The sequence below is a fragment of the Staurois parvus genome, unplaced genomic scaffold (genome assembly GCF_062004578.1).
Source record: "Staurois parvus isolate SC_StPar_1 unplaced genomic scaffold, SC_StPar_1.0 ptg001078l, whole genome shotgun sequence".
NCBI classification, from domain to species: domain Eukaryota; kingdom Metazoa; phylum Chordata; class Amphibia; order Anura; family Ranidae; genus Staurois; species Staurois parvus.
Genome location: NW_028318874.1, coordinates 14,341 through 86,429, shown reverse-complemented (window position 1 = coordinate 86,429; position 72,089 = coordinate 14,341). Strand labels below are relative to the sequence as shown.

Below are 72,089 nucleotides of genomic sequence, written 5' to 3'. Positions count from 1 at the left end.
GTGACTGGGACTGAGCTCCGCTTCCATCATGTGACTGGGACTGAGCTCCGCCTCCGTCATGTGACTGGGACTGAGCTCCGCTTCCGTCATGTGACTGGGACTGAGCTCTGCCTCTGTCATGTGACTGGGACTGAGCTCCGCTTCCATCATGTGACTGGGACTGAGCTCCGGCTCCGTCGTGTGACTGGGACTGGGCTCCGCCTCCGTCATGTGACTGGGACTGGGCTCCGCCTCCGTCGTGTGACTGGAACTGGGCTCTGCCTCCGTCGTGTGACTGGGACTGAGCTCCACTTCCATCATGTGACTAGGACTGAGCTCCGCCTCCATCACGTGCCTGGGACTGAGCTCCGCCTCCATCGCATGACTGTACCTGAGCTCCACTTCCATCATGTGACTGGGACTGAGCTCCGCTTCCGTCATGTGACTGGGACTGAGCTCCGCTTCCGTCATGTGACTGGGACTGAGCTCCGCCTCCACCATGTGACTGGGACTGAGCTCCGCCTCCGCCATGTGACTGGGACTGAGCTCCGCCTCCGCCATATGACTGGGACTGAGCTCCGCCTCCGTCGTGTGACTGGGACTGAGCTCCGCCTCCGTCGTGTGACTGGGACTGAGCTCCGCCTCCGCCGTGTGACTGGGATTGAGCTTCGCCTCCTTCGTGTGACTGGGACTGAACTCCGCCTCAATCGTGTGACTAGGACTAAGCTCCACTTCCATCATGTGACCAGGACTGAGCTCCTCCTCCATCATGTGACTGGGACTGAGCTTTGCTTCCATCATGTGACTGGGACTGAGCTCCTCCTCCATCATGTGACTGGGACTGAGCTTTGCTTCCATCATGTGACTGGGACTGAGCTCCGCTTCCGGCATGTGACTGGGACTGAGCTCCGCCTCCATCAAGTGACTGGGACTGAGCTCCGCCTCCATCATTTGACTGGGACTGAGCTCCGCCTCCATCATGTGACTAGGACTGAGCTCCGCCTCCATGTGACTGGGACTGAGCTCCGCTCCCATCATGTGACTGGAGGAGAAGCACTACTCCCATCATGTGACTGGGGAGGGGCACTACTCCCGCCATGTGACTGGGGAGGGGCACTACTCCCGCCATGTGACTGGGGAGGGGCACTTGTGAGTGGGGAGGGGCATAATTCCCATCATGTGACTGGGGAGGGGCACTATTCTCGCCATGTGACTGGGGGAGGGGCACTACTCCCATCATGTGTCTGGGGAGGGGAACTACTCCCATCATGTGTCTGGGGAGGGGCACTACTCCCATCATGTGACTGGGGGAGGAGCACTACTCCCATCATGTGTCTGGGGGAGGGGCACTACTCCCATCATGTGTCTGGGGGAGGGGCACTACTCCCATCATGTGACTGGGGGAGGGGCACTACTCCCATCATGTGTCTGGGGGAGGGGCACTACTCCCATCATGTGTCTGGGGGAGGGGCACTACTCCCATCATGTGACTGGGGAGGGGCACTACTCCCATCATGTGACTGGGGGAGGGGCACTACTCCCATCATGTGTCTGGGGGAGGGGCACTACTCCCATCATGTGTCTGGGGGAGGGGCACTACTCCCATCATGTGACTGGGGAGGGGCACTACTCCCATCATGTGACTGGGGAGGGGCACTACTCCCATCATGTGACTGGGGAGGGGCACTACTCCCATCATGTGACTGGGGAGGGGCACTACTCCCATCATGTGACTGGGGAGGGGCACTACTCCCATCATGAGTCTGGGGAGGGGCATTACTCCCATCATGTGTCTGGGGGAGGGGCACTACTCCCATCATGTGTCTGGGGGAGGGGCACTACTCCCATCATGTGACTGGGGAGGGGCACTACTCCCATCATGTGACTGGGGAGGGGCACTACTCCCATCATGTGTCTGGGGAGGGGCACTACTCCCATCATGTGACTGGGGAGGGGCACTACTCCCATCATGTGTTGGGGGAGGGGCACTACTCCCATCATGTGTTGGGGGAGGGGCACTACTCCCATCATGTGACTGGGGAGGGGCACTACTCCCATCATGTGTCGGGGGAGGGGCACTACTCCCATCATGTGACTGGGGAGGGGCACTACTCCCATCATGTGTCGGGGGAGGGGCACTACTCCCATCATGTGACTGGGGAGGGGCACTACTCCCATCATGTGACTGGGGAGGGGCACTACTCCCATCATGTGTTGGGGGAGGGGCACTACTCCCATCATGGCGTCATTGCAGGGGGAATCTCTAGTTATTGGGAGGGAACCTCTGGGGGTTCCATGTGAACGGTGAAGTGGAAGTTCCGTTTTATGACTCGGATGATCCTCGGTTGTCTCTGTATAACGATTGTTTATATGAAAATCGATCAGAAATAAAACCTTTGAAATCTGTGCGGCTGGATTTGTGTTTTTCCTGGAAATGTTCGTCCAGCTTACCTGAGAAGCCTTGAGCCGGCCGAAGGTGGATCCAAATCCGGTTGGTTGAGCAGGGGCCGGTCCCACTCCCATCCACCAATGAGCAGGCTGGAGGAAGTCGATCGAGAGAACGGGCCAATCGATCACTTCCAGTAACTCTCGCTGTCAGCGGTGATCATTGTGTTCTGGGAGGTTCCCCGCCGGCAGGACTGGCGCAGTGGGAGGGATTTTCTCATCAATGCTGATTAAGTTGATGGGGCAATTGAGCGATTTTTTTTTCGCCTTCCACTCGCGGTCGCAGGACAGAAAATCGCAGAAAGTCTGGCTTGCCTTAGCGAGGAGCTCCGATTCTCTCCCCCCCAGACTTCATGCTAGTTCCATCGCAGTTTTAGGTGGACCACCCAACACACACGTGCGGCGGAAAATGGGCGGGGCTTACTGCTGTGTGCGTCATTGGATGGCGAATGTTTGTGTGCTGAGAGCGCGCTCATCGCCTGTTCCCAGCTGATCTCAGTCCAGCATGAAGATTGGTGGCCAGCAGGACCGCCTTCTGATCATGTGACCTATGTGACCTGGGGGGGGGTGTCACATGACTGCCGATCCCCATCAATCTGTGCTGCAGTGCCTAATTATAAATGTATCTCAGATCGTCCCCCGTCCAATCCTAGAGCTTGTCAATCATCACCTGGACACACCTAGTCCCGCCCACTGCTTTCTAGAGTGACAGCACTGAGCCCCCGAGCCCCTCCCACTGTGAGCTGCAGTGTCTGGGAGGGGGAGCGTGTGAGACCCCAATGGAGGAGGATTTGGCTCAGTCCGGGGGGGGGGGGGGGGGGTGAAGGAAGGTTTTCTTCTACATTGATAGAAGAAAGAGAAAACGGGAGACGGAGACCCACATTCAGGTCTCACCCCCCTTGCTTAAGGATTTATTGGAGCCACGCCCCCTATTAATAAGATGCTGAAAATAACATCCCTAAGGCCGGCCATACACTGTCCAATTTTCTGTCCAATTTTCTGTCCAATTTTCTGTCCAATTTTCTGCCCAATTTTCTGCCCAATTTTCTTTATATTTACCTTCACCTATGTAGCGCGAGGGCCGGTCTGATTGGATACAATGGACTGTTTAGGTTTGACCTCATATTATATGGTTTTTGGTAAATCTAAAGAGAATTGTATAATGTGTGGGGATCCTTCCTGAGGAAACGATTGGGGTTTGTAGGCGTCACACCGCGAAAATACTCAGAACTTCTGGAACAAATACAACTTTATTGATACAATTGGATCCACTGTTGTGGTAACAGGAATGAACCCTTTGGTGACCGCGCTGTAGCTGAGCGGATGTCCAGTCCTGGGAGGGCGTCATATGATGTCCTCCCAGAACGCACCCCCGGGGGCTCGCACCAAGCGATCTCATTGGACACAGCTGATCACGTGATGTGGTAAAAGGCCTTCTACCACGTGATCAGCCGCGTCCAATGACAGAGGAGATGATCGGTAAATGCAGTTGCCGGTTATCAGCTGCACTTTCCTTGCACTGTCACAGCATGAGGAGAGTACTGCCGATCACCGGCAATTGTCAGAGGAGGGATCGGCACCGATCATCAGTGCCCCTATCAGTGCCCAGTAATTCCACCAGTCAGTGCCCAGCAGTGCCACCAGTCAGTGCTGCCCATCAGTGCCACATATCAGTGCCCAGTAATTCCACCAGTCAGTGCCCAGCAGTGCCACATATCAGTGTTGCATATCAGTGCTGCCTATCAGTGCCCATCAGTGCTGCCTATCAGTGATGCCCATCAGTGCTGCCTATCAGTGCCCATCAGTGCTGCCTATCAGCGCCCATCAGTGCTGCCTATCAATGCTGCCTATCAGTGTCCATCAGTGCTGCCTATCAATGCTGCCTATCAGTGTCCATCAGTGCTGCCTATCAATGCTGCCTATCAGTGCCCATCAGTGCTGCCTATCAATGCTGCCTATCAGTGCCCATCAGTGCTGCCTATCAATGCTCATCAGTGCTGCCTATCAGTGCCCATCAGTGCTGCCTATCAATGCTGCCTATCAGTGCCCATCAGTGCTGCCTATCAATGCTGCCTATCAGTGCCCATCAGTGCTGCCTATCAATGCTGCCTATCAGTGCCCATCAGTGCTGCCTATCAATGCTGCCTATCAGTGCCCATCAGTGCTGCCTATCAATGCTGCCTATCAGTGCCCATCAGTGCTGCCTATTAGTGCTCATCAGTGCTGCCTATCAGTGCCCATCAGTGCTGCCTATCAGTGCCTATCATTGTTGCATATCAGTGCCCATCAATGCTGCCTATCAGTCCCCATCAGTGCTGCCTATCAGTGCTGCTTATCACTGCAGCCTCATCAACACACATCAGTGAAGGAGAAAAATGACCTGTTTGCAAAATGTTATAATAGAAACAGAAAAACTTTTTTTTCTAACATTTTTTGCTTATTTTTTTGTTTATAGTGCAAAAAGTAACCCCCCCCCCCCCCCGAGGGGAGGAAATACCACCAAAAGAAAGCTCTATTTGTGTGAAACCAAATGAAAAAAATGTCATATAGGTGCAGTGTTGCATGACCGCGCAATTGTCATTCAAAGTGCAACAGCGCTGAAAGCTGGAAATTGGCCTGGGCAGGAAGGGGGTAGAAGTGCCCTGTAGGCAGGAAGGGGGTAGAAGTGCCCTGTAGGCAGGAAGGGGGTAGAAGTGCCCTGTAGGCAGGAAGGGGGTAGAAGTGCCCTGTAGGCAGGAAGGGGGTAGAAGTGCCCTGTAGGCAGGAAGGGGGTAGAAGTGCCCTGTAGGCAGGAAGGGGGTAGAAGTGTCCTGTAGGCAGGAAGGGGATAGAAGTGTCCGGTAGGCAGGAAGGGGGTAGAAGTGCCCTGTAGGCAGGAAGGGGGTAGAAGTGTCCGGTAGGCAGGAAGGGGGTAGAAGTGCCCGGTAGGCAGGAAGGGGGTAGAAGTGCCCTGTAGGCAGGAAGGGGGTAGAAGTGCCCTGTAGGCAGGAAGGGGGTAGAAGTGCCCTGTAGGCAGGAAGGGGGTAGAAGTGCCCTGTAGGCAGGAAGGGGGTAGAAGTGCCCTGTAGGCAGGAAGGGGGTAGAAGTGCCCTGTAGGCAGGAAGGGGGTAGAAGTGCCCTGTAGGCAGGAAGGGGGTAGAAGTGCCCTGTAGGCAGGAAGGGGGTAGAAGTGTCCTGTAGGCAGGAAGGGGGTAGAAGTGTCCGGTAGGCAGGAAGGGGGTAGAAGTGCCCTGTAGGCAGGAAGGGGGTAGAAGTGTCCTGTAGGCAGGAAGGGGATAGAAGTGTCCGGTAGGCAGGAAGGGGGTAGAAGTGCCCTGTAGGCAGGAAGGGGGTAGAAGTGCCCTGTAGGCAGGAAGGGGGTAGAAGTGCCCTGTAGGCAGGAAGGGGGTAGAAGTGCCCTGTAGGCAGGAAGGGGGTAGAAGTGTCCTGTAGGCAGGAAGGGGGTAGAAGTGTCCTGTAGGCAGGAAGGGGGTAGAAGTGTCCGGTAGGCAGGAAGGGGGTAGAAGTGCCCGGTAGGCAGGAAGGGGGTAGAAGTGCCCTGTAGGCAGGAAGGGGGTAGAAGTGCCCTGTAGGCAGGAAGGGGGTAGAAGTGCCCTGTAGGCAGGAAGGGGGTAGAAGTGCCCTGTAGGCAGGAAGGGGGTAGAAGTGTCCTGTAGGCAGGAAGGGGGTAGAAGTGTCCGGTAGGCAGGAAGGGGGTAGAAGTGCCCTGTAGGCAGGAAGGGGGTAGAAGTGCCCTGTAGGCAGGAAGGGGGTAGAAGTGTCCGGTAGGCAGGAAGGGGGTAGAAGTGCCCGGTAGGCAGGAAGGGGGTAGAAGTGTCCTGTAGGCAGGAAGGGGGTAGAAGTGTCCGGTAGGCAGGAAGGGGGTAGAAGTGTCCGGTAGGCAGGAAGGGGGTACAAGTGTCCGGTAGGCAGGAAGGGGGTACAAGTGTCCGGTAGGCAGGAAGGGGGTACAAGTGTCCGGTAGGCAGGAAGGGGGTACAAGTGCCCTGTAGGCAGGAAGGGGGTACAAGTGTCCTGTAGGCAGGAAGGGGGTAGAAGTGCCCGGTGGGCAGGAAGGGGGTAGAAGTGCCCGGTGGGCAGGAAGGGGGTAGAAGTGCCCGGTAGGCAGGAAGGGGGTAGAAGTGTCCTGTAGGCAGGAAGGGGGTAGAAGTGTCCTGTAGGCAGGAAGGGGGTAGAAGTGTCCTGTAGGCAGGAAGGGGGTAGAAGTGTCCTGTAGGCAGGAAGGGGGTGACAGTGCCCGGCAGGCAGCAAGGGGGTGACAGTGCCCGGTAGGCTGTAAGGGGGTGCCTAGAGTTCCACTTTAAATGAAGCTGTGAATAAACATCATATACAGACACCCTCTAGCTGTTGAGGAACTACAATTCCCAGCATGCTCCATCAGATTTCAATGTCGGCCCCATAGAAGTGCCAAAACCCTGCAGCTGAAGCTGCCTGGAGCCGGGCAGGGGGGTAAGTGTTATTCTCAATACTTAACTCCTGATCCAAAGACGATGCAGTTCTGGAGTTCCTCTTTAGGCCGAGGTCTCCGGGCTTCGTGGTGCCGTGAGGTGGCCAGATCTTATCGACATCAGATGATGGTAAACAGCTGAGGAATGAGTCCAGGGGTGCAATTATTCTGAAGTTTGTGTTGGAGGAACGTTGCAGCTTGTAAGGTCAGAGATCTGTTGTCCGCGAGCCAATACATTCTGTTCTTTAGTTTCGGATGGAGTAGTGAGGGGTTAGACCCTCTGCTGGGTTTTATTGATGTCTAGGTTCCCACTAAGGAAAACCAAAGTGGAATCATACTCGCCTTCCCTCATTCACCGGCAAAAACATCTTCGCTTGTTCTTTTCTGGGTTTTGGGACCTTTAGACATCTTGATGAGAAAGGCCAGAGTGAAGAAATGTCCATGCTCAGCCGATCAAAACCAGAACCCAGAAGAAGATCAAGAACCCAGTAGAAAACTGACCAAAGATTGGGAACTGGGAAGAGGACCTGCTGAAGATTGGGAACCCGCAAGACAATTGGTGAAGATTGGGAGCTCAGAAGAAGACTGAAGACTGGGAACCCAGAAGGAGGCCAGTCAAAGGTCAGGAACCTGCAAGAGGACCTGCTAAAGATCGGGAACCCAGAAGAACAGCCAAAGATCAGGAACCCAGATTCTGACCTGCTGAAGATCAGGAACCCGGAAGAGGACATGCCGAAGATTGGGAACCTGGAAGAGGACCTTTCAAAGATCAGTACTTGGAAGAAGACTGGCCAAAGATTGGGATCCTTGAACTCTGGCCAAAGAACAGGAATCCAGAAGAAGACCAGCCAAAGATCAGGAACCCAGAGAAAGACTAGCCAAAGATCGAGAACCCAGAGGAAGACTAGCCAAAGATCGAGAACCCAGAGGAAGACTAGCCAAAGAATGAGAACCCAGAGGAGGACTAGACAAAAATTGGGATCTCAGAAGAAGACTAGCCAAAGATCAAAAACCCAGAAGAAGACTAGCCAAAGATCGAGAACCCAGAGGAAGACTAGCCAAAGAATGAGAACCCAGAGGAAGACTAGCCAAAGAATGAGAACCCAGAGGAAGACTAGCCAAAGAATGAGAACCCAGAGGAAGACTAGCCAAAGAATGAGAACCCAGAGGAAGACTAGCCAAAGATCAGGAACCCAGAAGAAGACTAGCCAAAGACTGGCTGAAGATCTCAGCAGAGGCAGCTCTGGGACACCACAATTCTGGAGTTGATTTGAGTATAAGTCTGCCTGTCTGGTCTATTTGTCCTGGTGACCATTGTTTTTGGGGCATTAATGATGGGAAGTCCAAATTTAAAAGGTTAAATCTTACAATGGGGACATCTGTTCTGGTGACAGTTAATGGGGACGTCTGTTCTGGTGACAGTTAATGGGGACATCTGTTCTGGTGACAGTTAATGGGGACATCTGTTCTGGTGACAGTTAATGGGGACGTCTGTTCTGGTGGCAATTGTCTAAGGAAATATCCTGTCATGTCACTGGAGAAGGAAATGAGAAAAATTCCCCCAACAGGACACAAGCGGCAATAAAAACCTGATAGGGGGTCTAACTATTCTAAACTTCATCTAAAACCAAAAAAAAAAAAAAAAAAGTTTTGGTCATAGAAACACTTTATCTCTTGCAAAATGAGTTCTGTGTACTGACTATAGAAACTATCAGGGAGGTAACACGGCAGCATGACAAGAGAACATCTAGAATTACAGATTTCACCACCAGTGCCGTCTGCAGAAGGATCGACCACTGAACTGCAGATGAGACATCCGTGGTCTGCAGAAGGACGGACCACTGAACTGCAGGTGAGACATCCATGGTCTGCAGAAGGACGGACCACTGAATTGCAGGTGAGACATCCGTGGTCTGCAGAAGGATGGACCACTGAATTGCAGGTGAGACATCCGTGGTCTGCAGAAGGATGGACCACTGAATTGCAGGTGAGACATCCGTGGTCTGCAGAAGGATGGACCACTGAATTGCAGGTGAGACATCCGTGGTCTGCAGAAGGATGGACCACTGAATTGCAGGTGAGACATCCGTGGTCTGCACAGTTCCCTTGGTAGTTTGTCTTTGGGAATAATAAAAGTATTCTAACTGTGAGTCTGAAGTTCTAGAACAAGAGTTGTTCCTGAAGACCACAATGTGATATCTAGTCCCACCATAAATGGAATGATGGTTTCCTAATCTGCAGTGGAAGAGCTGGAGTTGGGTGGTCTCTGTAGGCATCGCTGATCCTTTCATAGCTCCAGTTTTTATGAATTGTTTCCTCTGCAGTGTCCTGAACATAAACACGGCAGTTCTCTACAAGCATCAAGTCCCCCCAGCGGCTCATCATTGAAGGACTTCTCTCTGTGGGGACAGTTGCTGCTCCAGAGCCGTTCACCTAAATATGTCAAATACTTTATGAGCAAAGCAGAGAAGTTGAGAAATCCGGATTTAAAGTGATTTCCCCTGTAGGTGGAGCTTGTTCTGGGGCCAGAATGACTCGGACTGATGCCGTAGTCCTGGATCTAGCATGGCTTCCAAGAGTCTGGCTGTGGTGCCCTTAGTGGTGCCTCAACGTTGTTGCTGTGTCATGGTGAATACAGAACTGGTATAAAGCTCCGCCCACTAATCCCAAATGGTATTTTATCATTTCTAATTAAGAGATAAATACATTTGTATTTGTTTAGTACTGAACATCCATACCTTTTATATCAAACATAGTGCCTCATGCCTCTCCATGGCTCACGGTGCCTCATGCCTCTCCATGGCTCACGGTGCCTCATGCCTCTCCATGGCTCACGGTGCCTCATGCCTCTCCATGGCTCACGGTGCCTCATGCCTCTCCATGGCTCACAGTGCCTCATGCCTCTCCATGGCTCACGGTGCCTCATGCCTCTCCATGGCTCACGGTGCCTGATGCATCTCTGTGTATTAACACCTGATATTGTTTCGGAAATGTTCATCTCAAATTCGTTCTTAATTCCAGGGATGAGATCCAGGCTGAGGAAGGAATGGGAGGCGGCCGTGGCAGAGAGGACAGAGTTGGATTCATTATCGACAGAGTAACAGACGCTCCCCTAGGAGACGGAACGCTGCGGCTGATCGGCTATCACACGGGCACTGGACAGGTCAGTGAACCCAAAGGGACGTTTCACATTTCGTAGACCCAATTGGGATTATAAATAGGAAAACACAAAAGTGGAGCAAACCTTAGAAATCGATTGGATGTCAATGTTACAGGCAGACCGTGCTGATTGGTTGCCCTGGACCTTATTAAAGCAAAACTCTAACGAGCCGGACCGATTCTGTCGTTATTGAAGGTTCCAATGTTCAGAAATTGATATCATTTCTATGCAGAAGGAACTCTGGCTGGTTGGTCATCAGCAATCCGACACCAGACATGTGCAGGCTGGAAATGTTCGTTTCGGTTGCATTGAAGAAATTTGTTTCGTCATATTCGTTACGTTGAACCGATTCATTTCCGGAATTCATGTTGTATTTTCGTTGGTTCGGGTGGATTCTAAAACTTTTGCTGTTTTTGTTTGGAAGATTGCTATATATTTCGGGTGTATTCAATCTCCACGTACAGTTGTGTTCAAAAGTCTCCCTCCTCTGGCAGAAATGGTGAAATTTTGGCGTTGATGGTGAAAATCTGATGGATCTGCCAAAAAATCTGTCTTTTATTGAAGGATAACGATGATAGGACGCCATTTATGATCACGGAGTTGTCTGGCTCCTTTATAAATCCTAATGATAACAGAAATCCCCCAAATGGCCCAGATCGGAAGTCTCCGCCCCCCGGCTGAGAAGTCTCCCCCCCCCCGGCTGAGAAGTCTCCGCCCCCCGGCTGAGAAGTCTCCGCCCCCCGGCCCAGAAGTCTCCGCCCCTCAGATCAGAAGTCTCCACCTACCGGATCAGAAGTCTCCACCTACCGGATCGGAAGTCTCCACCCCCCGGATCAGATGTCTCCACCCCCCGGATCAGACGTCTCCGCCCCCAGATCAGAAGTCTCCACCTACCGGATCGGAAGTCTCCACCTACCGGATCGGAAGTCTCCACCTACCGGATCGGAAGTCTCCACCCCCCCGGATCAGACGTCTCCACCCCCCCGGATCAGACGTCTCCGCCCCCCAGATCAGAAGTCTCCAACTACCGGATCAGAAGTCTCCACCTACCGGATCAGAAGTCTCCACCTACCGGATCCGAAGTCTCCACCACCCACCGGATCCGAAGTTTCCACCCCCCGGCTCAGAAGTCTCCACCCCCAGCTCAGAAGTTTCCACCCCCCGGCTCAGAAGTCTCCACCCCCAGCTCAGAAGTCTCCACCCCCGGCTCAGAAGTCTCCACCTACCAAATCAGAAGTCTCTGCCCCCTGGAAGGTCCGGCCTTGGTTCAGACACACAAGGTCACACACAGGGTACCATGGCAATTAAAGGGTTAATTTCCCACCTCTGTGGCTTCTTACATTGCAGTCAGTATCTGGGTATAAATAGTCAGTGAGTTTGTTCACTGTCACGTGGATGCACTGAGCAGGCTAGATACTGAGCCATGGGGAGCAGAAAAGAACTTTCAAAAGACCTGCGTAACAAGGTTATGGGACTTTATAAAAATGGAAAAGGATATAAAGATATCCAAAGCCTTGAATATGCTGGTCAGTTTTGTTCAATCACTTTTTAAGAAGCAGAAAATTTGCGGATCTCTTCATACCAAGCCAAGGTCAGGTAGACCAAGAAAGGTTGCAGCCACAACGGCCAGAAGAATTGATAGGAATACAAAGCAAACCCCCCACAGGTGACCTCAGGAGGAATCCAGGCTGCTCTGGAAAAAAGACGGTGTGGTTGTGTCAAGGAGCACAATACGATGAGATTTGAACAAAAATGAGCTGCATGGTGGAGTTGCCAGAAAGAAGACTTTACTGCACCAATGCCACAAAGAAAGCCCGGTGAGGCATGTCAAGGCATTGTCGGGCATATTGTATTCGGGCTTTTTTGTTGCATTAGCGCAGTAGAGGCTTCTTTCTGGCAACTCCGCCATGCAGCTCATTTATACACAGACACTAAATGCAAAGTAAGCCACAGATGTGGGAAATTAACCCTTTAATTGCCTTTGTCCCCATGTGTGTCACCTTGTGTGTCTGTACCAAGGCCAGACCTTCCAGGGGGTGGAGACTTCTGATCCGGGGGTGGGACTTCTGATCATGGGGCGGATACTTCTCATCTGGGCCATTTGGGGGGATTTCTGGGATTTTGAAAAGAGCCAAACAACTCTGTGATCATAAATGGCGTCATATCATCGCTATCCTTCAATAAATGACATTTTTTTGGCAGATCCATCAGATTTCCACCATCAGTGCCAAAATGTCACCATTTCTGCCAGAGGAGGGAGACTTTGCAGCACAACGGTATCAAAACTATTCGTAATAATTCAATATTTTCAGAAGCAGCGGAATCAATAATGAAAGATTTGTCAGCCCCAGATTCTTCAACCTTTGAATTTCATTGGATCGTGGAACTGAACTGACTGACAATTAAACGCACAAAAATTAAAATCACAAAATTATTCGAATCTGAATTATCAAACAAATTCGAAATTTGAATTCATTTCTCCGTGGGGCCGAACTACTATCACATCACGTGACGTCATCCGAATGAAGCAAATGCCTGCGCCAATTTGTTATTACTTTTTTCGGATTGGTTGACATCGGTTACTATGTCCACCTGGAGATTCCTGTACATCCCAATCTCTGAAAATCACATCTTCGGATGAAAATCGATTCGTCATAAAAACGAAATGCGCACGTCTGCCGCCTTTTTACGTTGGGGGACATCGTGTATCGCAGACGTTTTCCATCGGACACACGAGGCCTATTGGGGCAGATAATACTTCTAGAAGTGGGCCTCCTTACTTTAGTACCTGAAATAAAATCTGTCTGAATTGCCAAACAGCATTAGGAAGATGATGGAGAATGATCGGTAGAAGATGATGGAGAATGATCGGTAGAAGATGATGGAGAATGATCGGTAGAAGATGATGGAGAATGATCGGTAGAAGATGATTTGTTTCTGATGGTCAACATGGAGCGTTTTTACCAAAAATGGGTAAAGTTGTAAATGGTAGCAGTATCTCGTAAATGGGACAAACCAGCCTCTGGGTCTCAACAGGGGTGCCGCCTGGGATCATCGGGGGTGCCGCCTGGGATCATCGGGGGAGCCGCCTGGGATCATTGGTGGAGCCGCCTGGGATCATTGGTGGAGCTGCCTGGGATCATTGGGGGTGCCACTTGGGATCATCAGGGGAGCCACCTGGGATCATCGGGGGTGCTGCCAGAGATCATCGGGGGATCCGTCTAGGATCATCGGGGGATCCGTCTAGGATCATCGGAGGTGCTGCCTGGGATCATCGGGGGAGCCGTCTGGGATCATTGGAGGAGTCGCCTGGGATTACTGCAGGTGGCGCCTGGGATCATCGGGGGGGTGCTGCCTGGGATCATCGGGGGTGCCACTTGGGTTCGTCAGGGGAGCCGCCTGGGATCATCGGGGGTGCTGCCAGAGATCATCGGCGGATCCGTCTAGGATCATCGGAGGTGCCGCCTGGGATCATCGGGGGGAGCCGTCTGGGATCATTGGAGGAGTCGCCTGGGATTACCGCAGGTGGCGCCTGGGATCATCGGGGGGGTGCTGCCTGGGATCATCGGGGGGTGCCACTTGGGTTCGTCAGGGGAGCCACCTGGGATCATTGGGGGTGCCGCCAGAGATCATCGGAGGAGCCGCCTGGGATCATCGGGGGAGCCGCCTGGATCATCGGGGGAGCCGCCTGGATCATCGGAGGAGCCGCCTGGGATCATCGGGGGGTGCCGCCTGGGATCATCGGGGGGTGCCGCCTGGGATCATCGGGGGGGTGCCGCCTGGGATCATCGGGGGGGGTGCCGCCTGGGATCATCGGGGGGGTGCCGCCTGGGATCATCGGGGGAGCTGCCTGGATCATCAGTGGAGCTGCCTGGGATCATCGGAGGAGCCGCCTGGGATCATCGGGGGAGCCGCCTGGGATCATTGGAGGAGCCGCCTGGAATCATCAGTGGTGCTGCCTGGGATCATCGGGGGGGTGCCGCCTGGGATCATCAGTGGAGCTGCCTGGGATCATCGGAGGAGCCGCCTGGAATCATCAGTGGTGCTGCCTGGGATCATTGGAGGAGCCGCCTGGAATCATCAGTGGTGCTGCCTGGGATCAGTGGGGGAGCCGCCTGGGATCATTGGGGGAGCCGCCTGGGATAATTGGGGGAGCCGCCTGGGATCATCGGGGGAGCCGCCTGGGATCATCGGGGGAGCCGCCTGGGATCATTGGGGGAGCCGCCTGGGATCATCGGGGGAGCCGCCTGGGATCATCGGGGGAGCCGCCTGGGATCATCAGTGGAGCTGCCTGGGATCATCGGAGGAGCCGCCTGGGATCATTGGAGGAGCCGCCTGGGATCATCAGTGGTGCTGCCTGGGATCAGTGGAGGAGCCGCCTGGGATCATCGGGGGGGGTGCGCCGCCTGGGATCATCGGGGGTGCCACTTGGGATCATCGGGGGAGCCGTCTGGGTTCATCGTGGGTGCTGCCTGGGATCATCAGGGGTGCCGGCTGGGATCATTAGGGGTGCCGGCTGCGATCAACGGGGGGTGCCATCACACAACAGCACTCCCAATGACGGCATCACAGAAGTGTGCTTTCCGCTGTGGCACCACACCATGTGCTGGGAGCGCTCAGTCATGAGCCGCCAGGACAGATACCAAGTTGTCCAAGTGACGATCAGAAGCTGGTGAGACCGATCCTGATCATGTGATCACTGTGCTGGCCAATGACAGATCACCAGTGATAGAACCGGAGATGTGCATGACGAAAAAACTTGTTTCGTTTTGTTTCGGATTCATTTAAGTCGATCATTTCGTTATGTTACAAAGATTCGTTTTCAGGATTCATTTCATATATTTCTCATTCCAAATCGATTTGTATTTTTGGAAGTTTGGCTACATTCGTTTTAACGTGATAATTCGTTATTTCGGGAGTCATCCCTGCTAGTCCGGCCCACAAACAGAAATGGAATGAGCTGATTGGACGATATCAACTGGAGTCGCTTGCATCCCAAAGTCACCAATGGATGAAGTTCAGATTTGTTCGTTATGTTGTGATTGGGAGATTCTGATGGCTCCGCCTCCATCCAACCCGAACACAAGAAGTAGGAATCCTCCTTTTTCCCTTTTTCTACTTTCCTGTTTCCATTTCTTATGCGGCGCGGTTTTTATAATAACGAAAAGAATCGAATGATTATCCGAGAGTCTGAGACAACCGCGCCGATCCCATCCAACTAAAACAAAAGGATCCGAATCGATTCCAATCATTCGTTACGTTGTTACAATGTTGCAGAGGCTTCAATCGGTAACAGAAGGCCCAAACGATCGCATCAAGTCATCCGAAGGAAGCGAAGGAATGTGATGGAATTTGTTGTTTTGTTATCATTTATTTGTTGCAATTTGTTACTATTGAGATTCAGGGATTTGGATACATTTGAATCTGAATAATTGATTGGTAATGAAACGAAGTCTAGTTAGACCCCGCCCCCTCGACTACTTCTCCTCAATGGGGGACGTCTGTTGTAAAGTATCCGGGTCATGGCGTGATCTCGGATCCCAGTGCCGGGGGGGGGGGGGTTAGTAACATGGGCCCCACTGGGCCCCACTACAGGTACGAGGAAATGACCGACCCATGTACCGTATGTGGGATTCCCATTCATGGCCGGATCGAATTTATCTTCTGAAATATCTGATTTCTCTGTAATCGACCTTCTAATCCTGACGCATCCATGAATCTCCAGGTGATCCGAACCGGCGGGAAGGGAATGAGCTGCATCATCTCAGCTGTCGGCTCCGGCATCCTACATGGCTGCTTCATGTTTGGAGAACAAGAGGTACGAATCGTTCGTTCCATCGAATTCCTGCGAGGAAGAAAAATCTGATGACTACCAGAAGCGATGGAAATCCCAACCAATCAGTTGTATACGGCACAGAGATCCCCGGACCCCGCATTCACTATATCCCCTCCCCCCGGACCCCGCATTCACTATATCCCCTCCCCCCGGACCCCGCATTCACTATATCCCCTCCCCCCCGGACCCCGCATTCACTATATCCCCTCCCCCCGGACCCCGCATTCACTATATCCGCTGTCCCCGGACCCCGCATTCACTATATCCCCTCCCCCCGGACCCCGCATTCACTATATCCCCTCCCCCCGGACCCCGCATTCACTATATCCCCTCCCCCCGGACCCCGCATTCACTATATCCGCTGTCCCCGGACCCCGCATTCACTATATCCCCCGCTCTCCCCGGACCCCGCATTCACTATATCCCCTCCCCCCGTACCCCGTATTCACTATATCCCCTCCCCCCGGACCCCGCATTCACTATATCCCCTCCCCCCGGACCCCGCATTCACTATATCCGCTCTCTCCGGACCCCGCATTCACTATATCCCCTCCCCCCGGACCCCGCATTCACTATATCCCCTCCCCCCGGACCCCGCATTCACTATATCCGCTCTCCCGGGACCCCGCATTCACTATATCCGCTCTCCCCGGACCCCGCATTCACTATATCCGCTCTCCCCGGACCCCGCATTCACTGTATCCCCTCCCCCCGGACCCCGCATTCACTGTATCCGCTCTCCCCGGACCCCGCATTCACTGTATCCGCTCTCCCCGGACCCCGCATTCACTATATCCGCTCTCCCCGGACCCCGCATTCACTATATCCCCTCCCCCCGGACCCCGCATTCACTATATCCCCTCCCCCCGGACCCCGCATTCACTATATCCCCTCCCCCCGGACCCCGCATTCACTATATCCGCTCCCCCCGGACCCCGCATTCACTATATCTCCTCCCCCCGGACCCCGCATTCACTATATCCGCTCTCCCCGGACCCCGCATTCACTATATCCGCTCTCCCCGGACCCCGCATTCACTATATCCGCTCTCCCCGGACCCCGCATTCACTATATCCGCTCTCCCCAGACCCCGCATTCACTATATCCCCTCTCCCCGGACCCCCCATTCACTATATCCGCTCTCCCCGGACCCCCCATTCACTATATCCGCTCTCCCCAGACCCCGCATTCACTATATCCCCTCCCCCTGGACCCCGCATTCACTGTATCCGCTCTCCCCGGACCCCGCATTCACTATATCCCCCGGACCCTGCATTCCCTATATCCGCTCTCCCCGGACCCCGCATTCACTATATCCGCTCTCCCCGGACCCCGCATTCACTATATCCCCTCCCCCCGGACCCCGCATTCACTATATCCCCTCCCCCTGGACCCCGCATTCACTATATCCGCTCTCCCCGGACCCTGAATTCACTATATCTGGTCTCCCCGGACCCCGCATTCACTATATCCGCTCTCCCCGGACCCCGCATTCACTATATCCGCTCCCCTCGGACCCCGCATTCACTATATCCGCTCCCCCCGGACCCCGCATTCACTATATCCGCTCCCCCCGGACCCCGCATTCACTATATCCGCTCTCCCCGGACCCCGCATTCACTGTATCCGTTCTCCCCGGACCCCGCATTCACTATATCCGCTCTCCCGGACCCCGCATTCACTATATCCGCTCTCCCGGACCCCGCATTCACTATATCCCCTCTCCCCGGACCCCGCATTCACTATATCCCCTCTCCCCGGTTTGGGTGTCGGCTCCAGGACGGGTTTTGGGGGATGGGTTGGGGTTCAGGCGGATGAGTGAATTGGGGGTTGAAGTTGCTCAGCATTCGTTTCCTTCTGATGCCCCCCCAACACAACTCGGCCACCAATGGGAAGCTCTGTATTCATCCTCAGGCCGTCGTCTTTTCCAGGCACTTTTCGGGAACGTTTCTCCAGAAGAGGACATGCTGCTGATGCTTCGGTTCTATCACTGGCCGGGGGGCAGCACAGCCTGGGCACCATGGCAGAACCACAAGAGCTTACAGCCGTTACTGGCCAATGAGGAGTGGATGGCGGCCTGGACTGCTCTCCCACTTACCAGACTGGGGTCCCCAGAGACGGGAGCCGGTGAGAGTGCGGGGGAGGGGGGCAGATTATTACATGCAGGATATGTTCTCTCCGTGTTGTCACCTTTCTGATTTCCATGCGGTATGTAAGACGTGGGGGACAGTAGGAGACCTTCAGCCTTGAGGGCCACGAGTCAGGAGAACGGGCAATCATCACATACATGTCTTCAGAGCCCCCAGCATTGATCTCCAAACTACGGCCTACGGGCCTCCCACTGACACCAGGGATGGGGCACTATTCCTCCCACTGACACCAATCATGGGGCACTATTCCTCCCACTGACACCAATCATGGGGCACTATTCCCCCCACTGACACCAATGATGGGGCACTATTCCTCCCACTGACACCAATGATGGGGCACTATTCCTCCCACTGATACCAATGATGGGCACTATTCCTCCCACTGACACCAGGAATGGGACACTATTCCTCCCACTGACACCAATGATGGCACACTATTCCTCCCACTGACACCAATGATGGGGTACTATTCCTCCCACTGACACCAATGATGGAGTACTATTCCTCCCACTGACACCAATGATGGCACACTATTCCTCCCACTGACACCAATGATGGGGTACTATTCCTCCCACTGACACCAATGATGGGGCACTATTCCTCCCACTGACACCAATGTTGGGACACTACTCCTCCCACTGACACCAATGATGGGACACTATTCCTCCCACTGACACCAATGATGGGACACTATTCCTCCCACTGACACCAATGATGGGGCACTATTCCTCCCACTGACACCAATGATGGGGCACTATTCCTCCCACTGACACCAATGACGGGGCACTATTCCTCCCACTGACACCAATGACGGGGCACTACTCCTCCCACTGACACCAATGACGGGGCACTATTCCTCCCACTGACACCAATGACGGGGCACTATTCCTCCCACTGACACCAATGACGGGGCACTATTCCTCCCACTGACACCAATGACGGGGCACTATTCCTCCCACTGACACCAATGACGGGGCACTATTCCTCCCACTGACACCAATGACGGGGCGCTATTCCTCCCACTGACACCAATGACGAGGCGCTATTCCTCCCACTGACACCAATGACGGGGCGCTATTCCTCCCACTGACACCAATGACGAGGCGCTATTCCTCCCACTGACACCAATGACGAGGCGCTATTCCTCCCACTGACACCAATGACGAGGCGCTATTCCTCCCACTGACACCAATGACGGGGCCCTATTCCTCCCACTGACACCAATGACGGGGCGCTATTCCTCCCACTGACACCAATGACGGGACGCTATTCCTCCCACTGACACCAATGACGGGGCGCTATTCCTCCCACTGACACCAATGACGGGACGCTATTCCTCCCACTGACACCAATGATGGGACGCTATTCCTCCCACTGACACCAATGATGGGGCACTATTCCTCCCACTGACACCCTCTACAATGGTGGCAAATGGTGGAGGTCTCATCTCCTCCCAAGGACCCCCAACACCTCCTTCCAGTCATAGTGATTGGTCTTCATTCATTTTCACCTTCATGACAAGATTTGTGTAACATTTCTGGTGACTACAAAATGAAATGCTGTAAAATGAAAAGCAATATGGCAGCCTGGCGGCGTCCTGTACACCGCCGGTATATAGCATGGCCCCAAAATTTCCTGCCTCTCTGATTGGCTCACTGACTTTTCCCAGAAGTCTGCATAGAGACACAAGTAACATTTTAGGCATCCCCTGTAATAGGAATTTCATTTTTGGTGAGACATTCCCTAAGGCTTGTCCACTGGAAGGATTCCAAGGCTGATGCTTTCCTCATTGGAACTCTGAGCGTGTCCCGTGTGGTTGTCACGTGTGCAGACCCTCCCACTGCGGAATCCGTGGCGCAGGACACGGGGAATCCAACCGACATTCCTGTACAACAGACAAAGGTAGGAATCCCCTTCAGGTTGTCGGATCGCGGATCACAGGAGGGAGTTGTATTCCTGACACCATCACATGAGTTTGTTGGATCACTTTGATGATTTCTGCATTTCTCAGGTCTGTTTCTTTGTGTCTTCTTCAGATTCCGCTGATGTTGGCTGTCTTGTGTGGAATACAGGAATTCATGAGCTTCCCTTATACCACGGCCCCGCCCCTCCCGCGATGAGCCTCCCCGCCACAGTGAGTGTGGACCCCTACCCCCCCCCAATCACACTGCTCCCCCGACCATGCTCCTGCACAGAGGTCTCCAAACTGCGGACCACACACTGGATTCAGCCCTTTGCTTGCCTTTATCCGGCTTTAGGGACACTACCCCTCCCACTGACACCAATAATGGGGCACTACCCTCCCACTGACACCAATGATGGGGCACTACCCTCCCACTGACACCAATGACGGGGCACTATTCCTCCCACTGACACCAATGATGGGACACTATTCCTCCCACTGACACCAATGATGGGGCACTATTCCTCCCACTGACACCAATAATGGGACACTATTCCTCCCACTGACACCAATGACGGGGCACTATTCCTCCCACTGACACCAATGACGGGGCACTATTCCTCCCACTGACACCAATGATGGGACACTATTCCTCCCACTGACACCAATGATGGGGCACTATTCCTCCCACTGACACCAGTGATGGGGCACTATTCCTCCCACTGATACCAATGATGGGGCACTATTCCTCCCACTGACACCAATGATGTGGCACTATTCCTCCCACTGACACCAATGACGGGGCACTATTCCTCCCACTGACACCAATGATGGGGCACTATTCCTCCCACTGACACCGATGATGGGACACTATTCCTCCCACTGACACCAATGATGGGGCACTATTCCTCCCACTGACACCAATGATGGGGCACTATTCCTCCCACTGACACCAATGATGGGGCACTATTCCTCCCACTGACACCAATGATGGGACACTATTCCTCCCACTGACACCAATGATGGGGCACTATTCCTCCCACTGACACCAATGATGGGGCACTATTCCTCCCACTGACACCAATGATGGGGCACTATTCCTCCCACTGACACCAATGATGGGGAGCCAGATGGGAATATATTCTGAAATCAATGACAAATCTCTATAACTTGCTGCATTTTCCTGCTCAGCACCCTGCGAAGTACGATGAGATATTCGAGGGATACGGGAACGCCAGGGTGCGGCTTTGTGTGTTCAGCAAGACACGCCCGGATTGCCCCTCCCCCGCGGAATCCTCGGTCATAGATAAGGCCTCGGCTCCGGAGGTGAGTCTCCGTGTCTCCGCTCCGTCCTCGGATCTATAATAGGAGAATAATCCGGTGATTCTTCGTAGGGTTCCTACATCCCCCGTTCCCGGAGGAAACCCATGGTGGATCCGTACGCCTCTACAGATGGTGTCACCGTGTTCATCGATGGCGCTCGTTTCCTGCCAGATGCCGCCACTCTCACCCGTGTCACCGGGAGAATATTTGACAAAAACTACGATCAGTAAGTCCACATGTATGCATGATGGATGGATGGATGGATGGATGGCTCAGGATTTGGGATTTATCTGGTATTCCTGTCCCAGTGACCACTGCCCACCTAGTTCCTTGTACAGGTGTCACAGAAACAGGAAGTGAGGGAAAATGTCCCCATTGGGGTCAGAAGTAAGACTGGAACTACCTCCTGCCTGGCCTGTAGTAAAGAGACCGCCGAGTGGGAGAACTGCGATTCCTGGTGGACGTCACATGACGTCCTCCCGGTCACATGACATCCTCCCAGTCAGATGACGTCCTCCCGGTCACATGACATCCTCCCAGTCAGATGACGTCCTCCCAGTCACATGGCTCATGCCCCACATACAGCTCATTGTACCGGGCCAGCCCTGGAGTTATGTGATCACTGTGACCAATCACATCATATGCACACAATGAATGGCTTTTTTTCGTAGCCATTCATTGTGTACTATTGTGATCTCTATGATTGGTCATAGTGATCACATGGTACAGACAGGGCCAATCACAGCACACCTGTACCCTGATAACTGTGGCCAATCACAGCACACCTGTACCCTGATAACTGTGGCCAATCACAGCACACCTGTACCATGATAACTGTGGCCAATCACAGCACACCTGTACCCTGATAACTGTGGCCAATCACAGCACACCTGTACCATGATAACTGTGTCCAATCACAGCACACCTGTACCATGATAACTGTGGCCAATCACAGCACACCTGTACCCTGATAACTGTGGCCAATCACAGCACACCTGTACCATGATAACTGTGGCCAATCACAGCACACCTGTACCCTGATAACTGTGGCCAATCACAGCACACCTGTACCCTGATAACTGTGGCCAATCACAGCACACCTGTACCCTGATAACTGTGGCCAATCACAGCACACCTGTACCCTGATAACTGTGGCCAATCACAGCACACCTGTACCATGATAACTGTGGCCAATCACAGCACACCTGTACCCTGATAACTGTGGCAAATCACAGCACACCTGTACCCTGATAACTGTGGCCAATCACAGCTATCACAATTTGGAATGAATGGAGGCCTGTCATAGAAATGGTTGCTTATAACAGTGATCATCGCTGCCTAAAAGAAATCCCGATCCCCGATCCCCGATCACCTCCCGCAGTGGTGCAGTGTCACTATGGTAACCCTGCACCGCTCTTGTCACAGGATGTAGGAAAAAAATTGAAAAAAAAAATTCCTTTTTTTTCTTTGCATGCTGTCAGCAGTCTGTGTCCCTGATCTCCTCCACACCAGTCATGTGACGGCGCTGCACTGCGCTGGGGGCAGGATGGAAAATTAAAAAAAAAAAATTAAATTTCTTCATTTTCCAAAAAATTGTGACAACAAAATACAACTCTCCTCTTACTAAATACCTCAGACTGTCTACTTTCCAGAAAGGGGTCATTTGGGGGGATTTGTACCGTCCTGACATTTGGGGGGGATTTGTACCGTCCTGACATTTGGGGGGGATTTGTACCGTCCTGACATTTGGGGGGGATTTGTACCGTCCTGACATTTGGGGGGATTTGTACCGTCCTGACATTTGGGGGGGATTTGTACCGTCCTGACATTTGGGGGGATTTGTACCGTCCTGACATTTGGGGGGGATTTGTACCGTCCTGACATTTGGGGGGGATTTGTACCGTCCTGACATTTGGGGGGATTTGTACCGTCCTGACATTTGGGGGGGATTTGTACCGTCCTGACATTTGGGGGGGATTTGTACCGTCCTGACATTTGGGGGGATTTGTACCGTCCTGACATTTGGGGGGATTTGCACCGTCCTGACATTTGGGGGGATTTGTACCGTCCTGACATTTGGGGGGGATTTGTACCGTCCTGACATTTGGGGGGGATTTGTACCGTCCTGACATTTGGGGGGGATTTGTACCGTCCTGACATTTGGGGGGATTTGTACCGTCCTGACATTTGGGGGGGATTTGTACCGTCCTGACATTTGGGGGGATTTGTACCGTCCTGACATTTGGGGGGGGGGGAAGAAATGGGCCGTCGTCAGGATTAATCGATTTTCAGGAATAAATTGTATCGTATAGTTTTTTTCATTTCATATAATAAAAATAAACAGCGATGAACAAATACATCCAAAGAAAGTTCTATAAAATGCTAGAAATGTAATTTGGATACAGTGTTGCACAGCCGCGCAATTACCAGTTAAAGTAGCGCAGTGCTGAAAAAAAATGTCCGTGTTATGAAGGGAATAAAATCCTGCTTTGTATACTTCAGGAACCATTTTCAGCATTTCTAGAAATAAATACATGACTGCAACAAAAATTCACATTCCCCCCCCCCCCCCCCCCCTGTATTGGTTTGACCTCAGCAGGCTGAACTCTGATTGGCTGCCATGTTCGTTGTCTTTCAGGATTGGACCAGACATTAGTACCGGGATAGATCTGAACAGCGACATTTTCCATCCAATCTACAATTATTCCGTACAGATCAACTCCCCCGACATTCCAGCCACCTCCACCCTGCTACTGAAGGTGAGTGCAGAACTCTCCCATCTCACCAGGAATGAAGGAAATGATACATATTATGTCAGGGAAGGAATATTCCATCTCCGCGATTCTATTCTGAGTGCAGACAAGTCTGTCCTGGAAACTGGTGCAACTTCCTCCTTGAGAGCCGAGTCCTTTCATTTAGGGAATATCTATCCCTCGCTCCACCTCCTGCGAGACATCATTTATAATATGTGTACGATGAACAAATTGTTACATTTCAGATTTCTTCGTTAAGTTAATAGTTTTGTTCCATCATATTCATTATGTTATAAAGATTCGTTTTTGGAATTTGTTCCGTATATTCGGATTTGTTTTGTAAAATTTGTTATTTTCAAATCGATTTAAAATTTAAATTTTGAATTTGGAAAATGGTTATATTCTTTCTGTTCTATTCTATTTTTTTTCTATTGTATTATTTTAAATTCCATTCTATTCCTGTACTTTCTATTCTATTCTGTTTTTTTCTATTTTATTCTGTTGTATAAAGCAGCCTATGTAGGAATCATCATCTTATTTCACTTTTATACCTTACTTTATTTATTGCAATATGTTTCCATTTTGAATTCAAATTCATTTTTAAATTCAAGTTCATTTTTTGATTCAAATTAATTTTTCAAATTGAATTCATTTTCCAATTTGATTTCATTTTCAAATTCAAATTCATTTTCAAATTCAAGTTCGTTTTTTGATTCAAATTCATTTTCCAGTTTGATTTCATTATCAAATTCATTTTCAAATTCTAGTTCGTTTTTTGATTCAAATTTATTTTCCAATTTGAATTCATTTTCCAATTTGATTTCATTTTCAAATTCATTTTCAAATTCTAGTTCGTTTTTTGATTCAAATTTATTTTCCAATTTGATTTCATTTTCAAACTCATTTTCATATTCAAGTTTGTTTTTTGATTCAAATTTATTTTCCAATTTGAAAATGAAATCAAATTGGAAAATGAATTCAAATTGGAAAATAAATTTGAATCAAAAAACGAACTAGAATTTGAAAATGAATTTGAAAATGAAATCAAATTGGAAAATGAATTCAAATTCATTTTCAAATTCTAGTTCGTTTTTTGATTCAAATTTATTTTCCAATTTGATTTCATATTCCAATTTGATTTAATTTTCAAATTCAAATTCATTTTCAAATTCAAGTTCGTTTTTTGATTCAAATAATTTTTCAAATTGAATTCATTTTCCAATTTGATTTCATTTTCAAATTCATTTTCAAATTCTAGTTCGTTTTTTGATTCAACTTTATTTTCCAATTTGATTTCATTTTCAAATTCATTTTCAAATTCTAGTTCGTTTTTTGATTCAACTTTATTTTCCAATTTGATTTCATTTTCAAATTCAAGTTCGTTTTTTGATTCAAATTTATTTTCCAATTTGATTTCATTTTCAAATTCTTTTTCATATTCAAGTTTGTTTTTTGATTCAAATTTATTTTCCAATTTGAATTCATTTTCCAATTTGATTTCATTTTCAAATTCATTTTCAAATTCAAGTTAGTTTTTTGATTCAAATTTATTTTTCAAGTTGAATTCATTTTCCAATTTGATTTAACTTTTAAATTCAAGTTAGTTTTTTTATTCAAATTTATTTTCCAATTTGAATTCATTTCACAATTTGATTTCATTTTCAAGTTCAAATAACTAGTTTCATTTAAATTTTTTTCAAATTTGTTGAAATTTGTTCCCATGGTGACTTGAAAATTTGGATACATCCGAATCTCTGAATAATGAAAATTCCAGCCAAATTTAAATTTGTAGCAAGATGAGTCACGTGTGTCTAGTTTTCATAGTTGAACAATTGGGTGTGAGGCAATGGGGTGTCACTTGCACCTGTGTACAGAGGCAACTTCACCAGGGGATGGGAATTTTTTACGCTTTGTGGAAATCCTGCAAATCACGAAGAACTCTTCCTTCAAATTCAATATTTCATTGTCTATTTCCCATCGTATTACCATTTTTATTTCCTCGCCAACATGGCGCACTTGTGGTAGTACTCTGCCAGGGATTGGCGCCAGGAAAGGATGATGGGAAGCATTTGATCCAATGTTCAGTTTTTCTGCCTGTTGCTAATTCCCGGTCTCCTTTGGTCGGCAGGTTTATACCTTGGACAGGTTCAGCCGGAAGTTGGCTCTGATTGGCTGGGCAGCTCTTAATCTCTTTGTGGAATCTGGAACGCAGAGAGCGCCATCATCAGATTCCAGTGGAGTCCAGGTGAGGTCGCCTACCCACCCATGACAACGCGGGAGAACAATTGGTAGACAGGGACAGAGCGTTGTCACCCTACAACAGGAAGTGCCTGAACAAGGACCTCCATGGCGGGATCACCAGGGATTTTTGTTTCTGTGCAACTTTATTTGTACAAAGCATTGTGCAAAACATAACCCTACCAAGGTGACAGTACCCCCATCTGTGGTATACGGAGCAGAAATACATGCAGGTTACGCTCTTTTTTAGGGGGCAACAAGGGTAACAAAGCTCAGTGAGGTTCAAAAAAATGGCACTAAGAGGGGATGGATGAGCTGGGTGTCACAATGTATCCATGGCAGGATAATGAAACATTTTAAGAGTCCATTCTAAAGTCCATAAGTACGTCTATATATTCACAGCTCCACCAGGAGACAGGAATGATCTCTGTAATACCAGCACAGACAACAGGGGGCGCCAACTAAGTGCAGCATAAACAAGTACTCCATGAATGTAAAAGACAATTGGCAACACACATAAATGGACACGGAATGCGCTCTTCATACCTCCATGTCCCAATGAGGGGTGGCCTGCCGGTGGAAGCTTCTATGGTGGATCTCTCCTTCTGCCCTCAGCTGTGTAGTAGAATGCCTCAGAACCGGACCAGGAAGTCATGGAACCCCTTAGAACCGGACCAGGAAGTCATGGAACCCCTTAGAACCGGACCAGGAAGCCATGGAACCCCTTAGAACCAGACCAGGAAGTCATGGAACCCCTTAGAACCAGACCAGGAAGTCATGGAACCCCTTAGAACTGGACCAGGAAGCCATGGAACCCCTTAGAACCAGACCAGGAAGTCATGGAACCCCTTAGAACTGGACCAGGAAGTCACAAAACCACCATGGAACGCACATTGGGCGCAGGGGCAGAAGTGATGTCATGCGGGAGGAGGACCTATGGTCATGGGGCGTGGCTACGTGTTTCAGAGCGCTCCAGCTCCTTTCTAAAGCCATGTTGAGTTCTCCGAAATGCGTAGCCATGACCCTTGGTGGTAGGTCCTCCTCCGTGTGATGTCATCTCCGCCCCTGCGCCTGGCGGTGACTCCATGGTGGTTCTGTCTGTCTGTCTGTCTGTCCCGGGGGGTTGTATGGCGTTCTGTTGTCAGGGGTCTGGATGTAACAAATGAGAAAGAGATGGCATGTGTACCGGTGAAGATTACAATGGATGGGAAATGGGCCGGGAGGTCAGTACCTGTGGGGTGTATTACCTGTAATGGGGGTATGAGGGGGATGGGCCGAGAGCTCAGTACCTGTGGGGAGTATTACCTGTAATGAGGGTGGGGGGGGGGTTTGGGGCCAGAATAGAGGGAGGTGGACAGGTGGGCTGAGGACCAAGGACGGGGCTCCTCAGGGGTGGAGAGGGGCAGGTGAGAAGTAACGGGGATTGTTGCCGGCTGCAGTGGAGGATGGGGGAGGGCTGGCAAGGTGAGTATCAATGGAGTGACACCATCACCCTACCAATGGAGGGACACCATCACCCCTCCAATGGAGGGACACCATCACCCCACGAATGGAATGACACCATCACCCCTCCAATGGAGGGACACCATCACCCCACCAATGGAGGGACACCATCACCCCACCAATGGAGGGACACCATCACCCCTCCAATGGAGGGACACCATCACCCCTCCAATGGAGGGACACCATCACCCCTCCAATGGAGGGACACCATCACCCCACCAATGGAGGGACACCATCACCCCTCCAATGGAGGGACACCATCACCCCTCCAATGGAGGGACACCATCACCCCACCAATGGAGGGACACCATCACCCCTCCAATGGAGGGACACCATCACCCCTCCAATGGAGGGACACCATCACCCCTCCAATGGAGGGACACCATCACCCCACCAATGGAGGGACACCATCACCCCACCAATGGAGGGACACCATCACCTCACCAATGGAGAGACACCATCACCCCACCAATGGAATGACACCATCACCCCACCCTAGAAGGACAAGGTGACAGTTAGGGGCCCCATCTTGATGCTGATACGTTCGATCGTTGAGCTGTCCCCGATTATATTCTTCATTTTTCAGGTTTCTTTGAACGAAGGGGGTCACCAAATCCGCATCTATCACACGCCCCCCCCCACCGATCGCCCCTTCTCTGTGGTGTCGCTGGCGTCCTCCGGGAGGTGAGCATACGCAGATATCAGCCCAGCCCCGGACACTACTGAGGGGCCCCAATTCCCGGCCAGCAGAATCCCGGAGCGTGGGTTAGGAATCGGTGGAACGTTCGATGGGTCGGCAGACTGGAAGTAAGAGGAAGAAATGGGAACAGGCGGTTCTCTGATTGGACGAGGCGGAGAGGCGGGTCTGTGATGTCACACTTTGCATTCATTCAGAAAATCCAAAGCTCTGTCTGAGTGGCTCTTTTACCGCGAGAACCACCTCCTGTACAGAACGCAGCCGGACCGCCGCCCTGCAGGGGAGATATTGGGGGGCATTGGAGTATCGGTGTAGTAGTGGTGTAGCAGCAGGGTAGTAGGGGGTATTTGTGGTGTAGTAGTAGTGTAGTAGCTTTGTAGTAGGGGTGAAGTAGGGGGTGTAGTAGGGGGTGTAGTAGCGGTGTAGTAGCAGTGTATTAGTAGAGTAGTAGTAGTGTAGTAGCAGGGTAGTAGCTGTGTAGTAGGGGTGTAGTAGCAGGGTAGTAGGGGTGTAGTAGCAGGGGTGTAGTAGTGGTGTAGTAGGGGGTATAGTAGTGGTGTAGTAGGGGGTGTAGTGGTAGGGTAGTAGGAGGTGTAGTAGTGGTGTAGTAGGGGTGTAGTAGCAGGGTAGTAGGGGGTGTAGTAGTGGTGTAGTAGGGGGTGTAGTAGCAGAGTAGTAGTAGGGTGATAAGGGGTGTAGTAGCGGTGTAGTAGCAGGGTAGTAGGGGTGTAGTAGGGATGGAGTAGCGGTGTAGTAGTAGGGGTGTGGTAGTAGGGGTGTAGTAGCAGGGTAGTAGGGGTGTAGTAACGGTGTAGTAGCAGGGTAGTAGGGGTGTAGTAGGGGTGGAGTAGCGGTGTAGTAGTAGGGGTGTAGTAGGGGTGTAGTAGCGGTGTAGTAGTAGGGGTGTAGTAGGGGTGTAGTAGCGGTGTAGTAGTAGGGGTGTAGTAGCAGGGTAGTAGGGGTGTAGTAACGGTGTAGTAGCAGGGTAGTAGGGGTGTAGTAGGGGTGGAGTAGCGGTGTAGTAGTAGGGGTGTAGTAGGGGTGTAGTAGCGGTGTAGTAGTAGGGGTGTAGTAGGGGTGGAGTAGCGGTGTAGAAGGGGTGCAGTAGCGGTGTAGTAGGGATGGAGTAGCGGTGTAGTAGTAGGGGTGTGGTAGTAGGGGTGTAGTAGCAGGGTAGTAGGGGTGTAGTAACGGTGTAGTAGGGGTGTAGTAGCAGGGTAGTAGGGGTGTAGTAACGGTGTAGTAGAGGTGTAGTAGGGGTGGAGTAGCGGTGTAGTAGCAGGGTAGTAGGGGTGTAGTAGGGGTGTAGTAGCGGTGTAGTAGCAGGGTAGTAGGGGTGGAGTAGCGGTGTAGAAGGGGTGCAGTAGCGGTGTAGTAGGGGTGGAGTAGCAGTGTAGTAGCAGGGTAGTAGGGGTGTAGTAGCAGGGTAGTAGGGGTGCAGTAGCGGTGTAGTAGCGGTGTAGTAGGGGTGGAGTAGCGGTGTAGTAGCAGGGTAGTAGGGGTGTAGTAGCAGGGTAGTAGGGGTGGAGTAGGGGGTGTAGTAGCAGGGTATTAGCAGAGTAGTAGCAGGGTAGTAGGGGTGGAGCAGTAGGGTATTAGCGGTGTATTAGCAGGGTAGTAGGGGTGTAGTAGCAGGGAAGTAGGGGTGCAGTAGCGGTGTAGTAGGGGTGAAGTAGCGGTGTAGTAGGGGTGTAGTAGCAGGGTAGTAGGGGTGGAGTAGCGGTGTAGTAGCAGGGTAGTAGGGGTGGAGCAGTAGGGTATTAGCGGTGTAGTAGCAGGGTAGTAGGGGTGTAGTAGCAGGGAAGTAGGGGTGCAGTAGCGGTGTAGTAGGGGTGAAGTAGCGGTGTAGTAGGGGTGTAGTAGCGGTGTAGTAGCGGTGTAGTAGGGGTGAAGTAGCGGTGTAGTAGCGGTGTAGTAGCAGGGTAGTAGGGGTGGAGTAGCGGTGTAGTAGCAGGGTAGTAGGGGTGGAGCAGTAGGGTATTAGCGGTGTAGTAGCAGGGTAGTAGCTGTGTCTACTTCAGTGATTTCCAGCTTCCAGAGGGATTGGCCGGTCTGGTATAGTTGATCCTCTGCTCCCAGGGAAGGGTTTGTATTTGGCAGGGAAGAGTCAGGAGGTAATAGTAAGGATTAGGGTGTCAGGAGGTAATAGTAAGGATTAGGGTGCAGGGACGGTGTCACCCGCAGAGCTCCGACGGAGGAATGTCTGCCGAGACCCAACGTCTTCACATGACGGCCTCTAAGCTCCGGTCTGGCCGGGCGTCACGCAGGACCCTCAGAAACCTTTTCATAGGAACACTTACATGTTGGGATTCGCCCGGGAAGCACAATGACCAATCACAAGAGACTTCATTCCTGTCTCCTCTCTCCTCTTCCCAGAATTGTTCCGTGTTCCACGTTACTGATCCGGATCCGGAGAGGGAACGTCCCGCGTCACGCAGAGGACCCCGCAGCCATCGAGGAGCACCCCGAATATTCACAGGGGGCGTATTACTCAGACACGGCCCAGCCTTCCCCGGGGGAGCTCCGCCTCTACAGAGCCATGGCCAGCCGGTAAGAGGAGAGTAATAATCAGAAGACTCGATTGTTATCTACACCAGAAGTCACCGAACCGGCCCTTAGCTGGCCTTTGGGGCACTACTCCTCCCACTGACACCAATGATGGGGCACTATTCCTCCCACTGACACCAATGATGGGGCGCTATTCCTCCCACTGACACCAATGATGGGGCGCTATTCCTCCCACTGACACCAATGATGGGGCGCTATTCCTCCCACTGACACCAATGATGGGACACTATTCCCCCCACTGACACCAATGATGGGCACTATTCCTCCCACTGACACCAATGATGGGCACTATTCCTCCCACTGACACCAATGATGGGGCGCTATTCCTCCCACTGACACCAATGATGGGACGCTATTCCTCCCACTGATACCAATGATGGGGCACTATTCCTCCCACTGACACCAATGATGGGGCGCTATTCCTCCCACTGACACCAATGATGGGACGCTATTCCTCCCACTGACACCAATGATGGGGCGCTATTCCTCCCACTGACACCAATGATGGGGCGCTATTCCTCCCACTGACACCAATGATGGGACGCTATTCCTCCCACTGACACCAATGATGGGGCGCTATTCCTCCCACTGACACCAATGATGGGGCGCTATTCCTCCCACTGACACCAATGATGGGGCGCTATTCCTCCCACTGACACCAATGATGGGACGCTATTCCTCCCACTGACACCAATGATGGGACGCTATTCCTCCCACTGACACCAATGATGGGGCGCTATTCCTCCCACTGACACCAATGATGGGGCGCTATTCCTCCCACTGACACCAATGATGGGACGCTATTCCTCCCACTGACACCAATGATGGGGCACAATTCATCCCACTGACACCAATGATGGGACACTATTACCCCCCACTGACACCAATGAGGGGACACTATTCCTCCCACTGACACCAATGATGGGACACTATTCCTCCCACTGACACCAATGATGGGGCGCTATTCCTCCCACTGACACCAATGATGGGGCGCTATTCCTCCCACTGACACCAATGATGGGGCGCTATTCCTCCCACTGACACCAATGATGGGGCGCTATTCCTCCCACTGACACCAATGATGGGGCACTATTCCCCCCACTGACACCAATGATGGGGCGCTATTCCTCCCACTGACACCAATGATGGGGCGCTATTCCTCCCACTGACACCAATGATGGGACGCTATTCCTCCCACTGACACCAATGATGGGACGCTATTCCTCCCACTGACACCAATGATGGGGCGCTATTCCTCCCACTGATACCAATGATGGGGCACTATTCCTCCCACTGACACCAATGATGGGGCACTATTCCTCCCACTGACACCAATGATGGGGCGCTATTCCTCCCACTGACACCAATGATGGGATGCTATTCCTCCCACTGACACCAATGATGGGGCGCTATTCCTCCCACTGACACCAATGATGGGACGCTATTCCTCCCACTGACACCAATGATGGGACGCTATTCCTCCCACTGACACCAATGATGGGGCGCTATTCCTCCCACTGACACCAATGATGGGGCGCTATTCCTCCCACTGACACCAATGATGGGGCGCTATTCCTCCCACTGACACCAATGATGGGGCGCTATTCCTCCCACTGACACCAATGATGGGGCGCTATTCCTCCCACTGACACCAATGATGGGGCGCTATTCCTCCCACTGACACCAATGATGGGGCACTATTCCCCCCACTGACACCAACGATGGGTCACTATTCCCCCCCACTGACACCAATGATGGGCACTATTCCTCCCACTGACACCAATGATGGGGCACTATTCCTCCCACTGACACCAATGATGGGGCACAATTCATCCCACTGACACCAATGATGGGACACTATTCCTCCCACTGACACCAATGATGGGGCACTATTCCTCCCACTGACACCAACGATGAGACACTATTCCTCCCACTGACACCAACGATGGGACGCTATTCCTCCCACTGACACCAACGATGGGGCGCTATTCCTCCCACTGACACCAACGATGGGGCGCTATTCCTCCCACTGACACCAACGATGGGGCGCTATTCCTCCCACTGACACCAACGATGGGGCGCTATTCCTCCCACTGACACCAACGATGGGGCGCTATTCCTCCCACTGACACCAACGATGGGGCGCTATTCCTCCCACTGACACCAACGATGGGGCGCTATTCCTCCCACTGACACCAACGATGGGGCGCTATTCCTCCCACTGACACCAACGATGGGGCGCTATTCCTCCCACTGACACCAACGATGGGGCGCTATTCCTCCCACTGACACCAACGATGGGGCGCTATTCCTCCCACTGACACCAACGATGGGTCACTATTCCCCCCCACTGACACCAATGATGGGCACTATTCCTCCCACTGACACCAATGATGGGCACTATTCCTCCCACTGACACCAACGATGAGACACTATTCCTCCCACTGACACCAACGATGGGGCACTATTCCTCCCACTGACACCAACGATGAGACACTATTCCTCCCACTGACACCAATGATGGGGCGCTATTCCTCTCACTGACACCAATGACGGGGCACTATTCCTCCCACTGACACCAATGATGGGGCACTATTCCTCCCACTGACACCAACGATGGGGCACTATTCCTCCCACTGACACCAACGATGGGGCACTATTCCTCCCACTGACACCAATGATGGAGCACTATTTCCAACTTACACCAAAAATATTCCTCCCCTCCTGCCAAAGATGCATTGTTTGCACCCAATGAAGCCAGACAATTTCTACTCCCAATGGCCACAGCCCGGCCCTCCTAGAGTCTGAAAGCCGGTAAAGTGGCCCTTTGTGTAGAAGTCTGGAGCCCCCTGATCTGGATGCAGAACGATGGAGAGAGGTGGGTGGTAGGTGTCCCTTGCAGCACTGGGATTTCCGCTTCACATTCTTCCACATGGGCACTCTCACCAATTGGGGTGTGCAGGCCCCTCAGGGTGACTCCCCATGTACCACGCTGTGAGCCACGCTCCTTCCGAGACTTCCGGTGGATCTATGGTCAAAATGGCGTACAGCGGAGCACCAAGGGGGTGTGGCCTACTCGGGGTCAGCGGTGTATTTATGGACTTGTGCTGTCCAAGGCAACACTAAAACTGGGCGCCTTCAACAACCCCCCCCACCCCCACCACTCTGAAAGCCCCCCCCCTTTCCCCCCACAACCACCACCCTCTTCCACCATTGCCCACCAACAACCCCGCCCACTGAGGGATCTCTTGTATTTGCATTGAGTGCTGTCTGTGGCTGAGGAGCGGCTCTGGAGGGAGAGGATGGGGCAGAGGGTACTACTACGGCATGGAGGGTGTGATGGCTGGGCCAACCGGGTCCAATCAGATCCAACCGGGGCCAACCGGGTCCAACCAGGGCCAACCGGGTCCAATCAGATCCAACCGGGTCCAACCAGGGCCAACCGGGTCCAATCAGATCCAACCAGGTCCAACCAGATCCAACCGGGGCCAACCGGGTCCTCCTCAACTCCATCTGGGGGCATGGCTTGCTCCTGCTGGGGACAGGGGAATCAGCCTGGAGTGCGGGGGGGGGGGGGGGGCAGGAGCGGGGAACCTGCAGGAGAGTCGGGAGCACAGATGAGCTTGTTAGGGAAGCCAGTGTCTTTTAACAGCAGGGGGTACCACTACTCCCCCCGGGGCACCACTATCCCCCCCCGGGGCACCACTATCCCCCCCCCCGGGGCACCACTATCCCCCCCCCGGGGCACCACTACCCCCCCCCCCGACAATTGCTGCCCCAGGAAATGCCTTGTTTGCCTCGCGGTAAATATTCCGCTGCTCTGTGTGCTGAAGTCTCCAGCTGGTCCACCCAATATTTCACAGCCTCATCCAGGACTGTGGGATGGAATATCGGTGGTCATACGACCATCAATGGCGGCTCTCTGTCCCCCGACGTTCCTTTTATTGCTCATCCCTGACAACTTACCCAACTTGGGGCAAAGGACTCCAATCAAATCATCTGACCACAGAACCAGTAAATCCCATCGGAACTCCCCCTTTAAAAACGGATTTAAAGGGCCACTCTACCTAAAAGTCATATTTCCCTAATAGAGAGAGCGGTCCCACGAGGTTCCCTCCATAGTCCTAATAGAGAGAGAGGTCCCACGAGGTTCCCTCCATAGTCCTAATAGAGAGAGCGGTCCCACAAGGTTCCCTCCATAGTCCAAATAGAGAGAGCGGTCCCACGAGGTTCCCTCCATAGTCCCTAATAGAGAGAGCGGTCCCACGAGGTTCCCTCCATAGTCCCTAATAGAGAGAGCGGTCCAACGAGGTTCCCTCCATAGTCCTAATAGAGAGAGCGGTCCAACGAGGTTCCCTCCATAGTCCTAATAGAGAGAGCGGTCCCACGAGGTTCCCTCCATAGTTCCTAATAGAGAGAGCGGTCCCACGAGGTTCCCTCCATAGTCCCTAATAGAGAGAGCGGTCCCACGAGGTTCCCTCCATAGTCCTAATAGAGAGAGCGGTCCCACGAGGTTCCCTCCATAGTCCCCAATAGAGAGAGCGGTCCCACGAGGTTCCCTCCATAGTCCTAATAGAGAGAGCGGTCCCGCGAGGTTCCCTCCATAGTCCCCAATAGAGAGAGCGGTCCCACGAGGTTCCCTCCATAGTCCCCAATAGAGAGAACGGTCCCACGAGGTTCCCTCCATAGTCCCCAATAGAGAGAGCGGTCCCACGAGGTTCCCTCCATAGTCCCCAATAGAGAGAGCGGTCCCACGAGGTTCCCTCCATAGTCCCTTATAGAGAGAGCGGTCCCACGAGGTTCCCTCCATAGTCCAAATAGAGAGAGCGGTCCCACGAGGTTCCCTCCATAGTCCCCAATAGAGAGAGCGGTCCCACGAGGTTCCCTCCATAGTCCTAATAGAGAGAGCGGTCCCACGAGGTTCCCTCCATAGTCCCCAATAGAGAGAGCGGTCCCACGAGGTTCCCTCCATAGTCCTAATAGAGAGAGCGGTCCCACAAGGTTCCCTCCATAGTCCTAATAGAGAGAGCGGTCCCACGAGGTTCCCTCCATAGTCCCCAATAGAGAGAGCGGTCCCACGAGGTTCCCTCCATAGTCCTAATAGAGAGAGCGGTCCCACGAGGTTCCCTCCATAGTCCTAATAGAGAGAGCGGTCCCACGAGGTTCCCTCCATAGTCCTAATAGAGAGAGCGGTCCCACGAGGTTCCCTCCATAGTCCCTAATAGAGAGAGCGGTCCCACGAGGTTCCCTCCATAGTCCCTAATAAAGAGAGCGGTCCCACGAGGTTCCCTCCATAGTCCCTAATAGAGAGAGCGGTCCCACGAGGTTCCCTCCATAGTCCTAATAGAGAGAGCGGTCCCACGAGGTTCCCTCCATAGTCCCCAATAGCGAGAGCGGTCCCACGAGGTTCCCTCCATAGTCCCCAATAGAGAGAGCGGTCCCACGAGGTTCCCTCCATAGTCCCCAATAGAGAGAGCGGTCCCACGAGGTTCCCTCCATAGTCCCTAATAGAGAGAGCGGTCCCACGAGGTTCCCTCCATAGTCCCCAATAGAGAGAGCGGTCCCACGAGGTTCCCTCCATAGTCCTTAATAGACAGAGCGGTCCCACGAGGTTCCCTCCATAGTCCTAATAGAGAGAGCGGTCCCACGAGGTTCCCTCCATAGTCCTAATAGAGAGAGCGGTCCCACGAGGTTCCCTCCATAGTCCCTAATAGAGAGAGCGGTCCCACGAGGTTCCCTCCATAGTCCCTAATAGAGAGAGCGGTCCCACGAGGTTCCCTCCATAGTCCCCAATAGAGAGAGCGGTCCCACGAGGTTCCCTCCATAGTCCCCAATAGAGAGAGCGGTCCCACGAGGTTCCCTCCATAGTCCCCAATAGAGAGAGCGGTCCCACGAGGTTCCCTCCATAGTCCCCAATAGAGAGAGCGGTCCCACGAGGTTCCCTCCATAGTCCCCAGTAGAGAGAGCGGTCCCACGAGGTTCCCTCCATAGTCCCCAGTAGAGAGAGCGGTCCCACGAGGTTCCCTCCATAGTCCCTAATAGAGAGAGCGGTCCCACGAGGTTCCCTCCATAGTCCTAATAGAGAGAGCGGTCCCACGAGGTTCCCTCCATAGTCCTAATAGAGAGAGCGGTCCCACGAGGTTCCCTCCATAGTCCCCAATAGAGAGAGCGGTCCCACGAGGTTCCCTCCATAGTCCCTAATAGAGAGAGCGGTCCCACGAGGTTCCCTCCATAGTCCTAATAGAGAGAGCGGTCCCACGAGGTTCCCTCCATAGTCCCCAGTAGAGAGAGCGGTCCCACGAGGTTCCCTCCATAGTCCCCAGTAGAGAGAGCGGTCCCACGAGGTTCCCTCCATAGTCCCCAATAGAGAGAGCGGTCCCACGAGGTTCCCTCCATAGTCCCCAATAGAGAGAGCGGTCCCACGAGGTTCCCTCCATAGTCCCTAATAGAGAGAGCGGTCCCACGAGGTTCCCTCCATAGTCCTAATAGAGAGAGCGGTCCCACGAGGTTCCCTCCATAGTCCCCAATAGAGAGAGCGGTCCCACGAGGTTCCCTCCATAGTCCCCAGTAGAGAGAGTTTTAGCGCCCAACTTGTGACATCTTTCAGGACTTCCAGTAATGAGATGTCCTTGTTGTAGGTTTTGGTGTCTCCGCCCTCATTGGGGTGTGAAGTGTATAATGAAGGGGCTGTCCAGTCACCAGAAGTTTTTTCTGACTCCTCCCCTGTGCAGGTCATTGGTCCGGGTGAGAGAGGTCATTCCTCCATTGGCTGGCGGCTTTGGACAGGAGATGATGCCGGACCAGAAGCTCTCTGATTGGGTCCAGAGAACCTTCAATGAGAGGATGAAAGATTCGGCAGCTCGACCATTCCAGCTGTGCTGCGTGTCCCCATATCTCGTCTCGTCAGGAATATCGGTGAGTGGGGGGCGTGGCCTTCCCGGTGAGGATCATACGGTACAGAAGGGTTCAACATCGAATTATCAAAAGGAATGACGACTTGTAAGGAGCTGTATATAAAGCTACCACCATCCACTAAAACCGTCCACTAAAGTCGTCCACAGAAACCGTCCACTAAAGTCGTCCACTAGAACCATCCACTAAAACCGTCCACTAGAACCGTCCACCAGAACCGTCCACTAAAACCGTCCACCAAAACCGTCCACCAAAACCGTCCACCAGAACCGTCCACCAAAACCGTCCACCAGAACCGTCCACCAGAACCGTCCACTAAAACCGTCCACCAAAACCGTCCACCAAAACCGTCCACCAAAACCGTCCACCAGAACCGTCCACCAAAACCGTCCACCAAAACCGTCCACCAGAACCGTCCACTAAAAGCGTCCACCAAAACCGTCCACTAAAACCGTCCACCAGAACCGTCCACCAAAACCGTCCACCAAAACCGTCCACCAGAACCGTCCACTAAAAGCGTCCACCAAAACCGTCCACTAAAACCGTCCACTAGAACCGTCCACCAGAACCGTCCACCAAAACCGTCCACCAAAACCGTCCACCAGAACCGTCCACCAGAACCGTCCACTAAAACCGTCCACCAAAAGCGTCCACCAAAACCGTCCACTAAAACCGTCCACTAAAACCGTCCACCAGAACCGTCCACCAAAACCGTCCACTAAAACCGTCCACCAAAACCGTCCACTAAAACCGTCCACTAAAGTCGTCCACTAAAACCGTCCACCAGAACCGTCCACCAAAACCGTCCACCAAAACCGTCCACTAAAACCGTCCACTAGAACCGTCCACCAGAACCGTCCACCAAAACCGTCCACAAGAACCGTCCACTAAAACCGTCCACCAGAACCGTCCACTAAAACCATCCACCAAAACCGTCCACCAGAACCGTCCACCAAAACCGTCCACTAAAACCGTCCACCAAAAGCGTCCACCAAAACCATCCACTAAAACCGTCCACTAAAACCGTCCACTAAAACCGTCCACTAGAACCGTCCACCAGAACCGTCCACTAAAACCGTCCACCAGAACCATCCACCAAAACCGTCCACTAAAACCGTCCACCAAAACCGTCCACTAAAACCGTCCACTAAAGTCATCCACTAAAACCGTCCACTAAAACCGTCCACCAAAACCGTCCACCAAAACCGTCCACCAGAACCGTCCACCAAAACCGTCCACCAAAACCGTCCACCAAAACCGTCCACCAAAACCGTCCACTAAAACCGTCCACTAGAACCGTCCACCAGAACCGTCCACCAAAACCGTCCACAAGAACCGTCCACTAAAACCGTCCACTAAAACCATCCACCAAAACCGTCCACCAGAACCGTCCACTAAAACCGTCCACTAAAACCGTCCACCAGAACCGTCCACCAAAACCGTCCACTAAAACCGTCCACCAGAACCGTCCACCAGAACCGTCCACTAAAACCGTCCAAAGTGTTTTTATTCTAAAAGGTTCAGTTTCGCCTCGTATGATATGATATCACTAAAGTATTTCTTAGATTTAGCTCACCTTCCGATCTCTATATATATAATCAGTTTTACAGACAGCAAGAAATTCATTCTTATATACACTGTATTGCCAGTAGTATTGGCCCCGCCCTCCATATCATGTGATTCAGGTGTTCCAATCCCCTCCATATCATGTGATTCAGATGTTCCAATCCCCTCCATATCATGTGATTCAGGTGTCCCAATCCCCTCCATATCATGTGATTCAGGTGTCCCAATCCCCTCCATATCATGTGATTCAGGTGTTCCAATCCCCTCCATATCATGTGATTCAGGTGTCCCAATCCCCTCCATATCATGTGATTCAGGTGTCCCAATCCCCTCCATATCATGTGATTCAGGTGTCCCAATCCCCTCCCTATCATGTGATTCAGGTGTTCCAATCCCCTCCATATCATGTGATTCAGGTGTCCCAATCCCCTCCATATCATGTGATTCAGGTGTTCCAATCCCCTCCATATCATGTGATTCAGCTGTTTCAATCCCCTCCATATCATGTGATTCAGATGTTCCAATCCCCTCCCTATCATGTGATTCAGATGTTCCAATCCCCTCCATATCATGTGATTCAGGTGTTCCAATCCCCTCCATATCATGTGATTCAGGTGTTCCAATCCCCTCCCTATCATGTGATTCAGATGTTCCAATCCCCTCCCTATCATGTGATTCAGGTGTCCCAATCTCCTCCCTATCATGTAATTCAGGTGTTCCAATCCCCTCCATATCATGTGATTCAGGTGTTCCCATCCCCTCCGAATCATGTGATTCAGGTGTTCCCATCCCCTCCCAATCATGTGATTCAGGTGTTCCAATCCCCTCCATATCATGTAATTCAGGTGTTCCAATCCCCTCCCAATCATGTGATTCAGGTGCTCCAATCCCCTCTGTATCATGTGATTCAGGTGCTCCAATCCCTTCCAAATCATGTGATTCAGGTGTTCCAATCCCCTCCATATCATGTGATTCAGGTGTTCCAATCCCCTCCATATCATGTGATTCAGGTGTTCCAATCCCCTCCATATCATGTGATTCAGGTGTTCCCATCCCCTCCCAATCATGTGATTCAGGTGTTCCCATCCCCTCCCAATCATGTGATTCAGGTGTTCCAATCCCCTCCATATCATGTAATTCAGGTGTTCCAATCCCCTCCCAATCATGTGATTCAGGTGCTCCAATCCCCTCCGTATCATGTGATTCAGGTGTTCCAATCCCCTCCATATCATGTGATTCAGGTGTTCCAATCCCCTCCCAATCATGTGATTCAGGTGTTCCAATCCCCTCCGTATCACGTGATTCAGGTGTCCCAATCCCCTCCGTATCACGTGCTTCAGATGTTCCAATCCCCTCCATATCATGTGATTCAGGTGCTCCAATCCCCTCCATGGACACAGGTGTATACAATCAAGCCCCTAGGCATGCAGACGGCTTCTACAAACATTGGTGAAAGAATGGGTCGCTCTCAGGAGCTCAGTGACTCCAAGCGTGGTCCCGTGATAGGTGGCCATCTGGGCAATAAATCCATCCGTGACATTTCTTGGCTACTAAATATTCCACGGTAGGTTGGTGGATTAGGTGGTATCCAGTTGATGTCAGGTTGGTGGGCTGTAACTTTGATATTGTATGAGATGAAATTGAAGATCGACTTCAAGCAAATTTTTGGTATAAAAACTTTTTATACGAATGATTTCAGTGGATACGTGGAGGTGGATTTATGTGCAATCCCGATTCCTTCCAATAATTGGATGTAATGTTGGGGATCCTCTGTAGACACCACACATCCATGTGCTGTATGTTCGGTAATCTGCAGGTTTCAGTGGACTCGGCTCAGAACCTTCCCTGGTCCGGGTTCTCGGTGGCTCATATCTGCTTCAACCCTCCGGCTGCACTGTACTATGGAGATCCGTGGATGAAGTATGACCACGCCGTCCCTGTGCAGGACATTGAATTAGACAGTAGTCAGAACTGTCCAGTCTGGCGGGACGGATTCAAGGTGGGTGTCAGACAATATTCTTCTCTAATACAGCGCCCTCCAATGCCGCTATGTAAGCACAGCTAGCGCTTGAACAGCTGCATCCTTGGCTACCCTGGGCGCGGAATGACGTCTGTGACCCCGGAAGTGACGTAATTCGCGTGATTTCCGGGGTCGTTGGGTGCTTGCAGTCTTGTTTGGCAGATCGGCCGTCTACAGGTGACGGGTAAAGAACAGCAAAGAGGCATTTTTAGGCGAATGGTTTGAAGAACGTGTTTTTTGTTCCGTGATTATGAAAGTGTTTTAGTAAATGTCACCGCGCCCCTGCCGCAAACTCTCGACTCTTCGCTGACTCTGTCACATGATATTGTTTCTCCTAAAGACTTTCACCCGAAGAATATTCCACAAATACCTGACCCTCATCATCCACCTGCATGAGATCCGATCCCAGGAGGTAGGTGGGCTCAGCACCGCACAGGCCGGACGGGAGGGGTCAGCAATGGAAGAGCAGGAATTCAGAGCGGGGTCCCAGGCGTGGACAGCTATGAGGGTCTTCTACAAGAGCTACTGTCATCTGGGGGCTTTCCAGCTGCCTCTCTACCAAGGGGCCCCCACACTGGTGAGTGACCCCCCACACCCCCCTCACACGATTCCATACAGACAGCAGGCTCTCAGGACATTTATAGCTGAAGATTAATCTGCTTCTACTTGTGGCTTCCCTGGTCCCTTCCCTGGTTCCTCCCTTCCCTGGTTCCTCCCTTCCTTGGTTCCTTCCCTGGTTCCTTCCTTCCCTGGTTCCTTCCTTCCCTGGTTCCTCCCTTCCCTGGTTCCTCCCTTCCCTGGTTCCTTCCTTTCTTCTCTGGTTCCTTCCTTCCTTCTCTGGTTCCTTCCTTCCTTCTCTGGTTCCTTCCTTCCATGGTTCCTTCCTTCCTTCTCTGGTTCCTTCCTTCCCTGGTTCCTTCCTTCCCTGGTTCCTCCCTTCCCTGGTTCCTCCCTTCCCTGGTTCCTCCCTTCCCTGGTTCCATCCCTGGTTCCTCCCTTCCCTGGTTCCTTCATTCCCTGGTCCCTTCCTCCATTCCCTGGTTCCTTCCTTCCCTGGTTCCTCCTTTCCCTGGTCCCTTCCTTCCTTCCCTAGTTCCTCCCTTCCCTGGTTCCTTCCCTGGTTCCTCCCTTCCCTGGTTCCTTCCCTGGTTCCTCCCTTCCCTGGTTCCTTCCCTGGTTCCTCCCTTCCCTGGTTCCTCCCTTCCCTGGTTCCTCCCTTCCCTGGTTCCTCCCTTCCCTGGTTCCTCCTTTCCCTGGTTCCTCCCTTCCCTGGTTCCTCCTTTCCCTGGTTCCTCCCTTCCCTGGTTCCTCCCTTCCCTGGTTCCTCCTTTCCCTGGTTCCTCCTTTCCCTGGTTCCTCCCTTCCCTGGTTCCTCCCTTCCCTGGTTCCTCCCTTCCCTGGTTCCTCCCTTCCCTGGTTCCTCCCTTCCCTGGTTCCTCCCTTCCCTGGTTCTTCCCTTCCCTGGTTCCTTCATTCCCTGGTCCCTTCCTCTGTTCCCTGGTTCCTTCCTTCCCTGGTTCCTTCTCTGGTTCCTCCCTTCCCTGGTTCCTTCCCTAGTTCCTCCCTTCCCTGGTTCCTCCTTTCCCTGGTTCCTCCTTTCCCTGGTTCCTCCCTTCCCTGGTTCCTTCCCTAGTTCCTCCTTTCCCTGGTTCCTTCCCTGGTTCCTCCCTTCCTTGGTTCCTTCCCTGGTTCCTCCTTTCCCTGGTTCCTCCTTTCCCTGGTTCCTTCCTTGGTTCCTCCCTTCCCTGGTTCCTCCCTTCCCTGGTTCCTTCCCTGGTTCCTCCCTTCCTTGGTTCCTTCCCTGGTTCCCACCATAACCGGTTCCCACCTGGTCTATTGTAATAATACGGCTGGGCGGGCCCTCTGTTATCCTGGGTGGATGTCAAATGAACTCCTCCCATTTGCACACATCATGCGCAGCAAACAGGCTATGCAGCCTGAGAGTGCAATCTGAGACCCTCCATTTCCACTGGACTCAGCAGAACACAGATTGTTGTACCAGGCTGGCCCTGATATCATGTGATCGCTGTGACTAATCACAGTGATCACATGTCAAATGTACACAACGGCTTTCATTCATAGCCATTCATTGTATACTATTATTATTGTGATTGGCTCTGTACCATGTGATTACTGTCACCAATCACAGAGATAACAATAGTATAGCTGGACACAGCAGAACACAGATCGTTGTACCATAGCCATTCATTGTATACTATTGTTATCTCTGTGATTGGTGACAGTAATCACATGGTACAGAGCCAATCACAGCAGACCTGTACCATCATGCTATAGCTGTGGCCAATCACAGTGATCATTCATAGCCATTCATTGCACAGTACAGGCGTCTATCGGTTTACGAACGATTCAAACGAAATAAAAGTCTCTGCTTTCCCTCCAGCCTGTGCTTAGCGCACTCAGATCACAAGATTGTCGGACAAAACTGAAGGATCTGGAGCAGAAGAAGATGGTGAGTATTGGGATCTACAAATCAATGTCATTTTTTTTTTTGATTGGCCTGAATCTATATTCTGGAAGACATCGAAGATCCAGAAATTCAGAGAGTGGTGCCTCCCATGATCCTCCACTGACTGCAGAGGAAGGGACCCCGTCTCCTGATTGGTCACTCTGTTCTTCTGATTCATTCACTCCTTGTTGCATTTTGATTTTATGACAAAAGGTGGATCCTCCTAGGCACCTCAGGGGTGGTACTCCAGTGCAGTCCCCACCCCCGAAGGGGGTGCTGAGAATATACCCGGGAGTCCCAGAGTAGTACGGAGGCACAGTGACAATTCAGGCTCAGTCTAGGGGGTGTCTGTTCTCCATTCATGGTTGAAGGACTTTATGAGGCGGGGGGATCGGGGGGATCGGGGGCTCGGGGACCCCAAACCGATCATAGAAGATTAGTGAGAAGTTTGTCCTCCATTACTTCTAATAGCGGCTTTTCCTGGAGGAATATCTAGGACCCCACAGCAGCAGTCCATATAGGATCCTCTGACACTTGCCCAACTAATAGTCCTCAGCAAGGTCCCAGGAGCTGCCCCCCTCCCCCAGCATCCACAGCTAGATCCTCATTGAGGGAAATAAAAGATCCTTCTCCAGACCGGGATTTCAGGGCAGCGCCCTCCAGCTAATAATTCAGGTCCTCAGACCCGGCTGCAGCTTCTTGTCTCTCTGGCTATTTCCCAGGGGCAGCCCCCCCCCCGCGCCCTTGTAGGAATAGAGCTCCTTGCACATTTATTACCCCCCCCAGCCACCCCCTGGACACCCCTCTCCAGAGATTGGCTAGGGCACAGTGAATTGGAGTTCTCCCTCCCCATGTTCTGGACGCTTCATCCAGAGGCAGGAGGCTGCAATCTCCAACTCCCACCCTGAGCAGAACGATCGATTCCTGGACTGCAGCCAAACCGGGAGATCGCCGCACCAGAAACAGAGACTGTCTGGCACTCGGAGACGACGGAATGCGACATACCAGAGAAAACGTTCCCTCCCGGGTTGGGTTATGTACACGCATGGAATCGAACACGCCTTGGGGTCGCTTCACACGTGTTCCTGATGGACAGTCCGTGTGTTTCAATGGGCCGCCAAATGCGCAAAAGTAGTGCAAGCGCCACATTTCCAAACCGTGCCGCATCACAGCAATAGTACTGCGGGGGCGGGGATTTCCATGGTCACAACACGCTGCGCCTGCTAGATGCTTCAATGCATGGTGCCTGGGTACACAGCGAGCGACCCCGTGGGTACACAGCGAGCGACCCCCTGGGTACACAGCGAGCGACCCCCTGGGTACACAGCGAGCGACCCCCTGGGTACACAGCGAACAGCCCCTGGGTACACAGCGAGCGACCCCCTGGGTACACAGCGAACGGCCCCTGGGTACACAGCGAGCGACCCCCTGGGTACACAGCGAGCGACCCCCTGGGTACACAGCGAACGGCCCCCTGGGTACACAGCGAGCGACCCCCTGGGTACACAGCGAGCGACCCCCTGGGTACACAGCGAGCGACCCCCTGGGTACACAGCGAACGGCCCCTGGGTACACAGCGAGTGACCCCCTGGATACACAGCGACCTCCCCCCCGGGTACACGGCAAGCGACCCCCTGAGTACACAGCGAGCGACCCCCTGGGTACACAGCGAACTCCCCCCCGGGTACACAGCGAGCGACCCCCTGAGTACACAGCGAGCGACCCCCTGGGTACACAGCGAGCGACCCCCTGGGTACACAGTGAACGGCCCCTGGGTACACAGTGAGCGACCCCCTGGGTACACAGCGAGCGACCCCCTGGGTACACAACGAACGGCCCCTGGGTACACAGCGAGCGACCCCCTGGGTACACAGCGAACGGCCCCTGGGTACACAGCGAGCGGCCCCCTGGGTACACAGCAAGCGACCCCCTGGGTACACAGCGAACGGCCCCTGGGTACACAGCGAGCGACCCCTTGGGTACACAGCGAGCAACCCCTTGGGTACACAGCGAGCGACCCCTTGGGTACACAGCGAGCGCCCCCCCGGGTACACAGCGAACGGCCCCTGGGTACACAGCGAGCGACCCCCTGGGTGCACAGCGAGCGGCCCCCTGGGTACACAGCGAGCATCCCCCCCGGGTACACAGCGAGCAACCCCCCGGGTACACAGCGAGCGCCCCCCCCCGGGTACACAGCGAGCGCCCCCCCCGGGTATACAGCGAGCGGCCCCCTGGGTACACAGCGAGCTTCCCCCCCGGGTACACAGCGAGCGACCCCCTGGGTACACAGCGAGCGCCCCCCCCGGGTACACAGCGAGCGCCCCCCCCCGGGTATACAGCGAGCGCCCCCCCGGGTACACAGCGAACGGCCCCCCGGGTACACAGCAAGCGACCCCCTGGGTACACAGCGAGTGGCCCCCTGGGTACACAGCGAACGGCCCCTGGGTACACAGCGAGCGACCCCCTGGGTGCACAGCGAGCGACCCCCTGGGTGCACAGCGAGCGGCCCCCTGGGTACACAGCGAGCATCCCCCCCGGGTACACAGCGAGCAACCCCCCGGGTACACAGCGAGCGCCCCCCCCGGGTACACAGCGAGCGCCCCCCCCGGGTATACAGCGAGCGCCCCCCCGGGTACACAGCAAGCGACCCCCTGGGTACACAGCGAGTGGCCCCCTGGGTACACAGCGAACGGCCCCTGGGTACACAGCGAGCGACCCCCTGGGTACACAGCGAGCGACCCCTTGGGTACACAGCGAGCGCCCCCTTGGGTACACAGCGAGCGACCCCTTGGGTACACAGCGAGCGACCCCTTGGGTACACAGCGAGCACCCCCCCGGGTACACAGCGAACGGCCCCCTGGGTACACAGCGAGTGGCCCCCTGGGTACACAGCGAACGGCCCCTGGGTACACAGCGAGCGACCCCCTGGGTACACAGCGAGCGACCCCTTGGGTACACAGCGAGCGCCCCCTTGGGTACACAGCGAGCGACCCCTTGGGTACACAGCGAGCGACCCCTTGGGTACACAGCGAGCACCCCCCCGGGTACACAGCGAACGGCCCCCTGGGTACACAGCGAGCGGCCCCCCGGGTACACAGTGCAGCCGGTCCAAGCTGGCCAAATAACTGCCACTATTGCCTTCACCTCAACGTCGATTTTCTGCCAAACGTTCGTATGAAACCGACTTGTCCGTCCCACGATCCCCACACAGCCCCGGCAGATGTCGTCCTGCAGAGCTCACAGATTCCATTCCTTTCTCATCGCTTATAAAAAACGATCAGCAATTGGCCCGATCGCCGCCCTCCATTCACCTTCAATGGGGCAGGAGGAGAGAGCAGAGTGACAAAGAGATGAGCCAATCACAGGCTGGGGGGAGGGACAAGACCTGAAATGTTACTGAACTGACACTGAGAACAATCAGGTCCTGCCAGATGGGGACGTGCTGCGTGGCAGAGCGGTGCAAATCTCAGGACTGGATGGATAGAAGTCGCTCCTGTTTGTGTGTTCTGTGAGGGGATTCGATGTCTTTTACTCGATGAATATTATCCCGCAGATCTCCAGAGTGGCCGCGGCATCCGTGACGCTCCGAATAGCAGATGGGAGACGGCGGGAAGAACTCGACACGTTTGGTACTCAGGTGAGAGGACTGCCCCTCCCCCCACGTGGCATCCGTGGTACTGCACCCTCAGCCAGTCCCTGGGAGGAGACTCCCCAAAGTGACCCAACAAGAGTCACCCATCGAAGGGCACAGAGAGGACTGGAATCTGCCCCCCAGCACTGAGAATGGTCAGATCTCTGCCCTGGACCTCTGAAGGTACATACACTGTATTGCCCCAAGTATTGGCCCCGCCCTCCAGATCATGTGATTCAGGTGTTCCAATCCCCTCCATATCATGTGATTCAGGTGTTCCAATCCCCTCCAGATCATGTGATTCAGGTGTTCCAATCCCCTCCAGATCATGTGATTCAGGTGTTCCAATCTCCTCCGTATCATGTGATTTAGGTGTTCCAATCCCCTCCGTATCATGTGATTCAGGTGTTCCAATCCCCTCCCAATCATGTGATTCAGGTGTTCCAATCCCCTCCCAATCATGTGATTCAGGTGTTCCAATCCCCTCCCAATCATGTGATTCATGTGTTCCAATCCACTCCGTATCGCGTGATTCAGGTGTTCCAATCCCCTCCGTATCGCGTGATTCAGGTGTTCCAATCCCCTCCGTATCGCGTGATTCAGGTGTTCCAATCCCCTCCATATCGCGTGATTCAGGTGTTCCAATCCCCTCCATATCGCGTGATTCAGGTGTTCCAATCCCCTCCATATCACGTGATTCAGGTGTTCTAATCCCCTCCCAATCACGTGATTCAGGTGTTCCAATCCCCTCCCAATCACGTGATTCAGGTGTTCCAATCCCCTCCCAATCACGTGATTCAGGTGTTCCAATCCCCTCCCAATCATGTGATTCAGGTGTTGCAATCCCCTCCGTATCGCGTGATTCAGGTGTTCCAATCCCCTCCCAATCATGTGATTCAGGTGTTCCAATCCCCCCCATATCGCGTGATTCAGGTGTTCCAATCCCCTCCCAATCATGTGATTCAGGTGTTCCAATCCCCTCCATATCATGTGATTCAGGTGCTACAATCCCCTCCATATCATGTGATTCAGGTGCTACAATCCCCTCCAGATCATGTGATTCAGGTGTTCCAATCCCCTCCAGATCATGTGATTCAGGTGTTCCAATCCCCTCCAGATCATGTGATTCAGGTGTTCCAATCTCCTCCGTATCATATGATTCAGGTGTTCCAATCCCCTCCGTATCATGTGATTCAGGTGTTCCAATCCCCTCCCAATCATGTGATTCAGGTGTTCCAATCCCCCCCGTATCGCGTGATTCAGGTGTTCCAATCCACTCCGTATCGCGTGATTCAGGTGTTCCAATCCCCTCCATATCGCGTGATTCAGGTGTTCCAATCCCCTCCATATCGCGTGATTCAGGTGTTCCAATCCCCTCCATATCACGTGATTCAGGTGTTCCAATCCCCTCCATATCACGTGATTCAGGTGTTCCAATCCCCTCCCAATCACGTTATTCAGGTGTTCCAATCCCCTCCCAATCACGTGATTCAGGTGTTCCAATCCCCTCCATATCACGTGATTCAGGTGCTACAATCCCCTCCATATCATGTGATTCAGGTGTTTCAATCCCCTTCATATCATGTGATTCAGGTGTTCCAATCCCCTCCAGATCATGTGATTCAGGTGTTCCAATCCCCTCCAGATCATGTGATTCAGGTGTTCCAATCCCCTCCGTATCATGTGATTCAGGTGTTCCAATCCCCTCCGTATCATGTGATTCAGGTGTTCCAATCCCCTCCCAATCATGTGATTCAGGTGTTCCAATCCCCCCCATATCGCGTGATTCAGGTGTTCCAATCCCCTCCATATCATGTGATTCAGGTGCTACAATCCCCTCCAGATCATGTGATTCAGGTGTTCCAATCCCCTCCAGATCATGTGATTCAGGTGTTCCAATCCCCTCCAGATCATGTGATTCAGGTTTTCCAATCCCCTCCAGATCATGTGATTCAGGTGTTCCAATCTCCTCCGTATCATGTGATTCAGGTGTTCCAATCCCCTCCGTATCATGTGATTCAGGTGTTCCAATCCCCTCCCAATCATGTGATTCAGGTGTTCCAATCCCCCCCGTATCGCGTGATTCAGGTGTTCTAATCCCCTCCGTATCGCGTGATTCAGGTGTTCCAATCCCCTCCATATCGCGTGATTCAGGTGTTCCAATCCCTCCCATATCGCGTGATTCAGGTGTTCCAATCCCCTCCATATTGCGTGATTCAGGTGTTCCAATCCCCTCCCAATCATGTGATTCAGGTGTTCCAATCCCCTCCATATCATGTGATTCAGCTGCTACAATCCCCTCCATATCATGTGATTCAGGTGCTACAATCCCCTCCATATCATGTGATTCAGGTGTTCCAATCCCCTCCATATCATGTGATTCAGGTGTTCCAATCCCCTCCATATCATGTGATTCAGGTGTTCCAATCCCCTCCCAATCATGTGATTCAGGTGCTACAATCCCCTCCATATCATGTGATTCAGGTGTTTCAATCCCCTCCATATCATGTGATTCAGGTGTTCCAATCCCCTCCCAATCATGTGATTCAGGTGTTTCAATCCCCTCCATATCATGTGATTCAGGTGTTCCAATCCCCTCCATATCATGTGATTCAGGTGTTCCAATCCCCCCCATATCATGTGATTCAGGTGTTCCAATCCCCTCCAGATCATGTGATTCAGGTGTTCCAATCCCCTCCAGATCATGTGATTCAGGTGTTCCAATCCCCTCCAGATCATGTGATTCAGGTGTTCCAATCTCCTCCGTATCATGTGATTCAGGTGTTCCAATCCCCTCCGTATCATGTGATTCAGGTGTTCCAATCCCCTCCCAATCATGTGATTCAGGTGTTCCAATCCCCCCCGTATCGCGTGATTCAGGTGTTCCAATCCACTCCGTATCGCGTGATTCAGGTGTTCCAATCCCCTCCATATCGCGTGATTCAGGTGTTCCAATCCCCTCCATATCGCGTGATTCAGGTGTTCCAATCCCCTCCATATCACGTGATTCAGGTGTTCCAATCCCCTCCCAATCACGTTATTCAGGTGTTCCAATCCCCTCCCAATCACGTGATTCAGGTGTTCCAATCCCCTCCATATCACGTGATTCAGGTGCTACAATCCCCTCCATATCATGTGATTCAGGTGTTTCAATCCCCTTCATATCATGTGATTCAGGTGTTCCAATCCCCTCCAGATCATGTGATTCAGGTGTTCCAATCCCCTCCAGATCATGTGATTCAGGTGTTCCAATCCCCTCCGTATCATGTGATTCAGGTGTTCCAATCCCCTCCGTATCATGTGATTCAGGTGTTCCAATCCCCTCCCAATCATGTGATTCAGGTGTTCCAATCCCCCCCATATCGCGTGATTCAGGTGTTCCAATCCCCTCCATATCATGTGATTCAGGTGCTACAATCCCCTCCAGATCATGTGATTCAGGTGTTCCAATCCCCTCCAGATCATGTGATTCAGGTGTTCCAATCCCCTCCAGATCATGTGATTCAGGTTTTCCAATCCCCTCCAGATCATGTGATTCAGGTGTTCCAATCTCCTCCGTATCATATGATTCAGGTGTTCCAATCCCCTCCGTATCATGTGATTCAGGTGTTCCAATCCCCTCCCAATCATGTGATTCAGGTGTTCCAATCCCCCCCGTATCGCGTGATTCAGGTGTTCTAATCCCCTCCGTATCGCGTGATTCAGGTGTTCCAATCCCCTCCATATCGCGTGATTCAGGTGTTCCAATCCCTCCCATATCGCGTGATTCAGGTGTTCCAATCCCCTCCATATTGCGTGATTCAGGTGTTCCAATCCCCTCCCAATCATGTGATTCAGGTGTTCCAATCCCCTCCATATCATGTGATTCAGCTGCTACAATCCCCTCCATATCATGTGATTCAGGTGCTACAATCCCCTCCATATCATGTGATTCAGGTGTTCCAATCCCCTCCATATCATGTGATTCAGGTGTTCCAATCCCCTCCATATCATGTGATTCAGGTGTTCCAATCCCCTCCCAATCATGTGATTCAGGTGCTACAATCCCCTCCATATCATGTGATTCAGGTGTTTCAATCCCCTCCATATCATGTGATTCAGGTGTTCCAATCCCCTCCCAATCATGTGATTCAGGTGTTCCAATCCCCTCCATATCATGTGATTCAGGTGTCCCAATCCCCTCAATATCATGTGATTCAGGTGTTTCAATCCCCTCCATATCATGTGATTCAGGTGTTCCAATCCCCTCCATATCATGTGATTCAGGTGTTCCAATCCCCCCCATATCATGTGATTCAGGTGTTCCAATCCCCTCCATATCATGTGATTCAGGTGTTCCAATCCCCTCCATATCATGTGATTCAGGTGTTCCAATCCCCCCCATATCATGTGATTCAGGTGTTCCAATCCCCTCCATATCATGTGATTCAGGTGTTCCAATCCCCTCCATGGACACAGGTGTATACAATCAAGCCCCTAGGCATGCAGACGGCTTCTACAAACATTGGTGAAAGAATGGGTCGCTCTCAGGAGCTCAGTGACTCCAAGCGTGGTCCCGTGATAGGTGGCCACCTGGGCAATAAGTCCATCCGTGACATTTCCTGGCTACTAAATATTCCACGCTCAACTGTTAGTGGGATTATAACAAAGTGGAAGCCACTGGGAACAACAGCCACTCAGCCACCAAGTGGTAGGCCACGTCACATGACAGGGCGGGGTCAGCGCATGCTGAAGTGCACAGTGCGCAGAAGTCACCAACTGTCTTCAGAGTCAATAGCTAAAGACCTCCAAACTTGGTGTGGCCTTCAGATGAGCCCAACAACAGTGCGTAGAGAGCTTCATGGAATGGGTTTCCATGGCCGAGCAGCTGCATCCAAGCCTTCCATCACCAAGTGCAATGCAAAGTGTCGGATGCCGTGGTGTAAAGCACGCCGCCACTGGACTCTAGAGCAGGGGAGACGTGTTCTCTAGAGGGACCAATCACGCTTCTCTGTCTGGCAATCCGATGGACGTGTCTGGGTTTGTCGGTGGCCAGGAGAACGGTACTTGCCTGACTGCATTGTGCCAAGTGTAAAGTTTGGTGGAGGGGGATTATGGTGTGGGGGGTGTTTCTCAGGGGTTGGGCTTGGCCCCCTTGTTCCAGTGAAGGGAACTCTTAAGGTGACATTCTGGACAGTTATATGCTCCCCACTTTGTGGGAGGAGTTTGGGGATGGCCCCTTCCTGTTCCAACATGACTGCCCACCAGTGCACAAAGCAAGGTCCATAAAGACATGGAGTAGCCAGTTTGGGGTGGAGGAACTTGACTGGCCTGCACAGAGTCCTGACCTCAACCCCATAGAACACCTTTGGGATGAATTAGAGCGGACACTGTGAGCCAGGCCTCCTCCCCCGACATCAGTGCCCCCTCCCCCAACATCAGTGCCCCTCCCCCGACATCAGTGCCTGACCTGACAAATGTGCTTCTGGAAGAATGGTCCAACCTTCCCATAGACACCCTCCTAAACCTTGTGGACGGCCTTCCCAGAAGAGTTGAAGCTGTTATAGCTGCAAAGGGCGGGGCCAACTCAATATTGAACCCTACGGACTAAGACTGGGGGGCCATTAAAGGTCATGTGTGTGGAAAGGGCGGGGTCAACTCAATATTGAACCCTACGGACTAAGACTGGGGGGCCATTAAAGGTCATGTGTGTGGAAAGGGCGGGGCCAACTCAATATTGAAGCCTACGGACTAAGACTGGGGGGTCATTAAAGGTCATGTGTGTGGAAAGGGCGGGGCCAACTCAATATTGAAGCCTACTGTCAGGGAGCGAGGAGCCAGACACACAAGGAGGTGCAATTAAAGGTAGGTTTATTAATATAAAAATAAGACAGAGTCTATGCAAGTCCAACAGCGGAAATCGTAGCCAAAGCCGGGGTCAAGAGCCAGGAAGAATGGTCGCCAGAGCTGGGATCAGGAGCCAGGAAGAATGGTCGCTAGAGCTGGGATCAGGAGCCAGGAAGAATGGTCGCTAGAGCTGGGATCAGGAGCCAGGAAGAATGGTCGCTAGAGCTGGGATCAGGAGCCAGGAAGAATGGTCGCCAGAGCCGAGTCGGTATCCAGGAGAGCAATGAGTAGCTAAACAGGAGCTTGCTGCTGTGCAACAGACAGGACACGAATGCAATGGACAGCTGCAACCAGCAGACTTATATGTGATAAGCCGCCACCTCCTGTGGGAGGAGCCGCAGAGGGCTGAAAGCATAAATGATCCCACAATGCTTTGCAGACACCTAAGATGGATGCCAGCACATGGAGCAACACAAGCCCTGAGGAAAGGTAGGACCTTGACATCTACGGACTGAGACTGGGGGGCCATTAAAGGTCATGTGTGTGGGAAGGGCGGGGCCAACTCAATATTGAACCCTACGGACTAAGACTGGGGGTCCATTAAAGGTCATGTGTGTGGAAAGGGCGGGGCCAACTCAGTATTGAACCCTACGGGCTAAGACTGGGGGGCCATTAAAGGTTATTTGTGTAGAAAGGGCGGGGCCAACTCATTATTGAACCCTACGGACTAAGACTGGGGGGGCCATTAAAGGTCATGTGCGAGGAAAGGGTGGCCGACCAATACTTGGGGCAATATAGTGTATATATGGGGGGGGGTGGGGACAATACTTGGGGCAATGTGGTGTATACATGTGGGGGCGGGGACAATACTTGGGGCAATGTGGTGTATGTTCCCATAACATTTTCTTAGTTTGGGGCGGAGCAGAGGGGTTTGAACCTCCGTCAGGTTTTTTGCTGTCTGCCCGCCCCTCCATTTGGTGTCAGAGAACCAAAAAAGTGATGGCGAGTCTGAAACAGTCATCTCCGAATGTGGAGACGAGCAGAAATCTTCCAATGGGGACACTCACTGCCTTGACTGACTAAGGGGGAAATTCCTCTCACTTGGGAGATTTGCTCTCACTTCCTGGTGCATCTCTGGGAGGGGAAGTGAAAAAGCAGAAAAAACAACCAGCAGATGTGGCGTCCAGGAAGCAATGCTCACCTCAAAGAAGGGACATCCCTTCACTGCCCCGGCAACAAGCCAGCCCCCGGGGGTGCCACCCAGCAGTCCACAAAGGGAGTAAATCCCAGAATTGGCCTTCTCCAGGCTCTGAATGGTGAGCAGGTCCAGACCTCTTCCTGCTTTGGGGGGGGGGTGTACCCCTCTCCAAGGAGAAGATGGGTGGAGGGCTGCAGACCAAATCCCTAAGTTGAGGTATATTCCCCCGAATTCCAGGGGTCAGCTGTCCTCTGCCGGAATGATGGGAACTATCACTGACCAGTTCTGTAGAAGGACTTCCTCTTAAAGAGTTTTCTAGGTGATCCATGTCCTGTTCCTGGTGGAGAAGGTTCCGGTCCCCCCTGTGCTGTCCTGGAAGACGATGTTGGCTGGACACACACTTTAGGCCCCGTAATTGTATGACTGTATTAACAATGATGTTCTACAACAGGACCTAAATCAGATGTATCTGCCGGAAGATGCCATCGACACCTACACCCCCCAACCTACCGGGAGACCATTATCCGACCTCGCTCCGGCTGGACGGGAAGACTTCTGGGAACGTCTGGTGGACTGGTACAGAAAGGTAACGTGGAGATGAGCTGGGAAAATTATTAACGAAATGGTTTGGTGGAAGCATAGTCCAATGGGCAGGACAGGTCCAAGGAAAAAAAAGATACATTTTATTTGCAGATTAACGGCACGGCTATGGGGGGCAAGTCTGGCCAATGATACGCCGACGTTACGATGGGATCCTGGGAGGAAGTATTTATATGGCATGAAAACCCATTTGCCAGATATCTCGTGTTCTATGGTAGGTACATCGATGATGTCCTACTGATCTAGGATGGTGGTCTGGACTCTTGTTCCTCCTTTGTATCCCATGGTAACAACAACACGCTAGGACTACACTTCACTCACATGTTGTGGACCCCACAAGTCAAATCGTTTCGGATTTTCGAGGATTTGGAGTTGTCTCTGAGGATGGGGTGATGGGGAGGTAACTCTTATTTACACGACTTGCCACCATCCGTCTTGGCAGAAGAACATCCCTAAAGGACAGTTCCAGAGGTTGGGGAGGAACCTGTCCATCCAGGTGAGTACAGTCCTCGTGAACGAATCCAAAGAGAAGAGACACCAGTATACACCGCCATACGCCACCAGTATATACACCGCCATACCCCACCAGTATATACACCGCCATACCCCACCAGTATATACACCGCCATACGCCACCAGTATACACCGCCATACCCCACCAGTATACACCGCCATACGCCACCAGTATATACACCGCCATACACCACCAGTATATACACCGCCATACCCCACCAGTATATACACCGCCATACGCCACCAGTATATACACCGCCATACCCCACCAGTATACACCGCCATACGCCACCAGTATATACACCGCCATACACCACCAGTATATACACCGCCATACCCCACCAGTATATACACCGCCATACCCCACCAGTATACACCGCCATACGCCACCAGTATATACACCGCCATACCCCACCAGTATATACACCGCCATACCCCACCAGTATATACACCGCCATACCCCACCAGTATACACCGCCATACGCCACCAGTATATACACCGCCATACCCCACCAGTATATACACCGCCATACGCCACCAGTATATACACCGCCATACCCCACCAGTATATACACCGCCATACGCCACCAGTATATACACCGCCATACGCCACCAGTATATACACCGCCATACGCCACCAGTATACACCGCCATACGCCACCAGTATATACACCGCCATACCCCACCAGTATACACCGCCATACCCCACCAGTATATACACCGCCATACCCCACCAGTATATACACCGCCATACGCCACCAGTATATACACCGCCATACCCCACCAGTATATACACCGCCATACGCCACCAGTATATACACCGCCATACCCCACCAGTATATACACCGCCATACGCCACCAGTATATACACCGCCATACGCCACCAGTATATACACCGCCATACGCCACCAGTATACACCGCCATACGCCACCAGTATATACACCGCCATACCCCACCAGTATACACCGCCATACCCCACCAGTATATACACCGCCATACCCCACCAGTATATACACCGCCATACGCCACCAGTATATACACCGCCATACCCCACCAGTATACACCGCCATACGCCACCAGTATATACACCGCCATACCCCACCAGTATATACACCGCCATACGCCACCAGCATATACGCCGCCATACGCCACCAGCATATACGCCGCCATACGCCACCAGCATATACGCCGCCATACGCCACCAGTATATACGCCACCAGTATATACGCCGCCATACGACACCAGTATATACGCCACCAGCATATACGCCGCCATACGCCACCAGCATATACGCTGCCACACGCCACCAGCATATACGCTGCCACAAGCCACCAGCATATACGCTGCCACAAGCCACCAGCATACACGCCGCCATACGCCACCAGCATACACGTCGCCATACGCCACCAGTATATACACTGCCATACGCCAGCAGTACTGTATATACACCGCCATACGCCATTCTCTGCTCTACTGCCACCATCAATGATCCTACTGCCACCATCCTTTACTCTACTGCCACCGTCCTCTGCTCCACTGACACCGTCCACGATCCTACTGACACCATCCTCTGCTCCACTGACACCATCCACGATCCTACTGACACCATCCTCTGCTCCACTGACACCGTCCACGATCCTACTGACACCATCCTCTGCTCCACTGACACCGTCCACGATCCTACTGACACCATCGGGTGGACACATTATTCAGATGGATGTAAAGATGCTGCCACTGTGTGTAGCCTTTCATGGGAGCCCCTACTGACCCGGGGCCCTCGGGCATTGCCCAAGTGACCGAATGGTCAGTCTGCCCCCGGTGAATCCTACAAAAAAATCTTCCACGCTCCACTAAAGAGTTCGGTCTAAAGGAAAGGTGGCCGCCCCGGATTTGCCTCAATTACACATGAAATGAAGAATCAGAATCTCTCAGCCATTTACTAAAACCAAACTTTTCTTTTCCAGCATCTCAGATCCGACTACCAACCCCCAACCCCAAACCACCGACCCCCAACCACCGACCACCGAACCCCAACCACCGACCCCCAACCACCAAAGGAGACCAAGGAAGAAACTGCTGCTGGATCTGAAGACAGAGAAGAACCTCGACAAAGCTGAACCTGATTCCTGAACGTCTTCCAATACGTTGGACGGATGCCGGACTCCTACACCCGAATACAGACCGACCGATGCCGGACTCCTACACCCGAATACAGACCGACCGATGCCGGACTCCTACACCTGAATACAGACCGACCGATGCCGGACTCCTACACCCGAACACAGACCGACCGATGCCGGACTCCTACACCCGAATACAGACCGACCGATGCCGGACTCCTACACCTGAATACAGACCGACCGATGCCGGACTCCTACACCCGAACACAGACCGACCGATGCCGGACTCCTACACCTGAATACAGACCGACCGATGCCGGACTCCTACACCTGAATACAGACCGACCGATGCCGGACTCGTACACCCGAATACAGACCGACCGATGCCGGACTCCTACACCCGAATACAGACCGACCGATGCCGGACTCCTACACCCGAACACAGACCGACCGATGCCGGACTCCTACACCTGAATACAGACCGACCGATGCCGGACTCCTACACCTGAATACAGACCGACCGATGCCGGACTCCTACACCTGAATACAGACCGACCGATGCCGGACTCCTACACCCGAATACAGACTGACGGATGCCGGACCCGTACACCCAAATACAGACCGACCGATGCCGGACTCCTACACCCAACACAGACCGACCGATGCCGGACTCCTACACCTGAATACAGACCGACCGATGCCGGACTCCTACACCTGAATACAGACCGACCGATGCCGGACTCGTACACCCGAATACAGACCGACCGATGCCGGACTCCTACACCCGAACACAGACCGACCGATGCCGGACTCCTACACCCGAATACAGACCGACCGATGCCGGACTCCTACACCCGAATACAGACCGACCGATGCCGGACTCGTACACCCGAATACAGACCGACCGATGCCGGACTCCTACACCTGAATACAGACCGACCGATGCCGGACTCCTACACCCGAATACAGACCGACCGATGCCGGACTCCTACACCCGAATACAGACCGACCGATGCCGGACTCCTACACCTGAATACAGACCGACCGATGCCGGACTCCTACACCCGAACACAGACCGACCGATGCCGGACTCCTACACCTGAATACAGACCGACCGATGCCGGACTCCTACACCTGAATACAGACCGACCGATGCCGGACTCCTACACCCGAATACAGACCGACCGATGCCGGACTCCTACACCTGAATACAGACTGACCGATGCCGGACTCCTACACCCGAATACAGACTGACGGATGCCGGACCCGTACACCCAAATACAGACCGACCGATGCCGGACTCCTACACCCAACACAGACCGACCGATGCCGGACTCCTACACCTGAATACAGACCGACCGATGCCGGACTCCTACACCTGAATACAGACCGACCGATGCCGGACTCGTACACCCGAATACAGACCGACCGATGCCGGACTCCTACACCCGAACACAGACCGACCGATGCCGGACTCGTACACCCGAACACAGACCGACCGATGCCGGACTCGTACACCCGAATACAGACCGACCGATGCCGGACTCCTACACCCGAACACAGACCGACCGATGCCGGACTCGTACACCCGAATACAGACCGACCGATGCCGGACTCCTACACCCGAACACAGACCGATGCCGGACTCGTACACCCGAATACAGACTGACGGATGCCAGACTCGTACACCCAAATACAGACCGACCGATGCCGGACTCCTACACCCAACACAGACCGACCGATGCCGGACTCCTACACCTGAATACAGACCGACCGATGCCGGACTCCTACACCCGAACACAGACCGACCGATGCCGGACTCGTACACCCGAACACAGACCGACCGATGCCGGACTCCTACACCCGAACACAGACCGACCGATGCCGGACTCCTACACCTGAATACAGACCGACCGATGCCGGACTCCTACACCCGAACACAGACCGACCGATGCCGGACTCCTACACCCGAACACAGACCGACCGATGCCGGACTCGTACACCCGAATACAGACCGACCGATGCCGGACTCGTACACCCGAATACAGACCGACCGATGCCGGACTCGTACACCCGAATACAGACCGACCGATGCCGGACTCCTACACCCGAATACAGACCCACTGATGCCGGACTCGTACACCCGAATACAGACCAACTGATGCCGGACTCGTACACCCGAATACAGACCGACCGATGCCGGACTCCTACACCCGAACACAGACCGACCGATGCCGGACTCCTACACCCGAACACAGACCGACCGATGCCGGACTCCTACACCTGAATACAGACTGACGGATGCCGGACTCCTACACCTGAATACAGACCAACCGATGCCGGACTCGTACACCCGAATACAGACCGACCGATGCCGGACTCGTACACCCGAATACAGACCGACCGATGCCGGACTCGTACACCCGAATACAGACCGATGCCGGACTCGTACACCCGAACACAGACCGACCGATGCCGGACTCCTACACCCGAACACAGACCGACCGATGCCGGACTCCTACACCCGAACACAGACCGACCGATGCCGGACTCCTACACCCGAACACAGACCGACCGATGCCGGACTCCTACACCCGAACACAGACCGACCGATGCCGGACTCCTACACCCGAACACAGACCGATGCCGGACTCCTACACCCGAATACAGACCGACCGATGCCGGACTCGTACACCTGAACACAGACCGACCGATGCCGGACTCGTACACCCGAATACAGACCGACCGATGCCGGACTCGTACACCCGAATACAGACCGACCGATGCCGGACTCGTACACCCGAATACAGACCGATGCCGGACTCGTACACCCGAATACAGACCGATGCCGGACTCCGACACCTGAATACAGACCGAACTTCTTACGAAGAATGGCGCTTCCACTGCCAGCTGTGACCTTCCCCCCCTCCCCACCCCCATGGTTGATGGATAAATCCTCGCAATCAGGGATGTGATTGCCCCGCCCATAGCGCTTACAGGAATAGCAGACTTCCTCTGTCAGGGCCCGCTCCACCTTCCAGATTCTCCTCCACTGTCCCTCTGCTGGGCACTCCTGGATGTAAGGGGGGGGGACTCTGCTGGGCACTCCTGGGTGTAAGAGGGGGACTCTGCTGGGCACTCCTGGGTGTAAGGGGGGGGGGACTCTGCTGGGCACTCCTGGGTGTAAGAGGGGGACTCTGCTGGGCACTCCTGGGTGTAAGGGGGGGGGGGACTCTGCTGGGCACTCCTGGGTGTAAGGGGGGGGACTCTGCTGGGCACTCCTGGGTGTAAGGGGGGGGGGGATTCTGCTGGGCACTCCTGGGTGTAAGGGGGGGGGATTCTGCTGGGCACTCCTGGGTGTAAGGGGGGGGGGGACTCTGCTGGGCACTCCTGGGTGTAAGGGGGGGGGGACCTCTGCTGGGCACTCCAGGGTGTAAGGGGGGGGGACTCTGCTGGGCACTCCTGGGTGTAAGGGGGGGGGCTCTGCTGATCACTCCTGGGTGTAAGGGGGGGACTCTGCTGGGCACTCCTGGGTGTAAGGGGGGGACTCTGCTGGGCACTCCAGGGTGTAAGGGGGGGACTCTGCTGGGCACTCCAGGGTGTAAGGGGGGGACTCTGCTGGGCACTCCAGGGTGTAAGGGGGGGACTCTGCTGGGCACTCCAGGGTGTAAGGGGGGGGACTCTGCTGGGCACTCCAGGGTGTAAGGGGGGGACTCTGCTGGGCACTCCTGGGTGTTTGTCTTCCGTCGTTTATATATAAAAAAAATAAACATTTCTGAAAATAAGTATTTTTTACTTTCTGCTGTAAAACATACAATAAAAATGTCTCGCTCCCATGAAGTGTCTGTTGGCTGGTTTGAGTGACAGTTGGAGCGTCTGCAGACTGCAGGACACATCCGGGTATCTCGGCCTTTTGGCTAAGATCAAGTGTAGTATCGACCTTGCCTTTAGGGGTGTCCCGGCTTCCAGCTAGGACGTTGAGAACCACTTGCATCTATCCCAGCCATTTGGTCTGTGTGGGGTACCCTCTTCTCGGCCTTGTAGGATCGTCGATTAAATTCGGCTTCACCTGCTTGCTGCTATTGGGTTTGAGACTTAGCCCCCACACAGAACGAGTTTGTGATCTTCCCCCCCCCTTGTTCACTCTGCGTTACTACCTCCGGGCAGTAGACGCTCAATAGCCTTTTCAAAGGCTAAGCAAGAGTGAAGCCGCCGAGGAAGAAGAAGGAGAAGGAATCCGATCAAGATCTCTGGGAAGCCCTCCTGAGAACTCCTCTGCGACAAGATGGGGAAGAAGCAAACCACGAAGAAGCCGCTGGCCGCCGCCGCCGCCGCTGCCGCCCCCGCCAAGACCCCGGGAGAAGCCCCCTCCGCCTCCACCTCCACCTCAGATCGCCCCGGCCCTGCAGACGGTCTCCCTCCCCTGGAGCCCTGGATGAAGCAGACAGTCGTGCTGCAGCTGAAAGAAGTGGACGGCAGAGTCCCGGACATGACCCCGGAAGTCTTTGGGAAGAAAATGATCCTTGAACAAGGATTTAGCAAGGCAGAGACCCTGTCGGTGCAATCCTTCATGAGAGGTATTTTCTTTGTCACTTTTGTTTCTCTACAGGTATGCAGAAGGTACTGGGAGGCAGTGAAGACCTCTGGACCCGACTCCCTCTTCCGAAAGTTCATTGCGAACTCTCCCATTCAAAGGGACGAAAGGCGGATCACGGTGTCCATGAGGAACCCTCACGTCCCTGGAAGAGATATCGCCACCTATCTCCAAAGGTTTTGCGTCGTGTTGAAGGACCCAGTCCGGATACTAGACGCCAACGGCTTCTGGACAGGTAAGTGGGCTGTGTTTTGCAGATTGCTGAGAGATCGTCCCGCTGGAGATCTCCAACACCTGCAACAGTGCTTCTCCCTGGGAGCGTCAGCAGGACTCCTACATTACCCGGATCAACCCCAGTCATGCCGCAGGTGCGGCCAGCCGGGGCACGAGGGTAAGGATTGCCAGGTGCTTTCATGTAGGTTCTGCCGGTCTGCAGGTCACGAGACCAAGGATTGCCCGAGGTCCAGAACCTGCAACCTCTGTGGACGGTCAGAGCACGTCTACAGGGACTGCCCAGAGAGAAGCAGGACGTATTCTGGGGCCCTGAGCAAGGGCCCTGCCGCCAAACCAGCGCCACAGAAGCCTCAGAAGGACCCAGGTAAGAGGAACCCCCCTCCCCCCACCCCTACCCCTCCGGTGTCGGAGGCCGCCCCCCCCCCCCGGACCCTGGTCCCCCTGCCCCTGCCCCCCCCGCCCCTGGTCCCCCTGCCCCCCCCCCTCCCGGGCCCAGTTCCACCCCCCCCTGACCTGTCCTCACAGGAGGACTTCCCGCCCCTTCCCCCTGCCACCCCCGTCAGCAGCTCTGCGGCGGGGAACAGGAAGCGGAAGAAGGAGCAGGCCAGCCCGGCGGCGGAGGACCCCTCCTCCTTCACCAAACGGCCTGCCGTCCTCCAGAATGTCGCAGGTCCTGACCCCGTGGGGGAGGACCTCGACACGCTGGAGGAAGAAGAGGTGGAAGAAGAGATGGCTGTGACCCAGTCGGAGCCAGATCTCTCCACCGACTTCGATGAGGTCCTCAATGAGGTCCTCAACCAGATCGGTCTGAGCCAGGACATTTGTCAGGCTGCAGAGGTCACAGAGGTTGCCCCCCCTCTCCAGGGGAGGTAAGCACAGCCCCTGCCGACTAACCCCTTCATCTCTTTCCCATGATGGCTGAGATATCTATCTTTTCCATTAATGTGAGGAGCATCAAGGACGGGTCTAGGAGGCAGACTGTGCTGACCTTTCTTTCCACACAGCAGAGTGATGTGTACATGCTTCAGGAGTGCGCCCTTCCCCCTCTGAGGAGGTACACTCATTTGTCCTCCCAGTGGACCCACGGTCCCTCCTACTGGTCTGGGGGTGGCGATTGCAAGTCCACAGGGGTAGCGGTTCTTATCAGGGGTGGACGTTTCACTGTTGACTCTGTCCACGAGCTCGTCTGCGGCCACCTTTTGGTCATAGACGGCTCGTGGGCGGGGGAGCCCGTTAGGCTCATCAACGTGTACGCCTCCCCGGAGAAGAACGCGCGGCTGGAGCTTTTCCAAACCCTGCGGACGCAACTCGTCACAACGAGAACAGTAGTAATCGGCGGTGATTTTAACTGTCCGATAGAGGAGGATGGGCGCAGCTTCAGCATGTACGCAAAACTCGACGCCACCTCGAAGCTGCTCCGGGAGGTGATTGCGGAGGCTTCCCTGCAGGACGCCGTGGGATCCGTGGGGCGCGGTTCCGTGAACTACTCATGGAGCCGCCCCGACGGATCTGTGCGTTCCAGGTTTGACTTTGTGCTCACCTCTAGGGCAGTCAGGCACCACGGGTTCTCCATGGTTCCCTGCTTTTTCTCTGACCACAGGGCCATTCACTTTCAAGGTGACCTGGGAGAGGGCTTTGCCCCGGGCCCAGGCTCCTGGAAGCTGAATTGCACCCTGCTGGACGATGAGGAACTGCTAGAGGAGCTCAGGGAAACCTATGGTGCCTGGCGAGAGGAGAAGTCTTTCTTTCCCAAGGTAAGCGACTGGTGGGAGTTCGTGAAAGTCAAGCTGTGCAGCTTCTTTCAGGCCAGGGGACGCCAGCAAGTGTGTGCCAGGAGGAAGGAACTCAGGAGGCTGCAGCGTCAGCTGCAGTCCCTGCAGGACCTTCATCACTGTGGCTGGGACGTGAGGCAAGACCTGGAGGACACCAAGAAGAGCTTGAAAAAGCACTTTGAGGAAGAATCCAGGCACATTGTCTTCCGTGCCAAGGTGGAGCATCTAGAGAAAGGTGAGAAGTGTAACTCTTTCTTTTTCAGGAAACTCCACTCAGGACACACACCCCTGTCGGAGCTGCGTGACAAGACTGGAACACTCCAGAAGGGGAAGGAGGCCGTGATGGAAGTGGTCAGCGACTACTACACCGACCTCTACTCCCCCCAAAGAAACAAACTCGGAAGCGGCCGACAGGTTCTTGTCAGGTATCTCTAACGCTATTGATCCTGCAGGTTTGTCGGCCACCAACGCCCCCTTGACGTTGGAGGAGCTGCACTCTGCCGCTAAATCCTTTAGGCGGGGCAGGACCCCGGGCTGCGACGGTCTCCCAGCAGAGCTCTATGTAGCGCTGTGGGACCTCGTGGGCCCGGACCTGCTCGAGCTGTACGAGGAGATGGTGGTGGAGGGCAAGATGCCTCCTTCGTTGAGGGAGGGGATGATCACGATCCTGTACAAGCGTAAGGGGGAGAGATGTGACTTGAAAAATTGGCGTCCCATCTCTCTCCTGAACGTGGACTACAAGATCCTCGCCAAAGTCATGGCGAACAGGCTGAAGGCTGTCATCGGACAGATCATCCACCCGGATCAGACTTGCGGCATTCCTGGCCGCAGGATTGCGGACAGCCTAGCGCTTGTCCGGGACACGGTCCAATACATCAAGGACCGCCGTGTGCACGCGGCCCTGGTCAGTCTTGATCAGGAGAAGGCCTTTGACCGTGTCTCCCATGGGTTTATGTGCAGAGCCCTGCGCAGGTTTGGTCTTGGGGAAATGTTTTGTTTGTATGTGGATATCATGTATAACGACATTTGTAGTTCCGTGCAGGTGAACGGCTGGAAAACTGACCCCTTCCCGGTCCTCTCCGGGGTCAGACAAGGCTGCCCTCTTTCACCTCTGCTTTTTGTTTGCTGTATAGAGCTCTTCGCCGAATGCATCAGACGGAATCCAGAGATCGGGGGAATCACCGCACCGGGACCAGACAGACGGGAAGTGAAGTGCTCGCTCTACATGGACGACGTGACGGTGTTCTGTGCCAACCAGCGCTCCATCGACCTGCTCGTCCAGACCTGCGAGGACTTCGGCCAAGCTTCGGGGGCAAAGGTCAACTGCGGGAAGTCGGAAGTCATGCTCTTCGGAAAGTGGTTCCTGCCTTCTTCTGCATCCATGCCCTTTGGCATCAAGACAGACTTCATGAAAATTTTGGGAGTTTGGTTTGGTGCCGAGGGCGCAGCCCTGAAGTCTTGGGAGGAGAGACTGGCTAAAATGCGGCAGAAATTTGGACTTTGGAGCCTCAGAGACCTCACCATCGAAGGGAAGACACTGGTACTCCGCAGCGAGATTCTCCCTGTGTTGCAGTACCTCGCCCAGGCCTGGCCCCCACGGGTCAACACCTGTAAGGCCATCACCAGGGCGGTGTTTCACTTCATCTGGGGCTCCAAGATGGACAGAGTGAAGCGGGCAGTCATGTTCAAGGAACCCCTCAAGGGCGGTAAGGGCGTGCCCGACATCGCCACCCAACTGAGGGTGTTCTTTGCTTGCAACTGCATCCGCAGAACTTTGCCCAAACGGACTATGGACTCTGGCGGGAACGCAATGTCTCGCTTCTTCCTGTTGCCTCTCTGGAGGTCCCTCGAATGGGACAATTGGGACAGTTCCATCCCCTACAACTGGGACACCCCTTGGTACTACTTGGATACCTTCAAGTTCATCAAGGAGCAGGGGCTACAGGGAGTCAAGCCTGACTTGTGGAAACCAAAGACCATTTACAAACTGATCAGAGCAAGCGACATTTTGGAGTCGGTTCCAGGCCTGACTTCAGATACCTGCAAGGTGGTCTGGAGGAATGTTTCTTCCAACATTCTCACCAACAGGCATAAAGACCTGGCATGGATGGCAATCTAAGGGGGGTTGCCTCTCAGGACATTTATGCATGCCAGGAACCTGAGCAGATACAGACACTGCCCCTTCTGCATCATCCACGAGGAAACGTCTCACCACGTTTTCTGGGAGTGCTCATTTGCTCAGGACCTGTTGAGGGCCCTGGAACCTGAACTCAAGGACTTTCTACCACAGACAGCCATCACTCACTTTGGGGTGTTGAATGGACTATTCTGTGGAACTTTTTCTCTGGAGGACATTGACGGCGCCTGGCGGGTGCTGTGTTGTTTTAAGGACGCTTTATGGTGCACCAGCGGGAGAGGATGTCCATTGAGGACTGCCGCAGACTGATCCTCAGTCTGCTCAGAGACTATACCTTGATGGACTTTAACTACCTGCCGACCGCAGATAGCCGAATGACGGCTGCACTGCGGCCGGCCAGTTCTGGGTGGACGTCATATGACGTCCCCCCAGAACGCGCTCTCCTGGACACAGCTGATCACGAGATGTAGTAAAAGGCCGATCATACCGGCCTTTTACCACGTGATCAGCGGTGTCCAATGACACGCTGATCACAGGGAAATGCAAGTGCCGGTTCTCGGCTGCACTTTCCTCACGCTGTCAGATCGTGAGGAAAGTACTGCCAAGAACCGGCAGTTGTCAGAGCGGGGATCGGCACCGATCATCAGGGCACTGATGATCAGTGCCCTGATGATCGGTGCCCAGCAGTGAGACCCGCAGGTTCCGCCCAGCAGTGCGCCCACTAGCTCCGCCCACCCGTGCCCAGCAGTGCACCCACCTGTGCCCAGCAGTGCACCCACCTGTGCCCAGAAGTGCCACCTACCTGTGCCCAGAAGTGCCACCTACATGTGCCCAGCAGTGCCACCCACCTGTGCCCACCAGTGCCACCCACCTGTGCCCACCCACCAGTGCAGCCCAGCAGTGCTGCCAGTCAGTGCCACCAGTCAGTGCCCAGGGGTTGTGCCAGTCAGTGCCGCCAGTCAGTGCCCAGCAGTGATGCCAGTCAGTGCCGTCTATCAGTACCCATAATCAGTGTCACCTATCAGTGCCGCCTATCAGTGCTGCATATCAGTGCCGCCTATCCGTGCCACCTCATTAGTGCTGCCTATCAGTGCCCTTTAGTGCTGCCTATCAGTGCCCATCAGTGCCGCCTATCAGTGCCCATCAGTGCTGCCTCATTAACGCACATCAGTGAAGGAGAAAAAATACCTGTTTGAAAAATTTTATAAAAGAAACAAATAAACTTTTTTTTTTTTTTCAAATTTTTTGCACTTTTTTTTTTATAGCGCAAAAAGTAAAGCGCCCAGTGGCGATTAAATACCACCAAAAGAAAGCTCTATTTGTGAGAAAAAAATGATCAAAATTTCATATGGGTACAATGTTGCATGACCGCGCAATTGTCAATCAAAGTGCGGCAGCGCTGAAAGCTGAAAATTGGCCTGGTAAGGAAGGGGGTAGAAGTGCCCGGTAGGCAAGTGGTTAAGGAGGAAGAGGACGTCTGAAGATCTCCCCTTCCCCCTACCCCCCCCCCCTTGCGTGTCTTTGTCCCTTCAAATAAAGCTTCGGGCCTGTGTCTCCCCCTTTTCTCTCCCCTCCCCCCCCCACACCCGACGCTCATTGTAGATTGTAAACTCCGGCTTTCGTTTTCGTTTTCGTTTTCGCATGACTTAGTACTGTGTATTAGGATGCTACGGTTTTCGGGGTAAGCGGTGTCATGCATGACGTGGTGGTCCGGGGGATTCATCCTCCACACACATCACGTCAGGCATCATACCGCTGAGCGAATGTATTTATTTCTGAATGTATTTATCGTATGCTTGGGACTGTATTGCTATGTGGTGCGCTGCGTCGCAGTACAGGGTGAGATGTACCCCGATTACACGTAACATGTTGTTTTTGATGCTTCTGTAATAAAAGTATCTTTTCAATCAAAAATCTGTTATAGTTGCACGTTTGCGGACTTAAAAAAAAAAAAAAAAATCTGTTCTTATCAGTGTCCAGTGGGGGGGCTCCCGGCCATTCTAGCTTTGCGGGGATGGCTGTTGTATAGTACCCTCACTGGTATGATGGGGGTCCGGAAGGCTGAACCGGAGGGACAGAAACCGGGGAGCGCCATGATTCGTTCTGGGGCCTCGGGAGTAATTCCTCCGGGAACACTGGAAGGACCCAGTACCTCCTGATTTGGACGGATCTACCTTGGTCTGGCCAGGGGCTGGGGAGGCAGAAAGTCCGCAAACTCGGTGCCCCCTGAGTAGACGCTCTCAGGGGTGCCACTAGTAACACTTGGGTGTGGGACCCCACTGTGTGAACATGGCACATGGTCACTGTTTTTACATTCTTTTTGCACAGCGCCCTAAGGACCAGGCCTTTTGGCTAAGTCCAGGGCAATTTTTGCTACGGGCCTCAGGGCCCGGTCTGTGCACAATTTGGCACGGTACCACTTTTTTTACTTTCTATTTATTTAATTTATTTCACCTCCCACGTTTGTCACTTTTCTGTTACTTATGTGTGTGTTTTCACGGATGGAGGGTGTGGGTCCTCGGGCCTACCCTGAAGTCTAGGGGGAGGATGTGTGGCCATACGGTTCCTTCCTCCCCTGATCCCTAGGGGGTTTTCTCTTCGGGAGAGCCCCCTGACCTAGTACTGTGTGTCTGGCTTCGGCTGGGCATAGGGAACGGTGGTCCACCAGGCCTTTTGGCCAGGAGGACCAATTGGGAACCTTGTCCCCGTCAGGAGCTTCGTGCCCCGGGGGATCAGGGTAAGCGGTCCAAGCCCCTTTAGGGGTAGGACACAGCATACCCCTAAGTGCACTTTTTTGTGTGGTGTTTTGCACTTGCACATTTTTTGTGAACACTTACAGGTTTTTACGTTTATAGTTGCACGTTTGCGGACTTAAAAAAAAAAAAAAATATCTCTACTTGGCATTAGGAAATGTACTGTGTATTAGGATGCTATGGTTTCGGGGTAAGCGGCGTTATGCATGACGTGGTGGTCCGGGGGATTCATCCTCCACGCACATCACGTCAGGCATCATACCGCTGAGCGAATGTATTTATCATATGCTTGGAACTGTGTTGCAATGTGGTGCGCTGCGTCGCAGTACAGGGTGAGATGTACCCCGATTACACGTAACATGTTGTTTTTGATGCTTCTGCAATAAAAGTATCTTTTCAATCAAAAATATCTCTACTTGGAGGAACTCTCAGCAAACAGTCTGAGATCTCGGGGACCCCCCCCCCCCTGAAAAAAAATGTTCAAATCTGTTGAATGCACACTGTGGAGGGGGGGAGCAGAGAATGGCCACCCTAATTTGCATACTAAGACCCACTGCCATTTTTTTTTGTGTCCCATTTGCCATCCTTATGTTGTTGTGGGATTAGGGAGAGTGTTCTGATCCAATTGCAGAGGACAACGGTCTCCCTAATTTGCATAATCCTTTCCTTGGCCTCAAGAAATGTGGGATTAATCAAATATATGCAAATTTATCTCACCCATTTCCCACCCACAGGACCCTGACTTTTTCCCAGAAGCCCACTCGGTTTGTTGGATCGGACACGCACGGCTCCTAATGGATCACCATCCCCCGCTACTATGAATAATGATGATTTTGGACCATACTACTTTAACTTAGGGAGAGCATTGTATCTAATTAGCATATTTGCTCCCCTCCCCCTGAGAGGACCCAGACCTAGTACTTGGTGGTTGGCTTCGGCTAGCCACAAGGAAAGGGGCCCACCAGGTCTTCCGGCTAGATGGACCATGTGGAAACCTCAGTCCCTGGCAGGAGCCTTGCGCCCCGGGGCATCTGGGTAGAGGTCCTACTCCTTCAGGCGGGGGTGGTGGAACTAAAGTACACCCCTAAGTGCACTTTTTGGTGTTTTGCCCCCCGGCCTAGTACTTGGTGGTCAGCTTCAGGTAGCCACACATTGTATACAGTGTGGGGGAGGGGGGACTCACTTCAGGGGGCTCTCCCAAAGAGAGATTCCCCCGGAACAGGAGGGGAAGGAACCAAAAGGCCACACATCCTCCCCCTAGCCTTCAGGCCCGAGGACCCCCACCCTCCATCCATGAGAAATAAAACACAGATAAGTGAAAGTGACTCATATGTTGGAGGAAAATAAATATAAAGTGGCCCTACAATTGTGCCCTGGCGGGGCCCCAAGGCTCGTAGTATCGGTGCAGGAGAAGTGTTTGGAGCAGTGACCATGTGTACGGTTCACGCGTGGGATCCCACCCCCATGTGCTACTAAGACCACCCCTGAGGTGACCACTCCCAGGTGGCACTGCTCTGCGGACTCTCTGCCTCCCCGGCCCCTGGCCAGACAAGGTAGATCCATTCCAATCAGGAGGAACTGGGCCCCTCCGGCTTTCCCGGGCCCCACACTTTCGGTTCTAGCCTTCAGAGCCCCATCATACCAGCAGGGGTACTATACAGCCAACCATCCTCCCCAGAGACAAGAATGAAGGCGGAGCGCCCCCTACTGGACACTCAGAACAGACACTACACTTGATCTTAGCCAAAGGAACTGCAAAGCACCATGGTCACCCTAATTTGCATACTCCTTTCCTTGGCTCAAGAAGGGTGGGATTATTCAAATGTATGCAAATTTATCTCACACATTTCCCACCCACAAAACCCCTACTTTTTCCCAGATGCCCGATCGTTTTGTTGGATTGTATACAGTCTGGGGGAGGGGACATTAGAGTGTAAGCTCCTCTGGTACAGACTGATGGGAATTGCGGGGGAGGGGACATTAGAGCGTAAGCTCCTCTGTACAGAGTGTGATGGGACTGCGGGGGAGGGGACATTAGAGTGTAAATTTTTTGTTTATTAAAATCTTGCAAACAAAAACATCATAAAAATCATATTTACATATATACAGAATAAAATATGTATAACTAAACAAAACCAGCTACTTCAGCAAAATAACAAATCCTGACCGTCACCTAAACACCCCCTCAGGCTAAGAAACGATTAAACATTCATCCCATACATTGATCCCACACATTCATCCCACACATTGATCCCACACATTCATCCCATACATCGATCCCACACATTGATCCCATACATTCATCCCACACATTCATCCCATACATCGATCCCATGCATGCAGCCTTTCTTCAAAAATCTGATGTTACAAAATCTAGGGGACGTGAAAGGACAGAAAGAGAAGCCACGCCCCCAGAGACTGACAGACAGCAGCTACGGGGACCTGACATTCCTCCACGCCTTTGTCCAGGCTCCCGGCCGCCACCTGTCCTTCTCAAGACCCCGAATCTTCCCAACCTCACCCAGAATGTTGTTCACCACCACCTCGACAGGAAGGACTTTTTTGCGAATGGAAACCTGACACCGTGCATTCCACGTGTGGTAACGGACTACTAAGCTAACTAGAAAAAGTGTCTCAAAATCAAAATCCCGGTGAGTCTGAAAGGCTCCGTAAGACCACTCCGCGTAACTCAAGCGGGAAAGGAAAGGGATCCCCAGAGCCCCACCCACCCGCTTGTAGACTT

At 53.1% G+C, this 72,089-nt stretch overlaps 2 protein-coding genes across 2 annotated transcripts in view; both read left to right on the top strand.

Annotated features, from left to right (window-relative positions):
* Positions 1 to 1,082, top strand: part of LOC149440518 (coiled-coil domain-containing protein 17-like) — a 44,679-nt gene extending 43,597 nt beyond the window's left edge. Inside the window, 1 exon segment of the mRNA XM_089658505.1 lies at positions 1 to 1,082. This exon segment is cut by the window's left edge and continues 997 nt beyond it. The gene's annotated coding sequence lies outside the window, so the exon portion shown is untranslated.
* Positions 1,083 to 17,816: 16,734 nt separating this feature from the next.
* Positions 17,817 to 58,072, top strand: LOC149440517 (uncharacterized). The gene is made up of 15 exons (XM_089658504.1): positions 17,817 to 17,994; positions 20,054 to 20,151; positions 21,112 to 21,246; positions 21,315 to 21,469; positions 23,882 to 24,002; positions 26,125 to 26,241; positions 28,324 to 28,421; positions 30,811 to 30,984; positions 37,734 to 37,917; positions 41,297 to 41,479; positions 41,841 to 42,077; positions 43,902 to 43,970; positions 47,521 to 47,604; positions 55,074 to 55,208; positions 57,701 to 58,072. Exons 1-15 carry the CDS (start codon positions 17,832 to 17,834, stop codon positions 57,851 to 57,853), a joined length of 2,106 nt encoding a protein of 701 aa, XP_089514630.1. The 5' UTR covers positions 17,817 to 17,831; the 3' UTR covers positions 57,854 to 58,072.
* Positions 58,073 to 72,089: the final 14,017 nt, after the last annotated feature.

Bases quoted from the DNA above. Each gene is read 5' to 3' on its own strand.
- LOC149440517 (XM_089658504.1), top strand. From the start codon at position 17,832: ATGCTGCTGATGCTTCGGTTCTATCACTGGCCGGGGGGCAGCACAGCC. The intron at 20,152-21,111 runs GTGAGTGTGGAC...TTTCCTGCTCAG, and splicing joins CGATGAGCCTCCCCGCCACA to CACCCTGCGAAGTACGATGA. The intron at 42,078-43,901 runs GTGAGTGACCCC...CTTTCCCTCCAG, and splicing joins ACCAAGGGGCCCCCACACTG to CCTGTGCTTAGCGCACTCAG.